General features: G+C 40.5%; 1 protein-coding gene across 2 annotated transcripts; it reads left to right on the top strand.

The window, feature by feature from the left end:
• Positions 1-10,124: 10,124 nt before the first annotated feature.
• On the top strand, positions 10,125-56,006 carry SREK1 (splicing regulatory glutamic acid and lysine rich protein 1). 2 transcript variants are annotated; one of them, XM_075590379.1, is made up of 13 exons: positions 10,125-10,357; positions 14,525-14,658; positions 25,324-25,451; positions 27,403-27,435; positions 29,620-29,892; positions 33,737-33,915; positions 36,026-36,156; positions 37,978-38,083; positions 40,001-40,120; positions 42,629-42,775; positions 44,926-45,018; positions 52,648-52,789; positions 54,982-56,006. In XM_075590379.1, the coding sequence occupies exons 1-13, from the start codon at positions 10,152-10,154 to the stop codon at positions 55,129-55,131; spliced, it is 1,842 nt and encodes a 613-aa protein (XP_075446494.1). In that variant the 5' UTR covers positions 10,125-10,151; the 3' UTR covers positions 55,132-56,006. The 2 variants fall into 2 exon arrangements, with proteins under 2 accessions (XP_075446494.1, XP_075446484.1); XM_075590369.1 differs by having other exon boundaries at positions 10,126-10,357; positions 52,645-52,789.
• Positions 56,007-72,089: the final 16,083 nt, after the last annotated feature.

Raw genomic sequence — 72,089 nt, forward strand, 5'->3', positions numbered from 1 at the left:
AAGATAGGAGAGCTGACCCTTTGAGACTTTAACATCAGTCACAGAGATTATAAATGCAAGGAAAAAACATAGACAGAGAAACCTGCAGTTATATCTGAATCTTTAGGCATCAGGCGTAGGGATATCATATAGACAAAGAAAACCTGCAGTTACATCTAAATCTTTAGGCATCAAGCGTAGGGATATCCTACAGACAGAGAAAACCTGCAGTTACATCTAAATCTTTTGGCATCAGGCGTAGGGATATCATATAGACAAAGAAAACCTGCAGTTACATCTAAATCTTTAGGCATCAGGCGTAGGGATATCATAAGTTGCAGAGAAACAAACTTTAGGGGAACTTGCAGGTAAACCTGAAATCTTAGAACCAATCATATGAAAAACTACAGATTGCAGGAAAAATCACAGTATGCAGTAACAAAATAATAGAAGCACTCTTGTCTTTTGAAATGTTGCCACACCACATAGGACTACCAGCTGTGAATGGAGTATATGCAGAAAAGTGTGAAAATTGATGCAAGACTGTGCTGAAGCAGGGGAATTTTCAGCAAACAAATGCTGAGTGTAAAATTGCCCTACAGGGGAAAAAGGGATTGCTGACCTGTGTAAAAGGTATTCCAAAGCCAATTGCTGAGTGTTGAGTCACCCTGCCGGGAGTGAAAGAAATATTCCACTGCAAAGAATGTTTTTTTTTCTGCAAGTAAAAAAAAAGTCTGCCTATGTATCTTGGGAGTAAAACAGGCAACCAAAGTGTGAAGAGTGAATGCCATAATACCCAAAGATGAGACTGAAAATTACTGAACTCAAGCAGAAAACCAAATTCTGTTGCTGAAGCGGAGGGATTGCACATAGCAAGTAAATGGTTTAAAGCAAATGCCTTTGCTGAAGCCAGAAAATGGGCAGCTAGCAAGTATTGTATTTAAAGAAATAGAACCCTGGGAATTTAAAATGGCCACCCAGCTGAAGTCAAATACAGACTCTGTAAAAATAGGGAAGAAAATTTGGTCCTGGTGTAAAGAACCCCACCACACGGAGCAGTGTCCCTTCAGGCCTTATTCAGACGTTGAGAATGAATGCATGCACAGTAATGCTAATGTTGTAAAACTTACCCAAGGGAAGGAAAAGTCTACAGAGAGGCCTGTGAGAGCTATGACCTCTACAAGCAAAATATGCCCACCTGTAGGACTACAACTATTTGGGGTTCTAGCAAATACAGTGACAACAGCTGCAATAGCGCCTCCTGAGGTCAGGAAGAAAAATATACCTGATAGCCCCAAAATGGAGGACAAAATACAGCGTTCCTGTAATGAACCCTACCCCACGGAAGAGTGGCCCTTCCAGTCCGATGAGGAGGAAGATATCTCTTATGGGGAACCCAAACCGAGTCACACCCACAAAACACCCCAAGAATGGTGGGGGTGCCTGAACTCGGTACGAACCGAAAAGACCGCTCCCTATGATGACGAATATGATCGGCGGGAGAAAGAGCGGGAGCAGTGGATCACCGAATATTTCCGTCAGCTATTACAGTTGCAAGAAAAGCCAGGTGGATCCAGTGATGCTGCTAAAATTTCAAATGAAGATGGAGACCCCAGTATCCCTGAGGGGACGGTGTCATCCAAAACAAAAAGGCGAAAAAGAAAAGCGGTTCTTCACTTACCGTGGAAGGAACAGACACATCTGCAGATCTTGCGGAGGAAAAGGGGGTCCGAAATGCCCTGCAGCCTAAAGAAAATGGAGAAGTCGTCCCGCGGATGACCGAATATCCAGAGGGCCCAAGGCAGAAGTCGTGTACCCCAAAGAAGTGTCTGTCCGGTGCTAATAGTGAAAAAACCTCAACCAACCATCCCAGGGAAGCGGAGCCGGAACCGGTGAGTGACGATCCCTTGACCAGCCCTGGGGATGCCCTGAAGGTTGCCAGGCGTGTCTGTGATCGGCTACGGGAAAATAACGTGAAGCTACAGAAAGATGTGCTCACAATGTACTCTTTGGCCAGGACAGAATTGGACGATCTCAAGACTGAGCTAGATACTGCAAACTCTACTATTACCGCCATGAATGAAAAGCAGAGCCAATCTGATAAAATGATGGCTAAGCTGAAGCGGAAGTATGAGGAGGCACTGAAGCAGATGACAGTCTTCCAGCAAGAGATGCACACTCTTCGCATAGAGCTGAATGCCTCACAACAGGAGGTCAACAGTGTCCGGACAGAGGTAGACGTATCTCAGAAGGAGGTTCATACACTCCGCAGAGCACTGGATGCCTCACATCATGAGATCAATAGCTGCCGCACAGAACTGGAAGTCTCCAGAAAGGAACTTCACAGTCTCACTGAGGAGCTGGACATTTCAAAGAAAACTATCCTACATCTTAACTTAGATCTCAAAGTCTCTCAGAAGGAGCTTCAGAACCTAAACCTGGAGATGGAAGTCTCACGCCAGGAGACAGCCCGCCTCCAAGCAGATGTGCAAAAATGGAAGGTGGACTGCAAGGAGGCCCTGAATAGTACAGAGACTGAAAAAAGAGAAAATTTAAGATTAAAAAAAGAAAATTCTGAGTTGACAGAACACGTCAAGGGAAAGAATGAAAAGCTGCATGAGCTTAAAGAAATAAATAAACTTTTTGAAGATGAAAATTTTGAAGCAGAGCATCGACTGCAGAACCAACTGCAAGGTCTGCGTACGCACCTCCAGTATGATGAGGAGAAGCAGCAAACGCTGCAGGAAGAAAAGCTGCAGGCTGCTAAAGAGGTACAAGCGCTGCAGGAACGTCTGAATACCCAGTACGTCCCCACAGAGCAGTATGAGGAGCTAAAGGCCACGCTGCATGTCTTCAGAGCATCATTGGAGGCGGAGCTTCGATACCAGGTGACTCTGTATGAGAGGGAGCGTGAGAAGGCTCAGAAACTGGAGCAAGAGCTGGAGAGACAGAGAGACTGTTCCATTCCCTTGAGTCAGTACACCAAGGAGAAAACAGACGCAGCGGCAACCTTGACGACAAAAATTACAGAGCTCCAGAATATGAAGGAGACACTGATACAGACTCAGAGAAAGCAAAGTGCGCAGATAAATTCCCTGAGAAGAGACTTGCAAGACGCACTCAAACAGATTGAGACTCTGCAGACCAGTAACTTACAGATTCCTCCAATACGGAAAAAGGTATTGGCTCTGCCCAAGCACCGGTATACCACAGTAACTAATGCCCGTGAGGACAAGGGTACAGTGAGAGTTGGGGACTCCACGCACCTTCAAAACAAGATTACGAAGTTTGAGCCACCTAAGAAAGCACTAGCCAAACCTATAGCTGCCCAATAGGCAACAAACAGAGGTAGGAGTGCAGAATTAAAGCCAGAAGAATCCTTAGGAAGCTGAGGAAGATGAAAAGATAGGACGTTCTCTGGAAAGGGAGGTGGAGGTGCAACTCAGTCCCAAAGAAGCTGAACTGGCGACTCCGTTGTGTGGAGGAGGTGCAGAAAGACCGCTTCAAGAGCGGAAAACTCTAAGGGCTAGTCCTAACTGCACTAAAAGTGTTGCCATACAGTTTGTCTACAAAAAGAGGAGTGCCCGATGCAACGGAAATCTCATGACCGCGCACTCGGTAAAAAGACTTTACTTGGAAAAAGTCCTCCTCGAGCGACTGAGGAGTGCTGATCTCAAGCACCTTCGGGAGGAGACAAAAATAAACTGGAGAAAGGGCTCCAATCCGAGCGGGGCAGAGGGTTCTCTTCCTCCATCCACTCTCATTCAAGTCACAGAAAGATCTCGAATGAGAGTGGAAGGATGGGCTTTGGCTGTGGTAAGCCCGAGCTTTCCACAAACAGGGGAGGTATGTAACAGGGGACTTATCCCTGTTCACAAATGTGCCTCTAATCCAGCAGTGTGGTGGTTAACTGCGGGTAGGCAATTAACTAACACCACCTGGCTGATTGCAGGTGGTAGAAAAAGCCTGCCTTTGAGACAGGAAGGGAGACACCTTAGCTCACACCTGAGCTGAACTAGGAGACAGAGCAGAGATTCCTTAGTCCACAACTGGGCTGAACCAAGGAAGGACAGATGTCTTGAGCGACAAGCTGACCACAAGACAAAGGGGACAAGATTCTAACCTGGAGCCTGACATTGCCTGTGCACACAAGGGTGCGGTTCCAAGAGAGCAGAGAAGCTTCCCCTACAGCAGCCCAGCTAACAGATAAGACTTTTCGTATAAGACTACTATCTATGTCTATGTGTATTGATAAATGTCTCCATGATTTGGGGCTGGTAAATAGCTTAGCTAACCAACCCAGTCAGAGAGGGCTGAGCTACATATGTAGATAGTCTCCAAAGCAGAGATAGGTTTTTTTTGTTTGGCTTATTCTCTTATGTTGATTTTTGCTGTGTTTAAAGCGACAGGCACAATAAAGCCTTGTTTTAATTTCACCTTAAAACAGTCTCCATTGTGTACCTCTGCACATGTCCTCCTACAAGGATCCAGACAGGAACCGGAGCACAGCCTCACCAATGTAACGTGGGACACGAAAGTTAATTCAAAGATGTATTGGATTAAAAGAACATAAGGACAAAGTTCTGACAGGACCCTGTGCGTGAAACATGTCAGAGTGCCTGTCAAGACTTTGTCCTTATGTTCATTTAATCCAATAAATCTTTGAATTAACTTTTCGTGTCCCACGTTACATTGATGAGGCTGTGCTCCGGTTCCTGTCTGGACTCTCAGGATGTACCCTGGACCTTCACTCCAAGCCAAGGGCACTTGAAGCAGTCTAGCTCTTCACGTACTCCCTGGTGAAGTAAGAGGAATAGTCTCCCACTCCACTCCCCTGGGGGAAGGAGTACAAACTGACAGAGCCCTGCACAGTTATTGGGGTAGACCAACCTCTCTGAAGGGTAGATGCAACTGCTGAATTTGGGGTGTGCAGCTTCTTAAATACAGGAAAAGCAGGAACCAGGTCTGAATCCCTGATTGGACACATAGGCCTAGTTGCACCGCCTCCCCTGTGACTCACTGAAGCTGCTAGGGGTGGGGAAAACCCAAGATTAGTCCTGGCAGGCCTGCGGTTACCAGGGCTTACTGTCAGGAGAAGGGCAGACTGGTAGCCAGAAACCAGCCCTGGCTACATAAGGAACCCCAACCCTCTCTAATAGCGCCTCTGAGATCAGATGCATTGTACATTCTTCTGTATTTGACACAGTAAATAAAAATACCACTTGTGGTCTGAAACCCTGCCTTTCCCCATTATTGCTAAACACAGGGGTGCTCAACTCCTCTTCAGGTTTTCAGGATATACCTGCTTCAGCACAGGTAGCTCAATCAATGGCTGTCTTCGACTGAGCCTCTGATTGAGCCACCTGTGCTGAAGCTGGGATATCCTGAAAATCTGACCTATTTGGCAAGGGGAGGGGGAAGCTGGAGGACTGGAGTTGAGCATCCCCGGCTTAGCAAACAGTGCTTCCACAGCAGCCAGGGATTCTGGGTATTGACATGCAAATGAGCACACAGTGTCACACGTTACTTACTTCTTATCCATATTAACATGGACCCTTATAAGCTTATGCCTGTCGTATTACACAGCTTTTCAGCACAGCCTGGGTTAAAGAAGTGCATAGCCAGTAAACCCACTCACAGACAGATGTTTCGACCTTTTGGGTCTCAACCAGTTGATTGCTGGCCTTGCAACATGAAGCTGGTATGTGGCTATAACCAGATTAAAAAAGTAAACAAGTCGAAACAGATGTCTGTGAATAGGTTTACTGGCTATGTACTTTATTAAACCAGGTTGTGCTGAAAAGCTGTGTAATACAGCAGGCATAAGCTTATAGGGATCCATGTTAAAATAGATAAAAAGGAAAGAGTAAAAAAAAAAAAAAACCTGATTAGCACTCAAAAAAGTAAATTAAAAAAACAAAACAAATACTTACGTTTTCCTTTTGGTCTCACCAAGTTTCTTCTTTAATGTATATAAAAAAAGTAGCAATACAGAAAAAATATATCAGCATACACAAGGAAAAGTCAGCAGATACACACTGTTATATGTGCATGTAGCCCAGGCCCCCCTTGGGCTTCCCCGGTGGCCCCTTACCTTCCGATCTGCTGCGGAAAGGTGCCGGTAGCCGTGGGAGCTGCAGTATCCCTGGAGAGGGAATGGATACATATCGTGCGCTAAGCCCACGCTAGTCAGTCGGTGCTGGGACAGGATAGGGGTAGGAGGTATGTGCAGGGGTCTGTGACTCCTGCACTAGGCCAGAATCAACCCCTTAGGCCCCGACTCCCCCTCAGCTTGTGGTTGCTGCAGGTACCGACCCATAGGATAGGGACACGGCCCTGTAGAACCAGCATAAGTGAGGGACATAGCCAGGACGCAGCAGCATCCTGGCCCTTGGTGGTCTGGGACCAGATCACCCCTGAAGAGACTATCGTTGAGGTGGACACCTTACGTGGAGACTCTCCCCTGCAATGACAGACACATCGGAGTTGTAAAGCACAGTTGGGTCCGTGAACCCAGTCGCAGGACACAGAGCGCCCGGGTGTGGACACACCCGGCAGGTACCTGTAAGGATCCGTGCTGTGGGTATACCCACTTCCAGCGCCTCCTTACCTTTATTACAGGCCATCCCAGTCGCGCGCGTCACCCCTACGGGCGCGTGCGGACCCAGGCCGCCATTAGTTGGCGCCGGGCATCAGACTCCGCCTCCTCTGACGCGGCACACGCACCTTGCATGTCTCTGCCCCCGCCCCGTCAGCTCCGCCTCCCAGGTCCCTCTTCTCCACCTGACCCTTCCCCTGTCCGTCCCTCTGCTCCTCCCCTTGCTCAAACTACTCCCAAATCCTCCGGTACGTCTCTCCCACTCTCCGCCTCCTCTGATGCGGCGCACGTACCTTGCATGCCCCTGCCCCATCAGCTACGCCTCCCAGGTCCTCTTTCCCTTGTCCGTCCCTCCGCTCCTCCCCTTGCTCAGACCACTCCCAAAGCCTCTGGTAATTCTCTCCTATCTGGGTCTTACTCGGGCCGCTCCGCTGTCCCTCCTCTCACTCTGATTGGTCCCAAACTCTCACACTCTGCTCTCCTATCAGGTCCTTCTTCGGGCCGCTCCTCTGTCGCTCCCCTTCCCCTGATTGGTCCCAGCCCCCTATTTAGTCCCCCTTCACCATTTCCTCTTTGCTCTGCATAGCTTCTCCTTGGTGCTGTCTGCTGTTGCCTGGCCTCTCTTGTCTTACAGTGTCCGTTCCTGTCCCTGGAAATTCTGCTGACCTCCCTGGATTTGACCTTTTGCTTTGGACTCTACTACGCTGCTCTCTGGAACCCTTTGGACTTCGCTTTGGACTTTCTACGCTGCAGACTTCTACAACCCCTGGACACGGCTCACGGACAATCGACTACACTGCTCTCTCCACTCCACGACCCAGGCTTACGGACACTCAACTATGCTGCTCTCTCCAATCCACGACCATTGGCTTACGAACTTTAGCCTTCTTCGCCGGAGCTGTCAAATACGGTATAATTTCTATTTTTGTTTACCCGGACCATCTCCGCTACTTCCACACTCCGGCCGTGCCTCCGTTTACTGTTAGGTGTGTGGTATTACTCCTTTCCACCTCAGTCCCGGGGTCTCGTCTGGCTTGTGGGCAGGTCGAGCGTTACAGTACCTTCCTCAAAGTGCACCAACACACAGTATAGTAGCAGCGCTGACCACATATAAAGGGAGGGGCTATATCCTTGTGGACACTAGGATGGTTGAGTGCCCGAGGGCCTCATAAGGGAGTGTGGACAAGATTGTAGGACGTTGGTGGGTGGTTACAGCCGTGCAGCTGGCGGGTAGCTGTAAGCAGTAGCCAATATATATATATATATATATATATATATATATACAGTGGTCGACAAATCACCAAAAAATCTACTCGCCGAACAAAAAAATCTACTCGCCACCTAGTACCAAACATGTGCTTCTTGGGCCAATAGGAACTCGCCACGATGTTAAATCCACTCGCCCGGGGCGTGCAAATGTATAAGTTTGTCGAACACTGTATATATATATATATATATATATATATATATATAGTTAGGGTGACCAGATTTTCAAAATGAAAAACCGGGACACATTAAAAAATTATTTATAAAACAAATTACATCACGTGACGCACCCCGTTGCCATGACAACTAGACACTGATGTCAGGCAGTGACATGTTGCCATGACAATGTGGCATCACGTGATGCCGCTGCACCATAATATGTCCCGTTGTCATGTCAACTTGATGCCGCATGACATCATGGAGTGTCTCGTTGTTATGGCAATGTGCATTACGTGACGTCGCGCAGCCATGTTGATGGAAAATTGAGGGGAGGATACAGTCACACACAGATACACAGATACACAGACACACAGACAGTGACACACACACAGACAGTGACACAGTGACACACAAACACAGTGACAGTGACACACACAGACACACAGTGACACACACAGTGACACACACACACACACACACACACACAGACAGTGACACAGACACAGACATAGTGACAGTGACACACACACACAGACAGTCACACACACAGTGACACACACCGTGACAGTGACACACACACACAGACAGTGACACACACACACAGTGACACAGACAGTCACACACACACACACACTGACACAGACAGTGACACACACACACACACACACACACACACACACACACACACACAATAAGCCCACCTCATCAAACACACACATAAAAATAAGGTCTCTCCCCCCTTGGGGTGGGTAAAGTGCCTGGGAGGAGGGTATAAGGGGGCATGTGGGTTACCTGGGGCCCGTTGATGGGCTGCTGGAGCAGCATAGGTAGCCAGTGCAGATGAGACTGGTAGGCCCGCGGAGCCTAAAGGGAGGGACAGAGGGGCGGAGCCTAAGGAAGGGAAGGACTCGGCATTACTGGAGGAGAGAAGGGAGGGGGGCAGTGCTGAGGGAAGGGGAGGCCCGGCTGGCAGCACCTTATCAAAACTCTGCCCACTCCGCATCCTCCAATCACAGCCGGAATTCTCCTGCTATCTCTGTGCCCCCATCCCCCCTCCGGCCGCTTGGGAGGGCAGCCAGCATCCTCCGCTCCCCGCAACCCCAAAAGCCGGGACCCCAAGTAAAAACCGGGACAATTTGAGAATTAATTGGAAACCGGGACAGCACATGAAAAACCGGGACTCTCCAGGCTAAACCGGGACATATGGTCACCCTATATATAGTAAACTGTTATTTAATGTTACCCAGAGTGTGGTTATTGTGTGAATATATGTGTACATACATATGGGTCCTGTAACGGGCCAATCCACATCATAGGATCCGTTACAGGTGGAGGCGCTGACGAACCTTGTTTCCGGATACACTCAGGCTCCCTGCAGCGGAGGCTCAGACCTCCTGTGAGCAACAGGTATTGCACCACACGCTGTAGTCACATCACCTCACAGAAGATGGGGGATACATGTTACATGCAAAATAGAGCAACGTTTCAAGGCCTCCTGGCCCCTTCATCTATATTTTTTCTGTATTGCTGCTTTTTTTGATACATTAAAGAAGAAACTTGTGAGACCAAAAGGAAAACGTAAGTCTTTGATTTACTTTTTGAGTGTAGATCCAGTATGTTTTTTTTTGTATAGTTGTATGCATAGAGTGACTATATGTTTCCCAGGGCAAATAGTAGACAGGGTGAGTGCTAGTTCATTCTATTCTTTTAAGAAGTAAAGAATGCCAACACTGCTCAATTACATGTCATTACCCAGAATCCCTGGCTGCAGTGGAAGCACTATTTGCTACCAGGGGTGCGCAAACTGGGGGGCGGGTGATTTTTCTGGGGGGGGAAACGGATCTCTGTACATCTTTCCGATGAAATAATAATTAACACGTTTTAGTTTATTTGACCCTTTCGTTGCCATGTCACAGTACATTTGTAATGAGTTGCTGGTCCCTCCGGCAGCGAACGTGTAACGTCCCTACGTTATTGGCGGGAATACTTTTGCGTGAGAAACGAGTTCTCCCCCAGGCGCATAGAGCGCCCCCTTTTTCCGGCATCACTCCAGAAGGTTAGTTTCGCTGGTACAGTGGAGTCCTCGGTGTGGTTCGCTAGAGAGAGGGCAGCGCGACGTTGGCTTCCGGCGGCGCTCAGTCCCTCTTGGATGTTCCACCTCTGTGGTAGTGTGACGCGGGAGGGAGCCGCCGCTGCTCGCTGTGTTTGGCCCCGTTGTGCAGCCGCCGCCATGAGCTTCGGGCCCACCGCGGTGATTCAGGTCACCAACCTGTCCGCCGCCGTCACCAGCGAACAGATGCGGACACTCTTCACCTTTCTGGGGGACATCGAGGAGCTGCGGCTCTACCCGCCCGAGTAAGTGTGAGGCTGCGGGCCCGGGGTATGCACGGGGCTAGATTGGCGTTACAGGCCGTGTGTGTGTAGGGCTGGGGAGGGGAGGATGTGTGTGTGTCAGTGGCAGATGTTATTGCTTCCGTTACACAACTGCGAAACCACAAGTGATCGCAGCAGTAAAACGCTGGCTAGTCTGTACATCTGTATGGTGAGGCGCCCTGTAACTGCTCAGGCTCACCAGCACTTATGTATAACATAATCACTGTGCCATGCAGTATATAGCTTTTAAAATCCATATGCTGCAGATGTTGTTTTTGGCATGTGTGCCCGAGGCTCCGATTTATATATGGAATCCTTTTTATGTCACTCATCATGTGTATGTCACAACTATTGGTGGGTTTGTAATCTGGGCCCGAGGGACTAAAGTAAAGTTCCCACTGCACAGCAAACTCAGCAGAGCAGAATTTAACATACCGTACACTCACAGGGGAGGGAGGTTGTGTTGATGCCGACAATGTTGCAGCACAGAACACAATTTCAAGTTACTATGGCATCCTGCTCCAAAATGTACTATATATATAAAACATTTTTTAAATTATATCTGAGGCACAGGAAGGAGTTTTTTTTTTTTTTTTTAAACCAGATTAGAGGTTGGCAATTTACCCCTTTTTGCTTTTTAGAGGGGCAGCAAAGCTTTGCAGCGACATTTTTTGTCCCTTGTGACACTAAAAGGGATATTCCAATAACAAAAGTCATATGATGCCATATTTAAACATTAAAATGGGCAATAAAGAGTATTGCCACTTGCATTTGTCTATACCAATGACACTGTGTGCTAAAAGCACACGTTGGAAAAATACTGAGCAATCTGACACTGCCTCCAGGATCCTGAATGCTGCCCACCTATTACAACAAGATCAGCCTATGAAGTTGATTACTTGTGTGATATGTGGGCGTTCTGGCTGTGTTTAGAAAGCTTGTGAACGCATGGCTGAGAAGTTGTAACATGGATAATGCTTTCACTATATTGCATCTCTAATCTAGTGCTGGTTGACTGCTCCACTGTTGTACTTCAAGACTTTTTTTTTTTTTATGCAATCCTAAACATAAATGCTTATCTGGGCATGTCCATGGTAAATATCCATCCATTGAAGTCAAAATGTATTCCTCTAGAAAGCAGAGACGTGAATCCGTGTGATGGAATAATGGTTTATTAATAGAAGGCATAAAGTATTCTGTGCACTGATTGAAATCCCGATTCAATTAGAAATGACCATTTGTTGCCCCCTAAAATAAACATTTTGCTGTTTTATTCTCTAGTAATTGGTATACGCTCACAACGGCTTCAGACAGTCTTGTATGACTTCTAAAATTTGGGGTTCTGCACCTAGAGTAAAGATAATTTTGAATAGTATGCAAATAAGTAAAAATGTTTATTGATCAATACATTTTGTCACCTTTCTGAAATCAATCTGAGGACCTCCAGGTTACTGCAGAATTTCACTTTTAATGTTTGCCAGCAAAGTGTTAAATGACCATTGGGTCACTAAATAACGCGACGCTGTGAGGATGTTGCAGCTTACTATGGGGCATCGACTCTGGACAGATCTATGTGACCATATTGTTCATGCTTTACCAGGAGACTTAACATTTTGCACTTGCTGGGGTTGCACTTTTCGGCTAATGGGGATTCATGATCAATTTTGGGTAAAAGCAAAAATATCTGGTGGTATTGATGTTTTATGGGTGATTGAATATTTCTAAGGAAGTCTGTTACACCGATTTAAGCTGTTTATTTTTTAGTGCCTGTTAAATGGCACAGCCTCTTTATTTAAAAGTACTTTTTTTTGCTGGTGGCGATTTTATGGCAATATCAGAACCAAATACCATTATATTAATTTAGAAATACAGAGGCAAAATACAGCCCTCCCATCTACATGAAAGGCTCATTTTTAAAGCAGCAGTTATCTCTTCTCACAATTGTTTTGTGCGTATGTGTATTCTATATCCTTTCTATTGCAGGCATAGCATGTAATTTCCCCCTCAACCTGCACCACGCTTCTAATAATTGAAGGGGACGTTTCTTCACATGTAACACACGCACACTACTATACAGTAGAATGTCTTTATCTAGTTTTTTCCTTATCACTGATTTTGGGGGGGGGGGGGGCGGGGGGTAATGTGCTTCCATTGTACTGTACTGCGGAATAAACTGGCACTTATAAACAAACGATAATACTAAGAACGGGCATCACATGGAGCTCACTTTCAAAATAGGTCATTGAATAGAACTGTACTTATTTTTAATAAGGTGTACTGTGTACAGCTGTAGTGTTTGTTTTTCTGGAGTGGCTTTAAACATTTGAATAGTCAATCATTATTAATTTGCATAAATTCCACTTCGTGTTAGTGACTGCATAAGTCATGGTACAGTAGAGTGGGGTTCTCAAACTTTTCCTTATGGGAGACTTTAATATTGATGATCATTTGCCCGACTGCCATGCTTGCACTCGGGGGTGGAGGGGAGGGGGTATAGAGACAGAGACACTTTAAGTGATTATTCTTGGGGCGGTGGTTACCGCAGGTGATCTGGGAATGATAGTTGGAAACCCTGCAGTATGATGAACCTTTTAATCTTGTACAGAGATAACAGAGCATCTATCTGTGCATGATTAAACAAAACCCATTTGAAGGATGGAAATCCCATGCAGCCTTGCGCAGTTTCCCATTTGGCTGGAACGTGAGACCAGGAAGTGGTGGCAGAGGAGTTGTTTGCCGTGTGTTCACCGAGTCCGGACAGTTTGCGTTCACGCTGAGCCCCTGCTGCCACTTTGCGGTCAGTATTCGTTCCCCTCATTTGGGTATTTAACAAGGCATCCTAGTACCCCCGTAGTGGGTGTTATTTTGATATTGCCTTGTTTTATTTCTGTGCTTCATTGGAAGCTTACAGTTTTAGCATCCTCATTGTAGGAGTAGCCGCATGTGTGTTTTTAATGTGTTTTTTTGGTTTGGTGTTTTGGTATTATTGTCTTTTGTGGTCCAGTGTGACCATTTATTAAATACTAGTATTTTATACTAATCCGCAGTGCGCTGGTGCGATTTTTGTTTGTTTTTTCTAGCTAAATTAGATGTATTTACATTAGAAAAGAGGCGTCTAAGAGGGGATATGATAACTTTATACAATTATATTCGGGGACAATACAAGGAGCTTTCAAAAGAACTATTCATCCCACGGGCAGCACAAAGGACTCGGGGCCATCCCTTAAGGTTCGAGGGAAGGAGATTTCACCAGCAACAAAGGAAAGGGTTCTTTACAGTAAGGGCAGTTAAAATGTGGAATTCATTACCCATGGAGACTGTGATGGCAGATACAATAGATTTGTTAAAAAAAAGGTTGGACATCTTTTTAGATGGGAAAGGTATACAGGGATATACCAAATAAGTATACATGGGAAAGATGTTGATCCAGGGATTAATCTGATTGCCAATTCTTGGAGTCAGGAAGGAATGTATTTTTCCCCTTAATGGGGTTTTATTGTTTGCTTTCCTCTGGATCAATAAGTAAGTATAGATAAAGGATAAAGTAACTGTTGTCTAAATTTAGCATAGGTTGAACTTGATGGACGTACGTCTTTTTTCAACCTCATCTACTATGTAACTATGTAACTGTAACTATGTAGTATTGACTATTATTAAAGTTGGCAGCTCAAACTGCTGGGAACATTGGCAACAAATTATCACAAACAAGAAAGTGTTGCAAAGATCTTGCACTGCTGGGGAGGTGGGCTAAAACCTGTTATAGAAATCAAAGGATGCTCAGTATATTAAAACTCATTAAAAATAGCATTGAGTTTAATTTAAAAAATGTAGTAAATATTATTTAATACTTATGAACTGATTAAAAAAATGTAGGTTATTGCATGGATTGCTTTTTTTTTTTTTTAATGATTTACATTTGCTTAGTTGGTCCTTTTTTTGTATTAACAATTGAAGGCTCCAGAAGGCTGTTAAACATCCTACAAATGATGTTTCTAAGTAAAAATTGAAAAGAAGCATTTATCTGGACATTGCAATAAAGTGAAAGCATTTTGCCAAGTTACACTTTTTTTTACCTGAATATCAGGCATGTATGAAGTCACAATCATAACTTTTTTTCCAAGACTAATTTCTCCCTTTTTATTTTTTCAGCAATGCACCTCTTGCTTTTTCCTCCAAAGTATGTTATGTTAAGTATCGCGACCCTACGAGTGTCGGTGTGGCCCAGCATCTAACTAACACGGTTTTTATTGACAGAGCTCTGATAGTTGTGCCCTGTGCAGAAGGTTGGTATTGGTGTTATTCTTCTGTGATGTTGCTCTGTCCCGTTTGTTCACTGCTTTTTAAAAAAATTTTTTTAGCATGTTTGTTTCCCAACTCTGAAAATAAAATGTTAAAACCCTCTTCAATAAAAATGTAATTCAGTCAGGTGAACCTTTTAGTGCTCTACTTTGCTGGTTACTAAAAGGGTTTAAAAAACATATCGTCTTTTACAGGGGTACTCGACTTCAGTCCTCAACCCCCAACAGGTCAGGTTTTCAGGATATCCCAGCGTCAGCACAGGTGGCTCAATCAGTCCCTGCTTCAGCACAGTGAAGTCGAAGATTGAGCCATGTGTGCTGAAACTGGGATATCCTGAAACCCTGACCTTTTGGGGGGCATGAGGACTGAAGTTGGACAACACTGTTCTATTACATAAAGTTGAATGTGTTCATCTGAAAGCTAATGGGCGTATCACTCATTACTTTTTATAAACTTAATTGATGGTGAACCTTTCACTTCAATCATTGTTTCTCAGAGCAGGAATAACGATCTGCCAAGTTAGAAATACAGACTTATGAAATGACAATTGGTGCAGTGAATAATGTAACATAAATAGTTGTGTAGTATACAAGCCTGCATGCAAATCCCATCACCTACGATTTTGGTCAACTTTGGCCTTTTAAAAGTTTTGAGGGACAAAAGAGGGCTTGTTAAAGAGATTGCTTGCATATCATCCTGTCAGCGGTTAAACTCCATTTGGTCAATTAAAACCACACTTAGTTTAGTGTACATGGTTTTACCATTTAAATACCAAGTTTCAATTTTTTTTTCCCATTTTCTGACTTTTTTTTTTTTCTTTCTAGCTTTTGGTTATTTTGTACGTTTGTAAAAAAATTTTTAATACATTTTCTTTCATTCATTTTAAAACTACAGTTCAAGCTGCCGTTTAAAATTATTTATTTTTTCATTTAATATGTGCATCAATCGATTCTGCACACTGACAAGTGATTAGCTAAGTTGCCGATCGATCTGTTCTCCTGTAATAATAGATCGCTGAATATTCGGCTTAGGGGTTCTTTATATCACTGTTAGGGCTGCAGTATATTACCCAAGATGCAAAGGTCTGTGTGGAAGATCATGTGACCATGCAGGCACTAGATATAATTGGTGTACTGCTAGAGAGGGGGCAGGACTCAAGAGCCAGAGCCTGTCTCAGAAGAGGAAGGGGATGTGGCTTTGCAAAGGGTTGCTATAGAAACTAAAATGCTTGTTACATTAGAATACATTAAAAATGTATTTTATTCATAGTACAGAACTGATTTATTAAAAAACACATGTTGGATATTGCTTGAACTGCAGCTTTAAATCATAAGCACCCTGTAAACTCAATCTTAGTCAGGGGGTCAGAAATACAAAGCAAAGTAGTGTGTCCTGGGGCACGGAATAAGGGTAAGCTTGAGAGATGGCTTTAAGATATCTAGTCTCTTTGGCTTTCATAAATGAATTGGCGTAGCAGCACAAATAATTTGTCCCTCTTTGTTCCTGACCCCGTACAGGAATTTTTTTTCTTAGTGCCTAAATGATAACTTTACTACAAAAATGCCTAATCACAGTAACAAGTAAATCATATAGAATATTTTTAACAATTGGTGACCATAACCTAATCAAGTGTATGTATTCAGATCTATATATCCTAATCAATGCTAGATGTCAGAATGTTGCTTTTATAAATACATGTACAGTAATGCTTTTTATTGACTAAAGTAATGAATGTACCATATTATATTATCATTTAAGATTTGACACCGAGCATGGGGGACCTTTAGAGGTCACAGTGCTGATCAGCTCTACTGCATAGCGAACAGGGGACAGCAGAATATAACACAATGTATTAATGAAGAGCTTTACCACTGTGATCTTTAAATGGACCTACACGTGTGGCCTGTGTTATGTAAATTGGATAGCTGTTACAGTTCCTGCATTTACTCGATGTATTTGGACATCTGGTTTTCGAGTAATTGTTTGTTCTGATTTATTTTTTTGTGTGCATGTATCTATGTATTTTTCATTGTTATTAAATGAATTGTAGCCACTTATAGTATTTTTCTGTATTAATTGATGTATTAGTTGCCATATCTGGGTTGGGAAAGTAAACTGACTGCTTCTGGGTAAGTTTCAGCAGCATTTTATTGCTATTTTGTCCTCATATAGGAAAGCAGATTCAAATAGTTTGTACTTCTTCCTTCGGTTTAAAAAAAAAAAAAAAAAGCAGGTGCCCTACTCGTAAGTAATCTTATTTAATTAGTAGTAATGTCTCCAATTTCACAAGTATATACTAAGAAATTAAATACGGCTGTTTTTGTTGCACATATCCACTAGTTTGACTTAATATGTTCTTCAAGGCGTATATTCACTTTTTAAGGCATTATTAAATCAATCAAAAACACTTCTCTTCTAACATTTCTGCTGTCATATAATGAATTATCTTGCAAGCGTAAATGGAAATATCCCTCCCCTTCTTTGAAAAACTGGAGACGGACAATCTCTGTGTCTGTAGAGTTGTTAAGGCTGGGGCCATGGTGCCTTCGACCCGTGGGGAGGCGGCCGTGACGTCACCCGCGTGAAGCGGGTGCGTTTTGTGGCCAGTGGAGATGCGCCGTGGGGGGAGTGCCTAGGGGCGTCACGGAGCTGGTTCTCCCTCATTGGGCGAACCGCTCACGTGACCGGCCTGTCATGCCAAGAAATCAGATTTCTTGCGCGTCGCGCGCGCCCGCACACCACATGGATGCGATCACTGCCTTAAGGCAATCTGATCGCTCGGTGTGCGGACGCCTTCGCATGGTCTGCGGCACCATGGTCCCAGCCTAAGGTAGAATAGGAGCAGTGGAAAGCTATAGGGACTGGCATCTTTTGTCTCAACTAGAGTAATTAGTAATTCCCATGTATACTTTTATTCCATTTAGTTTGATTTATTTTCCTACCAACTAGACCATTGGGAATGGAGTGATTTTGAATATAATTCATCTTTGACTCGGCCACTTTGCAATATATAGGATAAGTGAGCCTTTATTCTATCAATGAAAAATATTGTTGTGGTATTGCTTCTGTTTTTCACATGGGTTACTATATATTATATTAACATTTGTTAATCATTTTGAGGGAAATGTAAAATATCAACCATTACAATATATATTTTTTTGCAATTACATGTAACTAATTTGACAACACAGGTTGGAAACCACAGACTTTGTGTGAGTGCACATTTAAGACAGGTGAATAGATGTATATTTGTTTTTAAGGAGACGGCAGAATAGGAAATTGAGCTTTAGCGTGCAAGTGTTCAGTGTATTGCACAGTAAATCACTGCACTACAGCCCCCTCCCTCCTCCAGTTTAGTGATTAAATAGTATTGGACAAGGAAAATATTCTACAAAATGTGCAGAGTACTTAGGGACTTTTTGTTGCTGTTCAACCACCTTCCCACAGAAATGTGCTGTGCTTAGACTTTTCTCATAACAAGTAAACCAGTATACTTTCCTCACTGTCCTATTAAGTAGCCTAAAGTAAGCAGCCTTTCTATCACAATCAGAATTTTATTTTTCTGTCCACGAAAAAAACCACTATTGCATGTTTTCATGGTTCTAATTATACATTTGCATTTGGTCTGAAACTAAAATGTTGTGACTTTGCTGCCCCTTACGTAAAAGAATGTATCGTGTGATATCACTCATGACCTGCTTACAATGGATATTTTTGTTCTCATCTTCTTAATCTTCATCCTTATTTACATGCTTTATAGAAGGTAGAGATGAGCCATAGCCATGCATCACCTAACAGGGAATGAAGAGGTGTAAATACCCTCTTGCATTGGGGGAGCTCTTCAACTCTACTGCTGGGATGGGTACTCGAGAGTTTGGAGTTTGTCTGTCCTCTTCCATACAGTCCACAGGCCAGATAACAAGCACTAAACCTAGTGTTGCAGCTTAAGGCTGTGATTATACCAGAAATCGCCCGTGGTGTCTCCTGTAGAGACCAAGTGGCGCAAAAACAAGTGTTATACATCCCTGAAAACTGCTTATACCAAATTCACCTGTCTCCCCGCTCGCTGCTACAAAGCAGGAGACAGTTGAGGAGACGGGTAAATTTGTTTTCGAGCAGCGGCACCCACGTCACATGACGCAGCCGTCCAATCAAAGTGAAGTTCAGTGCACCAATCATGTTCCCCCAAAATCCAACCAATGAAAATCCTAGAAAAAATTTACCTCAGGATTGCATACAAAATACAGTTTTCCTTTATTGAAAAGCCATATATACTTTGAACATACAATACACATTGAAGAACATAGATCATTATTGACTAACTTAATTAATTAAAAATGTAATTAATTAAATTACATTGATTTATTTTATTAATCAATCACTTTTTATGGACAAATCTTCAATGGAAGAATTCATTGGATTGGTGTTGGAAATGCAGGCGTTGTGGTAAAGGAAGTGACATCTGAGCATGTCTCCCCTGCAGTCGCTTGCTAAATCACTTGTGCATGTGCACATGTAGCTCTGCACCATCGCTACTTATGAAGCCACTGGAGAGCGCTGCTGCATTGAAGCTCTTGGTATAATCACAGCCTTAAATAGGAATTAACAAAGGTTGAACATGATGGACATTTAATTTCTTTTTAACCTAATCTACTAGGTCACTAGGAATTGGAATTAGTAAAATGCGTAATTGTGGTCTGGCTTGCAACTCTGCAAAGCTGTGCAATGTAGGTCAAAGTAGAGTAACTAATTACTGCCTGAAGAGTAACTTCCTGATCCACATGATATAAAAGGTGCACTGAACATGGATGTATTCAACCTAATATCGACTCTTGTTTCATCAATGTATTAGTAATCCCGGGTTAAAACTGATCTGTCATTCTGTTGAGCAAGTAAAGAAATTGCATATTTCCTATGGGAGGAAAGTTTACATTCGAACTTTAAAGCACCAGTCCTGCTAGGGGATGATCACAGAATCTAATATACCGAGAATAAAGGCACCATTTTGTACTTGTCGTCATAAATGTATTTTAAGGTGTGCCCAAATGCTTAACTACTATTACCCCTGAATCCTCAACTCTGTAGTTTCTATTGCAGTATAAGTTGAAGGATTTGAGGCAGTATGGATCTTTAATGCAACTTTGGCAAGATAACTTCAGTACTAAAACAAAAATAGTTTAGTTGTGAAATCAAGATGAAGGACCAACTTAAAATGTGTATTCCCTTATTTTAACAAACAAGTGGAGCTGGTGCTTTTCAGTTAGGCAGGCTTCGGGAAAATAAAACACGCTAATTTGAGCAGCATTTAGACCCTTCATTTTCTTTTATGTCCACATTTCAAAGTAGATGGATTTTAACAATTTGGTTTTGTATGTTTTCTTTTCTGTGTGATTATTTGTGCATTATTAGATGACTAGCCTGGCCAAGGCAGACCCTGTTACACTTGCCTGTGTAAGGCACTGTTTGCCATGCCACTAAACCAGCCGTCAAGTGAAACCTTCATGTGAGGATGAGCTCGGAGTCTGACTGCTGAAGATGGACGCCCTGTCTCTGTTTTTTGTTTTTTTCCTTTCTTTTTCTTTGTTTCTTTTTTTTTTTTTGTCTTTTTTTTTTGTTTTGTTCTTTTCTTTATTTTTGTTTTTACATTTAAAATTGAATGCTAGTTTCTCTGTTATCTCTCCCTGTAGAATTTGGACCAAAGCGAGCTTGTGCTGATGAAATGAAAGTTGATTTAACCTGATTTTTATTTTATTCCACTTCCATTTAGTTAGAGAGCTCCCGTTTTGTGCATTTGGGACATTGTGCCATAAAATACACGCTGTCCCACAAACCGAACTACCAGGCTTGCTTGTCTTATCTCCAGTACATCAGTTTAACAAAAAGGCCTATTTTAATTACTACATGTCTGTATCTTGGTCTTCTAGTAAATGTTATGTTTCATTTTTGATGTTTACCCATTTTTTCCCCCCCGTGGTCTCGGTTAAAAAAATTATATATATAATTTAGAAGCATGTCTTTGAGGGCACCAATATACAGCTTGCTATTTAACATTGATATACTATGGTAACATTGAATCAACTTTTTCTTTAGTAAATAGAATTAAATAGTACTCGTCCTCACTAGGTTAGTTTTACAGGGGTAAGAAACAACTAAAATGTTTTTTTTTTTTTTTTATCAGAGGCGCATTTCAGTGTTTTGAATAGTACCAATTTAAAAAAATGTAAACACTTTTTTTTAAAGAACTCAAGTGTTGTCAGAAATCATACTTCAATGTTTTGGGGAAATGCATGTTTTTTCCCCACATATCAACAGTTGACACAATCTGTTTTGAAGTGTTGCTGTCCATGAAATTTGTTCCTTTTATTTTTTTTTTATTTGTTTCAAAAAGTGTAGTGCAGTGTTTTCATATCCACTCCCACTAGTAGAGCTGTTGATTGCATTGGAAATGTTCCTCTTTGTTTGGCACAGTGATACAGCTTTGGATTGTGTGAGGCCCTTGTTGCTTTTAATTCTTTGGTTATAAATATTTTATGCATCAGATGCTGACAAAAGTCTGAAAGTTTGAAGAAAGAAAATGTCATTGCGAATTCCAAGATTGAGAGAGAAATCAAAACGGAAAGAAGAATGGATTGTGGTTGATTGACCTGCTACATGAAATGCCATTAAAGGGCCACAAAGTGTATAGTTTGTAAAACCTACCTGTTAAATGGGAAGAAATTAGACGCTTAGTTGGTGGATTGCTAATCACCACATATCTACTAGGTGATTTTCCAACGGACAGGCAATTTCTTTTCCTGCTAAGAATTGGGACATTTTGAATCTTGACTACACAAATATATTATTTTCATTTGATCAGCTAAGGTATTTCTCACTGGGATACCATGGTATGTGAGCTTCTAATGTACAGGGTATTAACACGGAAAGCGTCACGGAACTCATACAAGTACATACACCGTGTCGCTTAGTGGGTACCCTGTAGTTAATCAATCTTTCACTTAACTGTATAGTTTCTGACTCCAGTGTTCATGTACTTGGTAAAGGAGACTTGTAAAGTTGTCTTCAAACCTACAGATTTGTAGGTTTGTTGGAATTAGTACCTGGCTATAGATGTACATAAGCTTTTGAAGCTTCATATTTATCTTTATTTGATGTTTCTAATTTATACACCTAGAATTTCTTATTTAGAAATGGTGTAATAGACAGGCTTTTCATGAGTACGTTTGAGCTGCACTATTCTTCTATACAGCTGTTTCATTTAAATGGTTGCCAGTGGTCCCTGAAAAACTGAAATGGCTACATTTGTAAAATACCAATAAGTGTACTACAGATCTGCTCTGCAAGCCCTGATTTGTGCATAAATGAGCACTATCATTTAGCAAATGTGAACTGTACATGCATCATTCAGGATAAATTGAACCAGAATATGGACTGTGCCTTTAATTCACTTTCAAAATTATCCATAATAAAATATCCTATCTTGCCTTGCCATTTTGCTATTAGACTTTGTAAGTTTAATTTCATTGGGCATCTCCTGCTGCATGCACATAACAATTTGGGCATTAATTACACTAGCTGACAGTAGGCAAAGAGTAATTTTGTTGCATTTTTACACTACAGCGAAAATGCAGCCACAGCAACTTATGGAAATTAAATATTCTCAGTAGTCAATAATGCAATGTCACTGTTTGCTATAAATGGGCATATCCAGGAATTTTGCATTTAAGTTCATTATAGTCTAGTCTTTTAAGAGTAAAATATTTGTCAAAGCATAACATGACGCAATAATGGTTACAATAGTTACACGCTATTGAAAGCAGCAATTCATTCTGCTAGGGTTTCTCTTTATTTAAAAATGAATAAGTTTATTTGTTCAGTACCCAACCAGTCTTACACAGGGACACGCAAGTTCTGCAGGTAATTTTCCCTGGGAGTACCTGGGATAGGGAAAAATGTCTGCTGGAAACTTCATGCCCGTGAACAAATCCAGAATGGAAACATAGTTTGTGGTTAATAATAATTAACCATGCGAAAGGCAGTCCTTTTTTAAAAATAAAAATTAACAAAATCTGAAACTGTACAGTATTCCGGTGTAACAATATTGTATCCTTTTTTTTTTTTGTGTGGTAATCTTTCAATCTAAATATTACACCGTGAATCTCTTCTACAAAGTGTTGACAGTTTAATAGCTGGTGCACCAGGCACCATTAATTTAACTACTTGCTCTAGGTCACAAGTTAGGCTAGGGATATATAGTAGGGTCACATATCAAAGATTCATAGGCTGCTATTTACACCAAGCCTATAGAAAGACGTTGGACATGTCTAGTATGTTGAATTGGGGGATTAACTTTAGGTGTTGAGACCTCCGTGATGATGGAAGATCCATTCTTCTCATCTGTTTTTATATTGCTGTTTACTTTAAAGGTGCAATCACACACAGGTCCAGATTCAACAATAAAACCCCCTCAGATATAGTCTTACACTTTTGAACCATTTTTAAATGTTTGCAGTTTATGGCCAAGTTTTACTAGCCTTATTCCTGCTTTTTGTCTTTTCCCTCCCCTAGCTGCTTGTCCTTAATCGTGGACTGGAATTGAATATCTGATTACCTTGACCCATTGTAATTGAAAACAAAAACGGTTTTTGACTTGCAAAATTGATTTACAAATAGTAGATGACATTGTCTTGTATTTAGTTTGTTTTGACAATTAGCTGAACACTTAATCAGCTATCTCCCAAATTAAATATATCTTTGTTAAATTTGATGCTTTTGTGGCAGGGAACCTCTTGTTGAGCTGCATAATAGAAAAAAATAAATACAACTCTATAGGGGGTTACTGTTTTAAATAGTATTTGCCATTTGAAAGTCTCCATGAATATAAATGTGCGCACATGAGAGCCTTTCGACAAAAGTTTTTATTTTATTCAAAGAAGCCCCACATCAAACAATGTTCATACCTGCTTTACATTTAGCATTTTTGAATCCTGAAAAACCTCCTGTTTGTCTCCACTTTGGGTTTGCTATTTTGGTTACTTTGGCCGTTCCTGAGACATGCACTTCTTATGACATCCCTATTTTTAGTTCTTTATTAACTAGGCATTGTAGTGAATCGGAAACATTCTGTGAGCATTTCCTTCTCTCAAACATCCAATGTGCAGTAATCTAGACATTTATTCAAAATGTACAATAGAATTTAATGAGCGCCACTTGAAGGCTATATTTACCAGCTAAGTAAATGTGGCCCCATGTGTCACAGGTCCTTATTCAATATGCCAGGAAACTGCTTCCCTTGTGACAATTTCAGTCCCAATCATTTTAAACCTAGCGGTTATCTTCTACAGCACAGGCAAGCGGCGTCCCAGCATTTTGTATAAGGGCCATTAGTCTTGCAGTCTGAAGTAAAAGATCACGTAAGAAAACTTCTGTTAAATGGCAGGGTCATACAATACAAACGGAACGGAAAGTCAGAGCTTAGAACAGATGTTTTATAAAAACTTTTCCTTCAGGCTCTGCACTATATACTAAAATTAAAATTTTGGGGGTCCTCTTCAACACACGTGATCCGTCTTCATATCAAAGTTCTTAGACCGGTTACAGGCAAAGTGCCATTTTTATCCTTTGCCATATATTTTTGGCGAACTGTTTTCTTTTTGTTTCCTTCTTCTGGATGTACAAAACGACAAGCTGTTTATTTTTGCCATTGGAAAATCTTCAGGACAGATAAATAATTGTAGCTTTTTGCAGAGTTCGCTGCTCATTGACAAGCTACTTTCGGCCAAGTCTTTGCAGTTTAGTGCTCTGACCACCATGGCAAACTTCATTGAGATCGTCTTTTTGTCTTGGGGCCAGTGTGCGGGGAGGTTTGCACCATTTCAGTATGCACCATGCATGGTTTTAGCTAATCTGCCATGATCACACCCATAAGCACTAAATTTGCCTCGAACATTTTGACATGTGTATCGGACAATAAATCTTTGGCTTGTTTTCATCACTCTAGCTTGCATCTGCTGTGAAATCAAGTAACCCCCAAAAAGTGCTCAAATGTGCTGGAGAAGAAACTGATATTAAATAGCACATGTTTTTTTTTTTTTCTTTCTCCCTCTTCTATTTTCGTTTTATTTACTTTTTATTTTATTTTTACAACATTTTGGTAATTTGCAATTTCTGGGGATTGAACTTTAAAAAATGTTCTTCTTTTCTGTATCTGATGTTCTGTGTGCTATTAGTGATGCAGCCAACACGAACGGTTGTCATGTGTAACACAACTTTCGATCACCGTGAAAACACCGCCCTGGGAAAAGCGTCCATGCTTGATATCGTTTGGTTCATGAACCTTAAGTTTCCAGTACAGGTGACCCATAGCTCAAAGTGTTAAATAATTGTCTATTCAGTTTTAAAAGTAATATTCCATTAATGAGATTTAGTATTTGAAGTTTTGCTCACTCTTTTTTTGTTTTTTCCTTGTAGAGCAGGGTAATAAAATAGGAGGGGAAAAAAAACCTTATGTTCTTATTCTTTCTTACTAAGGATCTGTTAGTCCTTTTTGTTTTTTTAGTTTTTTTTATGTAGTTCCAGGGTAATTATAACATAAAGAGAAAAGGTAACATGTTGTTTCAATTTTTCATAATACTTTGAATTTGCCTCCGCAGGTAAGATACCAGAAGAATCTAAGGCCCTCTCTCTTTTGGCTCCTGCCCCTCCTTTGTCAAGCCTGCTTCCTGGGGCAGGTTTGCTTCCGATTCCTACGCCAACTCCAACTCCTTCTCCTCTAGCATCGGTAAGCCGAACACCTTTCTTTACAATGTGTGTATTACATGGCTGGAAAGTAGGTTTGACCTGTACACCACACACCTATATGAAATAGTGTGTACTGGAGGGAAATCATTGGAAAGTTGCATGATTACGTTTAGTTAGGATTTTATGCAAACACACTATAAGTGAAAATAATCTTATCTTCTATTCAAAATGTAGCGCAGTATTGACATTTGTCCTGACGCCTTTTATTAAGGAGTTCTGTGAAACAGGATGCACATGCAATACTAATTAGTACAGCTGGGCTAATTGACCTTATGGATCATGATTTATTAAAAGCTGTATAGCTTTTAATTGTCAGGGTCACGTGACTTGTATTTTAAAACTAGTCCTGTTAATTTTACTTAACCACAATATGTACATGTGTTTGATGGGGGAGGGAGTGTTGTTGTTTTGATACTAGTGTGCGGGAGCAGGGGGTCTTCTGAGCTGAACAAAGTAGATTTCAACCTTGGGGACCCCCTACTTCCCGCGATACAGGTGCCGGTATCCCTCTGCTCTGTTTAGATTCCACGGTCACGTGACCCACAGGATTTTAACATGGGGATACCGAGGCCTTTATCTCTCGAAGTATGGGGTCCCTGGACCTGAAATCAATGTGGTTCAGTTCCGGAGACCCCCTGCTACAATACTGTAGTGTTTAAAAATAAATAAACCCCCTGCGTCGCCTGTTAGAGGCGCGCAGTTAGTGTGACTGATTCAGCCTATCTCTTACTGTGCGTCTCTTATAGACAGGTAGACCCCGGTAGGATTAACACAGCAGGGGCTCCTGCTGTGTTAATCCGATGGACCATTATTCTGCCATGGCAAATTTTGAAAGTATTTCGAGGAGATCTCAAACAAATTCGAGAAATGGTCGGATAACGACCGCTGCATCTGTAGTTGTCATTTTGGGCTTGAATAGCATACATCCATAAAGCCCGATTTTTAGGTAAAGTTGATAGGCTACCACATCAAAGCTCCCATGTCAAATGTTTGAGGAGCTAAAACAACAAATAATAAAGAGGTTCATGTTCTGTTATTTGAACCCATGTTGGAGTCACCAATGCTAATGTAGAAATTCAACATGTTTTACACGGGACAAAGGAACAACCTCCGTCTGCTAAATCTTGCTAGCCTCTCCAATTTCTCTGACATTGCTGTAGCTTGCTACTAGATTAATTGCTTTAAATAGGAATTTCAAACTGTTATCACCAGCTACTCAACCACCTTTTGGTAACTGTCCTGCATTAGACATACACCTAAGCATTTCACGGTCCAAAAGAGCATGTCTTTCTGCTTAGACCTGCCAAGCAGACTTGGATCTCTGAACCCTGCTATTTGGGCTGCTACTGTTGTCACACTTTTTGTAATGCTCCGTACCTTTTTGTATAGTTTCTTATTTTCTACGTCGTACTGTTACCCCATTATACTGCTCTGTGGAATGTATTTTTGCTTTATACATACATGATGATAATAGATTTTAGGCATTGCACCCGCTCTCTTTTTGAAGTCTGGAAATGGCTGGTGAAGCAGTCACGCTTGGAAGTCATGAAAAGAACTGTAGACTCCTGTTGTATGTAATAGTCTCACACCACTACTTGAACTACAGGTCATGCGCCATAGTAATTTCTACCTGCTTATTATACAGTAGTGTAAAGAAGACTTCCCTTTGCTGTACAAGAGACTTTGGAGATATAAGTTTCAAATGTTATTGGGCTTATTCCAAAAAGGATTGTATCTGTATCAAATGATGTGAGCCTGTTTTGATGGGATTATAGTGTCCTGAACATATAGCACCGTTTTATAAATACTGTAAATTAGCAGTTTGTTTTGTTGTACAACAACTTCGAATAGGATTTTTGTAAAACTGGTATGTGTTTTTTTTTTGTCCATGCTTGTGTGGCCAAGTAATAATCAAATGTAACTTTGTTTAGGTCCTTAGAAGAGAGAAACTTGAGCTACCATTGGTAAGGAAACATGACTCCGGATGGTAATGTTGCTGTGTTAATGTTTTTCTTTCTCTTCCTTGTGTACTACATCCTGACTTTTAGAGCCTTTCTCTTGATAACAAATACAGGGTCAGATTCTAGACAATTAGAACTGGGGACAGAATGGGTCATTTAAAAGGTACAGTCGACATTTACAACATATTAGAACTGCGCACATTTGTTTTAGAATTCAAAATGTGTATATATATTTTATACTTTGGCTCAAAATCCTTTATTTGTATGGAGGGCACAAATTGCCAATACAGTAAGACTAAATTGTCCATCAAGCCCAGTACCCCGTCTCCAACTGTGGCAAGTACTTGAAGTTTATGTAACATAAACCACTCAACGTCTTTAGATGTGTGCATCCTGGAACAGCAAGTGTCACAAAATTTACAGTACATTTTTAGTTTTTGTGAGTGGCTCCTGCTTAACAGAGGAAAATATTCTGCAGGAACCCTATGACTGCATTTCTCAGATCAGCGGTGGGCAGTTAGCGGCACATAATGAGCACATCAATATCTGTAGAAAGTTTCTTTAAATCTACTTCTGCACACCGACACAGTCAGACGAAGGAATTGTGATTGTTTCTTTTCACCTATACGTGACCCCAGTCACTTTGCTGATATTGTATGCTTGCCTTGTGTGAAGTAACCGCAACTTATTGTAATCTTTTCAGAAATATTTTCTTTGCTCTTTTTAAAACTTACAAAACTTTAAAAATGTAATACTGTTTTCAATTCAGACCACATATTTTGATCAAAACCCCAAAAATACATTTTCAACTTTTTTTTAAATACATAAGTTGCAAATGGATGATTCCTTGATTCAGCATTTTCAAATGTTAATCATGGCTGTTTATGATACTTTTATGAATTGCACACGTTTATTTAAAAAAAAAATATATATTTTTTAAAACTTACATTTATTTTTTTCATTAGTAATTGCAAATAAAGGATTTTCTTGCTGGGGATTCAAACATCAAGAGAGCATATAAAACATTTTAAGCTCCCTTTAAAAATACCACCTTTAGCATGTTTTTGCAACTTCATGTATGAAATGAGTGCATCACACTTTCCTGACATGAAACTTAGGCCGCCCAGCTGGCCTTTTCAATAAAATAAAAGTCATTCTTTAACAGGGAATGTGTGGTATTGGCAGTCAAGCAGACCGTTTCCCACAGACCTAATCCCTAATTTAAGTACAACCGCTGCCTCTGGACTAGTTTTTTATTAACATGAATTGTGTAAAGGAAAATAACACTGAAGTGCTTTTCAGTATCGTCTGTTTCTTCAGTATCTTGCTGGCTGTTTTATTACTGTTCTATAACATGGACAGTGAAAGACTAACTTTACTTATTTGTATTCACCCACATCACAGAATGTGAATTAACATTGAATTCTAGACAAAAGGGAAGTACCATTTCTTATTTGTGTACATGCAAAGCAAATAACACGGTTCACTGATAATAAAAATTGTACCTGTTTTGACAGGAAGTTGTTATGCAAATCTAATACAAACACATGAAGCAATGTAAACTGGTTACTGAAATTATATTATTGTAGCAGGTACAACTGCTGTTAAATGGAAGAGGTCCAAAATGTATTAAATCAACATTAAAATCTCTGCAAATTTAGGGTGGTAGCCGTTGATAATCTCCGTTGCTTTAAAAAAAAAAAAAAAAAAAAAAAAAAATATATACGAAATTTTATAATTCCTATTGAATGCATTGAAACATTGTATGGACACATTGCTATTGAAAAACTGCACAAAATGTCTAGAGGAAAGGGTCAGGGGTACTGAAACGCCAGCATTGTTATTTTTCAATAGGAATTAGTATTTTACATAGTTTTTACATGTGCTGTTGCTTTTTGTAGTACTTTAATTTAAGATTTAAAGAAGTATTTTATTGGTATAAATTAATACTCTTGTTGTTTTTTTGAGTGCCGATCAAACGCATTTCTTTTATATTGCAAAAATGTGATGACCTATTAAAAGCAGGAAGAGACACAATCCATTACATGCCGCCCCAAGAATGAGGAAGAAAATCATTGCCACATTTACAGCTTGTGCGGGCCAATCTCAAATGATTTGTGAATCTTGCATCATTTTGTAGTGTGCTCTCATGAAGGAGATTATTACATGGTCCTATATTTTTTGCAGCTAAGTGTTCCATTTACCACATTGGGAACCACGTTACCACCGCCATTGGGAGCAACGTTGCCAACGCCACTGGAACCAGTCATACCAACTTGTACACCAGCTTTACCAGCTGTTGTTCTACCAGCTCTACCACCCGTTGTTCTACCAGCTTTAACACCTGCCATCCCAGCGCTTGCGGAGCTGGCACAGCCTCCTCCTCTAATGGGAAATGTTGATCCTACAAAGGTTGACGAAATTAGGAGAACAATTTACGTTGGCAATTTAAATTCCCAGGTAACCTTTTCTATTTTATAGCAGATGTTGTTTTGCATGCAAGACTTTTACACTTCTAAATAATAATAGTAACGGGCCCACATATTCTGCAGCTCGCCACAATAGGGTTAGAGAACGATAACCATAAAATATCAAACATATACATTTATACAGTAGGTAAGGAGGGCCGTACCCCAATCTATAAGGACAGGTAAATGGAAACCAGGTATAGGAGGAGAGTAGAGAAGTTGGTGTGTTTTGGCTAACTGCTTGTTATTTGAAGGAGTTTGTGTTGGAAGAAGTAAATGGGATTAAATGGGATTGTGCTGAGAGCGGTGAGCAGAGTAATGTGCGAAGCTGGAAACGCCTCATTATATATCTGAAATATAAGACCAATAACAGAGCAACGGTAACAGAAATATCGGCAAATGGCTGATAACCTTTCACAACCCTTTGCTGCGACTGGTGTTATTTATTTATTTATTATTTTTTTGACGTGGTAGTAAACATGATTTCTCGAGACTGACTTTTGCGTAAATGTAGCAATTAATTTTGTAAATTAATTTCAATAAGCTGTATTAGTTTTGAAAGCAAAAATAATCTCTATCATAAAGGCACAATTGTATGGTGCTCTTTTGCGGTATCTTTCTATAGAGCAAAACGTGTCCTTATTTACTCTGCGACTATACTTTTCTGCTCTAACTATTAGCCAGACGTAAGTTGGTGTGCTTTGGTTGAAACAGCCTGCCAGTGTCTTCCATTCATACTGTAAGCATTTCAGGGTCCTTGCAGCGATATACTAAGCTTGTGCTCATGATCCATATAGTAACTGAATTTACATGGTCGCTGCATGAACGCTACTTTTAAAATGGCACAAAATTAATCTTTTTATTTGAAGGCGGCAAAGCAACATTAACTCATGGACTCTGATGCTTTCTCGTTGTATAATCCTACTTTCATGTATGAATTTGAAATACAGGAGGGCCCCGGGCATGCGGCAGGTTCCGTTCTAAGGGCCCGTCGCAAAGCAAAAAGCGGAACCGGCAACCTCGGCAAACACCCCCATTCTGCACATGCGGAACCTCAGACCTGCCCGTTCTGCGCATGCGTAGACATGGCGGCCCCCTTCTCGGTACCGCCGGGTTCTACAAGTTCTAGTTGTGTGGTGCTGTAATTTGTTGAATTTGTCTCCTTTAATCTCGAAGCATGAGACCAATTCATCTACAGGTGGTGGCACGCAGCCCAGTATGGTACTCCATTTGTAACTGATGTATTCGCTTTAATCATTTTAAAAAGCTGTGTTCCTTTCAGGATTTAATATAACAGCCACGTACTTCAATGGAAAGCTTATTGGAATGTATAAGCCTGTGTTGCTTGGCAGAAGCACTCTTTATTTGTTCCTTTTTTTTTTTGTTTTTTTTGTTCACCAGTCTGCTAGAAATGTTGCTAATCCAAAATTTACATTTTTTATTGAAAAATGAACATAACCCCATGTACAGCAAGCAAGATGGTCCCATCAGTAATCTGTATAGATCCCACAGCCTTTAGAGGTCTTAAAAATACATTAAGTGCTTGGCTTTTTTTAACTGATATTTAAAAACTTTGAAAGGTATACTATTACATCGAATAAATTATATCGGCAATTATGTGGCGTTTAGTATATGGTTGTCACGTACGTCACACCTTGTATTTGTGAAAGGTGTTTAAACATCTAGCTGACTCGCTCACCTCCCCGCATGTCACTAAAAAGGAACAGAAATTCCCCAAAAACCTTCACTATACACCTCAATATGCTTCCACCACCAAGAATCCAAAGACGGTACTTATTACATTTTTAAACAAAGGTGAATAAACCGTGCACCAGATAGTGACTACTGAGTGAAAAACATTTATTCAATTAAGTCCAATAAAGGATCAACATATAGTGAGTTTAGAATAATAAATTATGATGTGTAAACTGGGATAGTGGTGTATAGATTAGTGCTAAATCGGTGTGTAATACATATAAAGTGATGGGACAACAAAGTAATGATAAACCTGTGTTGTGACCAAACAAGAGATGACGCTGCTGTTTACAGAGGATGGCTCAACATCCTCATGGGCTAATACAGAAAACAATAAGAAAACAGTGCAAAAATCTCAGTGTAGTAAATATTAGATGAATATTCAATCAGCAGGTGAGTAGTACACGAACATCAATAAGGAAATATTAGGGCATGACATGTTATGGACATGTTACCACACTGGTTCCCACACCGCTTGACCGATCCAACAGGTTCCGGCTGGATTGGAAGTCCTCGACCTCCTCTCGATTGCCGGTTTCTGATGTCTGGTATCAGTCCGCGTCTGACCGCGCTTCCTGTACCTCGAGTGCTAGTGTAGGGACCCTTCTGCACTGGCAGCAAACGCCGATTACACACGCTAAACTCCGGCGGCTGCTGATGACGTCACGGCTTCTGTCGCTTTTTACCACGACCCCCCAATAGACTGTCAAAAGTTCTGTATGGCTGCAAACCCGTAAGGCTGTAACAGTGCTTCTAGTATGCCAAATAAAGTGCAAGGATTGCACTAGATATAGATCCTACGCGTTTCGTAGTTAACTACTTCAGGGAAATTTTTTAGTTTGAAATATTTGTGTTTTCAGTTCAAAAATAAAATGAGTCTAATACATTACCACCTATTTGACTCCTTGAGGTCGTGAGATTGAAATATGAAAATTCTTGTGTTATGGATACATAATATCCAAATGCATGTTTTTTTTTTATGCTGAACCTTTTACTTCGGTCATAAGAATAGGCCAACATATTGTGGGCACGTCCGATCTCCCACTCATCCATCTCTTGTGACATTTATGGCTGGGATCGAGTAAATTCTTAAACTGAAATGCCTCATAGTATAAAATACGCTATAACTCTCTCCCTGGAACACCTAGAATAAGGTTACCCTCACCACTGTATTTGTATGATTGATTAAAACAGTGGGGGCGTGATTTTTCTGTGGGGGCGCGGCGTTGCAGAGGCCCCACGCTATTCTCCAAGCCATTTAAATGCCGGTGGATCGCTTGAGGCCTCTGCAACTCTAAACTTACCTTTACTCTGCCGGCGTCAGGATTGGTATCCATGGTAATGCGGCGTCAAATTACGCCGTGGGGGTTATGTGAGGCGTCAAATGATGCGGGTCATGTGACTCTTCGCGAGTTAAGGAGGCGGGGGCGGGGGGCGCGCATAACAGGCAGGGGGGGGGGCAGCAAAAAAAGTTTGTGCAAACCCTGGATTAAAACACACGTGTGGACACAGATTTGGATGGGGCAAATGTTCATCTTTGAGGGAAAACTGATTACTTTAGACAGCCGTTCATGTTTGTTATTTAATACGTTTTTAACTTTGCCAGCCATATCTATATTTCTTATCCTTGAAGTACATCATATTTTAATTATCTTACATGTTGTAAATCCATGAAGATTTGAATAATGTCCTTTCTGTCACCTTTTGGCTTTGGCTAGAGAAGGTCCACAAACTTATATGATACCCCTTTGAAGATTGGCCTTGCCGAACAGCAATATCTGTATACTGACAGAGTCAACATGGTTATTCTTTTTATTGTTTTATTACCCCACAAACACAGACCGGGTCAATCCTATATGACCTTATAGGAGAGACAGGAAAAAAAAATAGGTATTTAAAATGCAACCCCTTGTTTGCTGTATTGTTAACCCCACTGAATAGTTCAAGGGCATTAACGTGGCGATGGTTAATTATGACTTTGTTTTAATGGTGCTGCATTTGTCTAAATCCAAACCGTATTTGTGTTCTATTTTGTGAGACTGTTTTAAGCTGCTATTTTTTATTTATCCCCTCTCTTCCAGACTACAACAGCAGAGCAGCTGCTTGAGTTTTTTAAGCAGGTTGGGGACGTTCGTTTTGTCAGGATGGCCGGTGATGAGACCCAGCCCACACGGTTTGCTTTCGTAGAGTTTGCAGACCAGAATTTTGTGTTACGAGCTCTTGCCTTTAATGGAGTTATGTTTGGCGACAGGCCTCTCAAGTAAGTTACACCGTTCAATGGCCTTCAGTTACATCAACTCTATGTGCATGCTATAAAGAACACGGCCTCCTAGCTGTGAAACGTTATTTTGCTTGTTGTATGATTTGACACTTGCTGTTCCATACACCAATATAGTTATAGGAAACAGATGGAAGCATCCTGTCTTTGTAAATCTAATTTGATCTGTCTGTGCTAGTGCATTATTCAGTTATAACAAGGAGTTATTGCAGTTCATTTTGGTAGCAAAAGTAGGTTAAATGTGTTTTGGTCTGTGGGCTTGGTCTGGTTTGTGCTTAATAGATATTTGAGGGAATTATACACAGAATGAAGTTTATGTACATCTTAATATCTGACTGTAAATCGCTTCTTACTGTACAGGAAAAGTAAAGTGCAAGCAAAGATGTGCAGCAAATAAATGATAAATATGGAAATTAGAAACCCTACATCAAAGAGCTAACAATCTACGGGGTATACTGGATGACGGGATTAGGTGCATTTATTACAAGTGCAAGTCATGGAGGTGACGTGCATCTGGAGTTAATATAGTGTAGGTGTGAAAAAAAAACCCTATATACAGGCATACCCCACATTAACGTACGCAATGGGACCGGAGCATGTATGTAAAGCGAAAATGTACTTAAAGTGAAGCACTACCTTTTCCTACTTTACGATGCATGTACTGTACTGCAATCATCATATACGTGCATAACTGACGTACATAACGCATTTGTAACATGCTCTATAGTCTCCCCGCTTGCGCACAGCTTCGGTACAGGTAGGGAGCCGGTATTGCTGTTCAGGACGTGCTGACAGGCGCATGCGTGAGCTGCCGTTTGCCTATTGGGCGATATGTACTTACTCGCGAGTGTACTTAAAGTGAGTGTCCTTAAACCGGGGTATGTATATGTGTATATATATATATATATATATATATATATATATATATTTATTATATATTATATATTTTTCAGCTGGTTTATGAAAATGGAAAGAGAAGGTGCTTGACTAATATTGAGTGAGCTCAACGGGTAGGGAGAGAGATGGCTGTAGAGGTAAAAAATACAAAGATGAGACCACCGTGGTTATATGTAAAAGGACGTGTAGGCTTGTAACTAGAGATCAGAGTTGAAGTGCAGAAGAATGTAGAGCTTTAAAGGTAAGGAGAAGAATTTTGTTTACGTAGATCAGGGGTCTCCAAACTCAGTCCTCAAGGGCCACCAACAGGCCAGGTTTTATGGATATCCCTGCTTTTAGCACAGGTGGCTCAGTCTTCAATTAAGCCACCTGTGCAGAAGCAAGGATATCCTGAAAAGCTGGCTTGTTGGCCCTTGAGGACTGAGTTTGGAGACCCCTGACATAGATTAATAGGAAGCCAGCAGAGAGATTTCAGGAAGTCTGAAACAGATGAGTCTAGAAGAGCAGGTGATGATTCTAGCTGCTGCATTTTTAATAGATTGTAAAGGGGATAAAGGTGTGAGGCAGGGAAGCCAGATAAAGTTGCAGTAGTCAATATGGGAGAGAATGAGGGCATGCACTACTGTTTTTGTAGTCAAGGAACAGAAAGTGGTGTACCGTTTTGTAATGTTGCTGAGGAAGTAACCGCAAGATTCAATAACGTTTGAGGAAAGCAAGAGAACATAACTCCTTAGCAACATGCTTTGGAGACTGCAGAGTTAATCTTGTAACTGAAACTACAAAAAAACGAATTTACAGCAGCACGTGTCTCTCACTCCCTGCTGACTCCCTTTGTGGCTCTATCTGCCTTTTGTCCATCTGCCTGCCCCTCTCCGGTGGTCTAGATGACATTGTAGATGCACGGAGGGGGAAGGAGGTTAACTTGTGTACACATCTACAAAATGTAAACAGGGAGTATAGTAAAAATAGATTTTATGCTTGAATAATGAACACCGTTTTAACCTCCAGCTATATTGCATAATACCCTCTTCATGGACCTACCAGAGCATCATGTCTTAAAACGGTCTGAAATACAATATTATACAATAATACAATATTCATACATTTATAAATGTCCTGTGGTTTCAGACACTGGTGTATCCCTAGTACTCATTCTGTGCAACGTGACAATTTCATTCATTTTTTTACTCCTCAGAATAAATCACTCAAATAATGCAATCGTTAAACCTCCCGAGTTGACTCCTCAAGCTGCTGCCAAGGAACTGGAAGAGGTGATGAAACGTGTGAGGGAAGCCCAGTCATTCATATCAGCAGCTATTGAGCCAGGTACCTGTGATGTCATTAATTGAAATGCTATACTTTTTCAATCTTCCAGTTACTTTCTACAAGTCATCTTATTAACCCTTCCTCTTTTTGGCTAGTAGCCGCTGAGTCCTCACCAAAAAGGAATGTCATGTAATGCATAGCCTTATACCACACACTTGTGATCTAAGAATGCTGTGTCTCACTTTGCTCATACAGTGCCTGTAAGAGACGTGTGCAGAGGTACGCAATGGAGACCGTTTAAAGTGAAATTAAAATTAAGCTTTATTGCGCCTGTTCCTTTAACACAGCAAAAACATTCAAAATTAGCCAAAGAAAAGCCTACTCTGCTTTGGAGAATAACTACACATGTATTCCAGCCCTCTCTAACTGGTTGGTTAGCTAAGCTAATTACAAGCCTAAATATATATATAGATATACACAGATATATAACAGTCCCATAAGAAAGTCTTATCTGTATCTTGTAGCTGTAGGGGAAGGCCTCTCTGCTCTTCTGGGTACGCACCCTTGTGTGCTATATCAATATCAGGATCCAGGTTTAGAACTCTTGTCTCCTTTGTCTTGCTGTCAGCCTGCAGTCTCTTTGCAGCTCAAGACATCTGTTTGTTCCCCAGGTAAGCCCGGTTGTGGACTAGGGAACTCTCTGGTCTGTCCTTCCTGGGTCAGCTCCAATTGTGAGCTCAGGAATCCTCCTTCCTGTTTCTGGGAACAAGCTTTTTCTGACAGAGCTCTGATTAGGCAGGTGGAGTTAGTCAATTGCTGGTGTGCAATTAACCAGCACACTGCTGGATTAGAGGCATGTTTCTTAACAGGGATAAGTCCCTGTTCAGTGCCACTTATTGATTATTACAACTTTTGCGTTCCTACATCACGTGTGTGTGTGTCTCTCTATTTGTGCGCACATTCATGTCTTAGGCCGAGTCCATAGAAGGACAGGCCGCGCTGAGCCGTGCGGACGCTCCGCGCTGAGCCCCTGCATCCTCAATGAGGATGCCTTGAGAGGGGGCTCACGCGAGCGTCCGCAGGCGTGCTGAGGCGCTGGATTTTTCAGCCGACAGCCAAGCTGTTTTTCAGAGCACTGTCGGCTGAAAACATCCAATCAGCGCGGAGCAGCGTCAACGTCACGGCGCGTTGACGTTGTCGTCGGTGCGTCGCGGGCGATTGGCCCAGCGACGTCACTGCCCTGCCTCCCTCAGTCTCCCCCCGCCTCCGATCGTGTCCACTGGCTCGCCTGCATGGGCATGAAATCGCGCAGATTTCAGCAGGCGAGCCTCAGCGTCAGCGCGGTCCAGCCCTGCTTCCCCTTCTATGGCCCCATCCTTAGACAGTTCTGCAACCCTGCTTTTTGTCATTATCACCTAGCATACAGTGCTTTCACTGCAGCAAGGGATTCTGGGAAATTGCATGCAAATGAGCACACTTGTCACCTTTTGTCTGAAATGTGAATGTGCTCACAAGTGATCTTATTTGCTATATGCAATACGGTGGAGGTTTCTTGTTGCCTTTTTCACCCACCATAACGTAAAACGTGATGGTAAACCCTACAGTCTTGAAAATGCAAAGCCAGCAGTACAACCAACTTCACACTGATGATGCCCATTAAGGTTGAAACATGTCTGTGAATGGTTTCTCTGGCTTAGCATCAGATTCCCATGCTGTGCTTTAAAGCTGTGTTAACAACGAGCATTGGCTTATATGAGCTCCATGTAACAATGATTTTTCAGACAAAAGGTTACTAATAAGATGTCTGATCCTATTTCCCACTTTACATGTTACACAGATTTCATTATATGTGCTAAGCTTGTTCATATCTGTTGCACACAGAGACTGGAAAGCCTGTTGAGAAGACGACACAGGAACACTCCAAAACCTGTTCACGGTCTCGCTCAAAGTCCCGATCCAGAAGGGAAAAGTCACGTTCAAAGCACAGGTAAAACACCTTTGTTTTTAAAGGAATGGCCACAGTTAGGCATTGAGACTAGTGAGGCACAGTTGGGCATTGAGACTTACTTTCTAACTGGGATTAATAATTTAAAGAGAGACCTATTTAGTAGAGTACCCATTGACTTGCATACCTCCCAAAACACTCATTGATACAACATCTAGAGAAATAGCTGGGAAATTAGCTAAATCGAAAATTTGAATATGCAAATTACGCTGAAATGATTTAGATTCAGTTATATCACAGGTATCTTGGATTCGAGCGTAGGACGCACTGTCATGGTCTCTGTTGGGTTATGAGACAACCTTAGGGCGCTGGCTGACGCCACGATATACATACATATTAATTATATACTGGGCGACTCCATGATATAAAATGTATATTTGTTGGATCAATGTTTCGTGCTGCGGCACCTTTTGCCAACTTACTGCAGGGCGGGGGGAAAAAAACCATATAGTCAAGTGACATCATACTGAAGTGTAAAAAGGTGCGAACGTCATTGTTCCTGTAAATGGAGTCCATGGACAGAACACCACTGTACATAGTTGTCTTATGAAGAAATATGAAAATTGATGCAAGAATGTTATGTACATATGCTCTACTAGAGGAGATGTAATGCATGAAAATAAATACGTATGTAACAAACTGAAAACATTGCATCAATGAGCAAGGCTGGGATACATAATGTAGCCTGTCACTAGCTGATGAGCGTAAACAATCTATATCCTGTATACTGATGGGATTTGATACTAGGCAATAATCAAAGAGCTAAGGGGTAACATAATGAGAAACATAGTTGAATACAGGTCATGATGTTGGTAATTCGCAATTAAGTAATTACCACACTTCTCAGCATTACGTTGTGTTTTTTTTTTTTTTTTACTGCATTCAAGTCCAAGATAACTGAACTATTAAAGTTCTTGGACGCATAAATAGAATAAGGCAATTCAAAACTTTTAAAATGTGGAATCTATGGCTATTGTGCATTAACGATTTACATTGCTTTTGTTTAAATTCAATTGTTTCTTTTCATGTTAACAAATTTTTATATACATTTTCAAGTGTTTAATGTGCATGAAAACTAAACTATATTTGCTATCTTTACCTAATTTCTGTTGCGATAAGACTGTACATTTTTTATTTTAGAGTTTTTTTGATTTTAGAATTTTTGTTTTATTCTAAATATGCTGCTATCATTGGTCACAGAGATTGGTGAAAAAACTAAAATTACCAGATAGAGCTTTGAATTACACAGGTCTGAATAAAATAGAAACGTATTCCTTTTTACAGAGGAAGCAGAGATGTTAAAATTTTACTTTCAGGGTGATTCTTTTTTCTAAAGAAGCCGATTACATTAATAAATGTTGTTTTTTAAGCTAATAAAATCCTGTTTTCCTTTTTTCCTTCTATTGCCAAATAAAAATCAACTTAAGTCGCTAGGCATATATACCAAATCATTGGCTCAATAGGTCGGCGTTTTCTGCAATATAAATGTATTCATTTTAATATTTAGAAATCGTCAAACTACCACGATTCTCGATGTTCACCGTTCCTGTCCGCTTGTTTTTTGCGGAATCTGTTCCTAAAGGCCCAAAGATTATTTGACAAGTCATTTGTAGCAGTAATTTTCTTTTAAGCAACTTAACATATTTAATGGTGTCACTAAGCACGCTAAAGCAGGGAAACGTATTTTTTTATTTTTGCACTAACATTCGGCATTTATTTGAAGTATTTCAGTTTGTGTGTTTCTAACGCATTGTGGTCTGAAGCCGATAGACCACAGTGCATTTACCACTATAGATTTTGAAAATACAATTTTTTTGGAATGTAGTAAAGTTTGAACCTCATGGAAGTGCAATTGGTAACGAAGACGGATTCCATTGTTCATATAAATGTTTATTGTAGAAGCCGTTCACGTAACAGATCCCGGTCCAGACATAAAGAGAGAAGGAGATCCAAAAGTCCTCCAAAGAAACGTTCCAGGTCAAAAGAACGTCGCAAGTCAAAAAGTCGTTCACGCTCGAGGTATTTTTTTAAAGCAATGCTTACTTTGAAGAAAGATTTTACGTGAACCCAAAATGGGATTCCAATGTTATTTTAACTTGGTTTGTTACCTTTTTTGCTAAAGTTGGCGCCTAAGACAACGGGCAATATAAAAGTTTGCGTTTTTGGTCATTTTGGGGTTTCCTGGGAAATGGTTTTTCTGATTGTTGCAGTGATGCAGATTTTGTAGTTTTTCCAAATTATCCGTAAGCGAAACTGCTCTTTCTATACAGGTCTATCTCAATCTATATTATAAACTGGTTTAAGATGATGGCACAGAGTATCACTTAATGCACATAATTTTATTGGTGCCAAACATAGGTGTTCAGGCCCATGGAACATGTTTAAGTTTGGAATACGTAAATCGGATAATAGTAATGAGATTAGAGTTAGCTGTCCGTCACTACCTGTTTCTGATGTAGGTTTACTTTGCATCTAGCATATGTTATTTGATGCAGGACATGGGTTCTTTTATATATCGTAAAATTTATTTATTTATAAAAATGTTTTACCAGGAAGTAATAGATTGAGTTACCTCTCGTTTTCAAGTATGTCCTGGGCACAGAGTTATAAAAATACATGGTTACATTAAAAGATCAGAGGTTGTAGTGTCAATTCACAGGCATTTCATGGACAGATAAAGTTGGAAAATTGGGTACAAGGGATAAAGGGCTGGTGAGTTTCAGATTTGAAATAGAGCAGCCTTAACATCAGCAACCGGCTCACACCCTTTTGTCTGCCTCTGGGGCAATGCAGATGTACACTGGGGGTGTTGAGATTCAATGCAGCTGTGAAAACAAAGTTCTGTCTTTGCTAATTAATATTCCAGTGGGTGCGGTTGACGTTCCACAAAGTACAAGCAAATGTTAACCCGTAGCATACTGGTACTGTGCAGAGGGGAGCAGCTCTTGGGGGCCCCATCAGGCTGTCCGCCTTTGGGACAATGCAGCTATACACGTAATATAGCATTTGAGGACTGAACAAATCAATTTTCCATATTTTAATTTTCTCGAAACTTTAGTAATTGAGGGAATGCCCATTAGAATAGTATTTCAAGTTTGCTTTTGGTGCAGATATGCTATTTTATTTACACTAGAGGGCACTGCAGAATGATGAAAACGTAGTCCATACTTTTACGTCTACTTTTACTGTCTGGCAATTTGCTTGAATACTCTCGCATTCTTGCCATGTACACAGTTCACAAACTTGTAACATCAGTTTTATCATTATTTGAGAAGCTTGCATAATCGGTGATGCGCTCAGACAAGTTTTACTATGAAAGCTATTTCTGCTAATAGATGAAAATAAGAACAATTCTCTCAAGATATTCATAACATGAGTTATCCACCCTAGTAAATACTTAACTGTTAAGTGATATCTCCTTGTTCTGCTCACAATGTGGGAACATCCAGCTGAAATGGTGACACATAATACTTCACTCCATTTATAGCGTGTTCCTCACAATACTGACTGAGGATCAATTGTATCACGTTTCTATATTTAGTAGGTTATTTCACTAATTCCTGATTTTACAGTGAATAATATAAGAAAACGCAAATTATTCAAGGATTTAATGCAAAGTTGGACGGCCTAAGTAAAAACTGATGAATCAGAGTGCAAGTCTGTAACCAATTTTTTTTATTATGACTTAAAAAATGGAAAATTTGACTTCATAACTTTCATTTTGTGTGATGGGTAATATTTTTACGTGCTTGTTTACAATGAGCTTTAAAGCCTGCTCCCCATTTTTCATATAAAACATTTTTTACCTTCCCCACAGAATTTAAACAGTGTGGTCCTCAGGTGCTGTAACACGGGTGCGCAAACTTTTCGTGCTGTGCTCATCCCCCCCCCCCCCGCCTGCTCTCCTCCGTTGCCGCACCCTCCCCCCTTACTTCGGTGCGGCGTCGAATGACGCCGCTGGGTCAGGTAATGTCTAGTGACCCGTGGTGGCAATTGACGTCACGTTACCATGGCAACCGTGACATCACATGACCCTGCGATGTCATTTGAAGCCGCGTTGCCATGGTCACGCGTCCTGAAGCCGACTGAATCTCTAAGTAGAGGTTGCAGAGGCCTCGCGCTGTCCCTCGGCATTGAATTTAAATGCCGTGGGGAAGAGCGCGGGAACTCTACATACAATGTAATCTAGAAATACGGTGCAGGATATTGGTATATAGTCACATCACGCTACCTTGCACTGCTTCCATACAAATGCCTCTTCCCTACATGCCATGGCTTTAACAAGCCATCTATACATAGACAAGTAGGACATTTAAGAAAAACCTGCACAAATCAAAGAAAATGTATTGAATCAATTGAAAGCAATATGTTTGTGTAATGCGTATATTGACCCCTCTGCATCAAGGTCAAGTGGTAGCATTCTGGAGCAGAAAAGTTGTATCAGAGGTTCCCAGTAAATGTATTTTTTTTTGTATATTTTTGTACCAACGTTTGGATTAATGCCTGTAAAATATGCTTCTGTGACAGAGATAAGAAGAGAGACAAAGAAAACAAAAGTAAAGTACGGGAAAAAGAGCGGCCAAAAGAGAGAAACGATAAGAGGCGCAAAGAGAAACAATCAAGAAGTCCTTCAAAAAGCTACACTTCTGTCAAGAGGTCTCGTAGTGTTAGCAGGTTGGACTGTTTCTAATTGTATTTGTTTTGTATAGCCGGATTGTTGACTTGCATTTTATTTGTAATTTCCGTTTTCATAGTTTAATGTTAACGGCTGATCTCAAGTCTGCATGAGCAGATACTGATGTTCATTTTTGTGTATTAAAAAAAAAAAAAGGCATAATTCATTACATTGTGCGTTTAACTTTTTCTCCCTCTCTTTTTCTCCCTCTCTTCGTCTCCCTCTCTTCCTCTCCCTCTCTTCCTCTCTCCCCGTGTATCTATCTATCTATATCTATATCTATTTCTCAAACCGTTGTATGTATGTCTCCCTGTCTGTCCTGTGTCTCCCTGTCCCTAGAGGCAATCACATTGGACCTTTGGCCCGTCACTCCGCCTCAGGCCAATGAGATGGTTCCCTTGGCCCGCCCGCCCACCCCCGCACACCTCATTGGCCTGAGGCGGAGTGACGGGCTAAAGGACACACACACACACACCAGCCGCCACCTCCCGCCCAGGTAAGTCAGTACAAAATGCTGCCTCACACCACTGCGCATCCCGCCTCAACTTATGGCACCAGTAACTCTCCTATTTCAGGCGCGCAACCTCGCGCCTCAGGCCAGGACCCAGGCCCACACATGGCGCCTCCGTCAACGGGACGACACATCGGGGGACCAAGCGGTCGCCGGGGGGGGGGGGGGGGGGGGGGCCCAAGAGCGAGCCCCGAGCCAACGGGGGGGGGGGGGCGAAGAGCGAGCCACGGTGAACGGGGGGTGGGGGGCGAAGAGCGAGCCCCGAGCCATCGGGGAACCAAGAAGGGGGAGCGGCCAGCCGCCGAGCCAGTGGGGGAACGGACGCCCGGACGGGGGGGGGGCAAGCGGATACATAAATTATGACAATACATATGCCCCCTGCTCTCCACCCCCCCACTACCCTTTCCCCCCCCTCCGCTCCCCTTTCCCCCCCCTCCGCTCCCCTTTCCCCCCCCCTCCGCTCCCCTTTCCCCCCCCTCCGCTCTCCCTTCCCCCCCTCCGCTCCCCTTTCCCCCTCCGCTCCCCTTTCCCCCCCCGCTCCCCTTTCCCCCCCTAAGCTCCCCTTTCCCCCCCCGCTCCCCTTTCCCCCCCCCGCTCCCCTTTCCCCCCCGCTCCCCTTTCCCCCCCCGCTCCCCGCCTTCCCCGCCTCTGCTTTCGCGCCCACCCACCTCTGCCTTTCACCCGCCCTTACTCTGGCCGCCTCTGCCTTTCACCCACCGCCTCACAGCCGCTGCACGCACTCAACAGACACCCGCCACACGACACACACCTGCTGCCTCCCGCCCCTACGCACCGACATCACTGACCCACCGCCTCACACCCTAGCAGGACCCCCACTCACAGACAGCACTCACAACCCACGCGCCACCTGCCGCCTCACACCCTAGCAGGACACACGCCTCACATTTTTACATCTGTTATGTCACCAAAATATGTCCTTAAACCAAAAGCTCTCGAAGGAATTTCCTTAAACCAAAATATACATTGTACTGTGGTGTGTTTACAATAAACCATTTTTAAACAACAACATCGTATTACATTTTATTCCATCTTTCTTTTCAACATTATTATCCAACCTTTACAACAGTCACCTATTGTTCCACGATTTATAAATAATACTACCTATTAAGCATTTACATCCCGGGCAACGCCGGGTCTCTCAGCTAGTAATACATATATATATATATATATATATATATATATATATATCTATACATCTATATCTCACTCACTGCCTGTACCACCTCCCCGCTGCTGGTGCATATCAGGGCTCAGAACTGACATGGGGAGGCGGGGGAAGTTCTGCGCTATGACCATTTGCCACAATCTGGTTTAGTAGTTATTTTTTTTTTTTTAATTGCTTCATTCCCTGGCTGATGCTGTATGAACATGTATTAGAACTTTTTTGTTTTGTATTATGAAATCAAATGGAGGGTCTGTATTTCGATGGAATATGTCGATCAGGCTTCAATTTCTTTGTCCGTGATTCTTATTTTTGTGCTTATTTTAGGAACCATTTTATGGGGAGATTTTGTTTGTTACATATTCGAATGAAGGTTCACTTTTCCATTCTTGTTCTGTACATCATGATGACGGCGCAATTAAACTATTTTGCTAAAGAAATGCCTCTACTTTCAGGGAAAGGCGCAAAAGGAGGAGCCGAAGTCTGTCAAAATCTCCGAAAACCTCCAAAACAGTAAAGAGGTCTTCTAGATCTCCTTCTCCTAGGAGGTATTCTTAATAAATAGTTTTGTATATCGTTTAGTTCACTTCAATGTTCTAGTAGCCATATTGGTCCTAGAAAAGCATATATGTATTGTAGAATTAGACATATTAATGGACCTACATCAGTTCTTCGTCTATTGCACATAGCTTTTGAAAGAGGCTCTTTTTAAGGTTCTTTGTAGTTTACATCGTACAGTTAACTATATGTTCATTACAACAGAAAGCAGGCTGATGATGAGTCGCACAGCCACGAGAATCCAACTCCCAAAGGGACCGGAAGGTATGAAACAAAAGTACACACTCCAATAATGCAATAGGTCTGGTTTAATGCAGGATGGTGCAGCTACAGGACAACACGAACGCACCTACGCGTTTCGTGCACTAGGCACTTTATCAAGGTGACAAATACACTCATAGCTGCTAAATTTATACTCACCTGAGTTGTATCTCGCGCTGCCGGGTGTGACGTCATCAGCCCGCGTCTCAACGGGTCGCGGTGACGTGGCGTGCACATCCATTGGCTCGGCAAGTCAGGTGGTATGCTAATACTAGCTTGCTATCTCTTTTTTCTAAAATAAACTTTATTAACAAAGAAACAAACACACGGCGAAATAAAAACATGTTAAAAACGGGATGAATACTGTTAAAGCAGCGAACTGGCATGAGTAAAGTCAGTCATAAAGTCAGTATAGCAAAATGATTATATTAATATAAGGGGTAGGTTTGTAATCATGGTGTTATACTTCTAACAACCCCTATTGAAATCATTATTGAAATATATACAAACATATACTGACATATGCTCATGCAAACAATGATGGTTATTTTGTAGTTCATGGAGAGAACATATGCATAGTTCAAAACAGTACATTAAAAATTAACTGTATAATTATATAGTTATAATACTAAATCCTATCTATTTAGTGCAATAAATGTTCTTATAGTAACATATACATATACATAGAACTATTGTGAAATGACCCTTCATCTGATGTTGATTAATGTGATGGAATATAATCCTGGAAATTGATTTAAGACATACAGGTATATATGATACAACATATTATGCGAGTATAACTGATGGAAAAGAGCATGAACAATGGTTGGGAAAGCAAACAATAAATTTGAATTGTTTTGATATATTCATATCTAAAAACTAATATATAATGAATAAAGTAATATATAATGAATAAATAAATTAATTAAATTAATGAATAAATTAATATTAATGTGTACCTATTGTAATGATTGATTAAAGAATAATTGATTGTGTTTATAAACAAATGGAATTGTTTAAAAATTAGTGAATGGTGATTTATTAATAAATCATTTTAGAAATTGACTTATATCCCAATCAATGTTCATGCCAAAAGGTTCTCTGGTTCTCAAGGTAAATATCCAGTAGGATTCACGTCTATCCAACATCTTTACTCTATCCCCACCCCTAGGGGATACAGGGATGTGTTCAATACCTTGGACTGAAAGGAGATTCACATTACCATGGGGACAATTTAAAAAATGTTTTGGTACGGGATGGTTTTGGTCTTTATTACGAATCAATCGAAGATGTTCTAGGACCCTAATTTTTAATTTTCTTGTTGTCCTCCCGACGTATTGACGTCCACATCCACACTTGAGTAAATATATACGATATGTGTGGAATTACAGTTAATAAAAGTTTGGACGTTGTATGTCATCCTTGTGACTGTTGATGTAAACATTTTATTTTGATTCATATAGGTGCATGCTTTGCATTTAGTGCACGTGTACATTCCTTTTGGTAATGGAGATTTTATCTCTTCTCCAGCCGTAAATAAACTGGGTTATAGTGTATTTGCTATTGTTTTTGCGCGTTTGAATATAATGTTAGGACCCAAAGACACATATGGTTTTAACACAGGATCTAGTGATAAAATATTCCAATGTTTTTTGAAAATGGCTTTAATAGATTGTGCTTGTTTGCTAAAGGGTGTAATGAAAGATGGGCTATAGTTGGATCTGTATCCCTTGACAGGTTTTTGTCTAAGAAGACTGTTTCTGTCCATGTTGTAAACCTCTTTTAGTATTCTATCTAAATCAGTTTTTTATACCCTCTTTGTTGGAAACGAACATATAACTCATTTGACTTCACTTTAAATTCATCGTCATTAGAACAATTGCGGCGGGTTCTGATAAATTGGCTTTTGGGTATCCCCATGAACGTGGCTTGAGGATGGCAACTGCTTGGTCTTAAAAAAAGTGTTACGTGAATTAGGTTTACGGTATAAATGTGGTCTGTATAGAAAGTGCTGTGTCAATATATAAACATAAATCTAAATAACAAATGTGTTGGAAGTGATAAGAAAAAGTGAAAGAGAGATTAAACTCATTGTCATTAAGTGCAGAAATGAATTCCAAAAGTGTGGTGATGTCTCCTTCCCAAATAAACAGAAGATCATCAATGTAGCGCCTATAAAACATAATGTGCTCCCTATATTTGTTCATTTCTCCAAACACGTGTAACGACTCCCACCACCCCATGAAGAGGTTGGCGTATGATGGGGCAAAACTTGTGCCCATAGCCGTTCCACGTGTTTGGAGATAATGAACCCCATTAGACAGAAAAAAATTGTGAGTGAGAAGAAAGTGAATTGCATCCAAAAGAAAAGTGACTTGTGCTGGTGCTAAATCTGATTGATTGAGAAAGTGACGTGCCGCTGTCAAGCCATATTCATGGGAAATGATGGTATATAAAGATGTGACATCTAATGTCGCCCACACCATATTCTGGTTCCATACAATTTGGTCAAGAGTGGTTAATAAATCACTGCTATCACGGATGTATGAAGGCAATTGTTGAACAAGGGGCTGAAGGAAAACCACGTACCGTGAAACACCATCCCCCAAAGAATCAATGCTGGAGACAATTGGTCTCCCTGGAGGGGAGACCAATGTCTTTATGAATCTTCGGGAGATGGTGAAACACGGGCGTGGTTGGCAGGGGATTATACAGGAAATCAATGTCATTCTCATCTAATACTCTTAACATAGAGCCCACATCCAGCAGATTCTTAAGATCTCTTTGAAATTTAGTAGTGGGGTCAGAAGGTAGCACAGCATAGGAAGTCAAATCTCCAAGTTGGCGCATGGCCTCCCTGAGATAATCATCCCTATGCTGTACTACCACCGCCCCACCTTTGTCGGCATTTTTAATGACCAACAATTTGTTAGTTTGTAAATCTTTTAATGCATGTCTTTCATTTATTGTTAAATTATCCTCGTGTTTGAAAACATTCTGAGTAGTGAATGAGAACCCTTTTTGTAGTAGTCTGAGATCTCTCTCTACAAGAGACTCAAATGTAGATAGAAAATTTCCTTTAATGAATGTGGGAAAGAACACTTGTTTTCTCCTTAAACCTGTTTTATAGTTACCCAAAAAATTCTCAGGGTTGAATTCAAGATCTTGAAATCCTTGAATCTCCTCCATATCCTGAACCAGACACTGTTCCTTAAAAGAATTGATGTTAATATCACAATTTACATTGGAAGAAATACAATCATCATCAAATACTACATCACTATTAATCAACTGATAATTTCCTTGATTATTTTTGTCAAAAATATAAACAAAAAGGGTTCTCATTCACTACTCAGAATGTTTTCAAACACGAGGATAATTTAACAATAAATGAAAAACATGCATTAAAAGATTTACAAACTAACAAATTGTTGGTCATTAAAAATGCCGACAAAGGTGGGGCAGTGGTAGTACAGCATAGGGATGATTATCTCAGGGAGGCCATGCGCCAACTTGGAGATTTGACTTCCTATGCTGTGCTACCTTCTGACCCCACTACTAAATTTCAAAGAGATCTTAAGAATCTGCTGGATGTGGGCTCTATGTTAAGAGTATTAGATGAGAATGACATTGATTTCCTGTATAATCCCCTGCCAACCACGCCCGTTTTTCACCATCTCCCGAAGATTCATAAGACATTGGTCTCCCCTCCAGGAAGACCAATTGTCTCCAGCATTGATTCTTTGGGGGATGGTGTTTCACGGTACGTGGATTTTTTCCTTCAGCCCCTTGTTCAACAATTGCCTTCATACATCCGTGATAGCAGTGATTTATTAACCACTCTTGGCCAAATTGTATGGAACCACAATATGGTGTGGGTGACATTAGATGTCACATCTTTATATACCATCATTTCCCATGAACATGGCTTGACAGCGGCACGTCACTTTCTCAATCAATCAGATTTAGCACCAGCAAAAGTCATTTTTCTTTTGGATGCAATTCACTTTCTTCTCACTCACAATTTTTTTCTGTTTAATGGGGTTCATTATCTCCAAACACGTGGAACGGCTATGGGCACACGTTTTGCCCCATCATACGCCAACCTCTTCATGGGGTGGTGGGAGTCGTTCCACGTGTTTGGAGAAATGAACAAATATAGGGAGCACATTATGTTTTATAGGCGCTACATTGATGATCTTCTGTTTATTTGGGAAGGAGACATCACCACACTTTTGGAATTCATTTCTGCACTTAATGACAATGAGTTTAATTAATCTCTTTCACTTTTTCTTATCACTTCCAACACATTTGTTATTTAGATTTATGTTTATATATTGACACAGCACTTTCTATACAGACCACATTTATACCGTAAACCTAATTCACGTAACACTTTTTTAAGACCAAGCAGTTGCCATCCTCAAGCCACGTTCATGGGGATACCCAAAAGCCAATTTATCAGGACCCGCCGCAATTGTTCTAATGACGATGAATTTAAAGTGAAGTCAAATGAGTTATATGTTCGTTTCCTACAAAGAGGGTATAAAAAAACTGATTTAGATAGAATACTAAAAGAGGTTTACAACATGGACAGAAACAGTCTTCTTAGACAAAAACCTGTCAAGGGATCCAGATCCAACTATAGCCCATCTTTCATTACACCCTTTAGCAAACAAGCACAATCTATTAAAGCCATTTTCAAAAAACATTGGAATATTTTATCACTAGATCCTGTGTTAAAACCATATGTGTCTTTGGGTCCTAACATTATATTCAAACGCGCAAAAACAATAGCAAATACACTATCCCCCAGTTTATTTACGGCTGGAGAAGAGATAAAATCTCCATTACCAAAAGGAATGTACACGTGCACTAAATGCAAAGCATGCACTTATATGAATCAAAATAAAATGTTTACATCAACAGTCACAAGGATGACATACAACGTCCAAACTTTTATTAACTGTAATTCCACACATATCGTATATTTACTCGTGTGGCTGTGGACGTCAATACGTCGGGAGGACAACAAGAAAATTAAAAATTAGGGTCCTAGAACATCTTCGATTGATTCGTAATAAAGACCAAAACATTTTTTAAATTGTCCCCATGTTAATGTGAATCTCCTTTCGGTCCAAGGTATTGAACACATCCCTGTATCCCCTAGGGGTGGGGATAGAGTAAAGATGTTGGACAGACGTGAATCCTACTGGATATTTACCTTGAGAACCAGAGAACCTTTTGGCATGAACATTGATTGGGATATAAGTCAAGTTCTTAAATGATTTATTAATAAATCACTATTCACTAATTTTTATACAATTCCATTTGTTTATAAACACAATCAATTATTCTTTAATCAACCATTACAATAGGTACACCTTAATATTAATTTATTCATTAATTTAATTTATTTATTTATTCATTATATATTACTTTATTCATTATATATTAGTTTTTAGATATGAATATATCAAACATTCAAATTTATTGTTTGCTTTCCCAACCATTGTTCATGCTCTTTTCCATCAGTTATACTCGCATAATATGTTGTATCGTATGTCTTAAATCAATTTCCAGGATTATATTCCATCACATTAATCAACATCAGATGAAGGGTCATTTCACAATAGTTCTATGTATATGTTACTATAAGAACATTTATTGCACTAAATAGATAGGATTTAGTATTATTATAGCTATATAATTATACAGTTAATTTTTAATGTACTGTTTTGAACTATGCATATGTTCTCTCCATGAACTACAAAATAACCATCATTGTTTGCATGAGCATATGTCAGTATATGTTTGTATATATTTCAATAATGATTTCAATAGGGGTCGTTAGAAGTATAACACCATGATTACAAACCTACCCCTTATATTAATATAATCATTTTGCTATACTGACTTTACTCATGCCAGTTCGCTGCTTTAACAGTATTCATCCCGTTTTTAACATGTTTTTATTTCGCCGTGTGTTTGTTTCTTTGTTAATAAAGTTTATTTTAGAATAAAGAGATAGCAAGCTAGTATTAGCATACCACCTGACTTGCCGAGCCAATGGATGTGCACGCCACGTCACCGCGACCCGTTGAGACGCGGGCTGATGACGTCACACCCGGCAGCGCGAGATACAACTCAGGTGAGTATAAATTAAGCAGCTATGAGTGTATTTGTCACCTTGATAAAGTGCCTAGTGCACGAAACGCGTAGGTGCGTTCGTGTTGTCCTGTTGCTGCACCATCCTGCATTAAACCAGACCTATTGCATTATTGGAGTGTGTACTTTTGTTTCATACCTTCCGGTCCCTTTGGGAGTTGGATTCTCGTGGCTGTGCGACTCATCATCACCCTGCTTTCTGCTGTCTACTTACCTGGATGGACTGCACGCCCTGGATGTCTGGAAGTCCTGCAAGCACTAAGGTAAAGGGCCGCAGTGCCCCAACATATATATATATGGATACCTGTGCTGTTGCTATTTACATATTGGTTACTTGGCTGGGTTCACATAGTGTTTAAGCTGTGGAGGTCAAGTGGACCCCACTAGACACTTAGCCCGTGCCACATACATGCCATATTATTCATGGACTCTCCATTGTCATCCTGATCATTTATATATGCTGTGGAGGAATTCTCTCCAATTTTGGAAGCATCACACCTGTTCTACTTTATATGTTCATTACACCTGTCATGTCTGTTAAAGATATCGGTCTACAATAAATTTACAGTCCTCCTGGGAACCTATTAAATACCTCTTTAGAATGGTGATCTCTCTTAACCACACTATCATTGCTAATGTGCTTTATTTAGTTTATTTCCTGGAGTCTGATGCAATTCTTGCTGACCGTTGCATCTTCCCCCAGAGGTGAAAATTAATTTTGATTGCACTTTCTCCACACATCCTTGTCAGAAATACTAGATTTATTAATGTGCCTATGGAAGGCCCATGGTTGTCCTGAGAGAAGCACAGGAGTAGCAGTTGAGGAACATTTGTGAGTAGGAAGTTGTCATCATGAAGTCAACACAACACTCCTTGTTCCCTCTCAATTACATAGAAAGTTCACAGAATAAGCTTGGAAAAGGTTCATCTCTTGTTCACTGCTTAATGGACTTAATTAGAAAGTTATGCATTCCTGTGTTTTTTTTAGCTGAATTAGACTTGTTCTAATTGTTCTGCTTGATAAGTATATGCGGAAAAATCTGAATTAATCCTAATTTCTAAACACATTGTAAGACTTGTAGAATGGTTCACATTTTAAGTCCAAGTGAAACCCCTCGTTCTTAAAGGGTTGTTGACTATAGCAGCAGTGGGTATGTCTTCTGTAATAGACTAAACATTTTTCTTAGCAGAAATAGGAAAGAAAAAAAGAGAGGCAAAGACCGGGACCATAGCAGTGAAAGAAAGGAGAGCGATCGCTCAACATCCAAGAAAAAGAGTAGTAAAGACAAAGATATGAAAGATACGACTGATAAATACAACACTAAGCTAAAGGTGAGTAGTGACTGTTTTCCCACACGTCCCATTATTGGGGATATTGCATAATTTCCATTGATTAGTTCTTGATTCCCAACTGTGGCCTCCACAGTTTAACATTAGATTTGGCGTTTCCACATCTCATTAACACATTTTTTCTGAAACAAGTGAAACGACTACTTTTCTTGTAATATTTAGTGGTAACGTGCATTCAAATAATGGATGGCAAATCCAATCACATTCTCTATTGTAAAAAACTACTGTTATGGACTCGGACCAGCTATGAACTTGTGCTAAAACTTGCACAATGTTTTTAAAAACTATTTTCCGTCCCCTAACAGGTTTTCATTATTTATCGTAAACAATAAGAAAAGTAATTTATAGTCTTTGATTCTGTGATATTGCCATTAAATAAATTGGTGGTACAGTCTCAATTTTGTTCACTGTGACAATACGGCTTCTTATAATGTGGTCTACTATTTATATGGCGTGCCTGCGCCATTGACATCCATTCCAAATGTCTCACAGCCAGTGATGGACATGTCTTGTTTTCATGTTTCAGCCCCCCCACCCACCTTTTTTATTATTATGTGTAGTATTATCTACCACCTTTGCAGCTCCACTCCATCTATTTTCAACCTCTGTCTGTGACATGCCTGCATATGTTCAGTACGACTAAAACACGTCCACCATCCCCTGCTCACATCACCATATTCCATGGTCTAGCTTTTATAGTAGTTCTTGGGGGGGGGGGGGGGGAACGAGTTAAAGCTGCAGTTCAGTCAATATCCTGCATGTGTGGTTTTTTTAATAAATCAGTTTTGTAGTAAGAAAAAATACTTTTAGCATTTTCTGTTTTAAAAAAAACAACTTTTAAAGACCAATTTTCTTGTATTCTATTTTAACAGCCATTTGCTAAGGCACTGCCCCTTCATGTCCTGTCACAAGCCCTGGCACACCCCTTTGTCAGCCCTGCCCTCCCTCTTGCACTTGTCAGTGCAGCAGTGCTCATGAATATCCATGAGCTTCCACTGACAGACAAGCTAAATATAAACAGATCCCTTCACTAATTATGTCACCAAATTTCGACCTATCAATACATGGAGAACGAATTGACCTGCAGCTATACAGTTCTTTAGGTAATTAGAGATTGCACACATAAAACTATTGAAGTAAAAAAATAATTAAAAAAAAAAAAAAAAAAAAAAGACTGAACTGCAGCTTTAAGAAGCCTATCCAACTTTATTTTCTACAGTTTTTTTTCCACCACCTATAAAAACACCTGGTTCTTACAAGGATACATAACTCCACTTTGCTGTGGTGCTTTGACAATTCTCACTTTATCGCCTTCACTTCTGTGTCTTTCTCTCACGGTTTAATTGCAACATACTCCTGATTTACCTGTATGTATGATTGCAATCTTATGTATGTTGGTACATAAGCACGTATCTTTCCCATTATAATATACTGTACTAGGAAATATGTTCATTATTCTCATTCCTAATATAAATATCAAACTCATGAATCCTCCCTAAATAAGTTAGAATGAAATACAATCTTCAATATTTATTTTATTGTATCATTTAACGTGTGCCCTTTGGATTAGAATATATTTGAGCTGACGTGGGTGGATTTCTATTCTTTATCCCATGGGCTGTCAGCAGTTTGAGTCTATAATCGTTAACATTTTAGTAAATTACAATGACACCTCAACAAGAGAGGCCTTGCTTTTGTGATTGCCTTAAGGCAGGGGTGCGCAAACGTTTGGCCTTGTGCCCCACTGCTCGCGCCCCCCTCCCCATACCATTGTTCCGGAGTCAAATGATGATGCGGGATCATACGACATCACCTGACCCTGCTGCGTCATTTGTTGCCATAGCAATGGACGTCATTTATCGCTGCGTCATCCACAGCCAAGGTAAGTGAGTTAGAGACTTTGCGCGCTCCCGACATTTAATTTAAATGCTTTGGGGAAGAGCGCGGGGCCTCTACAACCGCCGCGTCTCCCCAAAAAAATCCTGTGCACCCCTGCTTTAAGGCATACAGATGTAGCAAGACTTGCTTACTGAAATCCACAATTTTGTTGCATTCATCTTCTGCATTGTAAGATTAAAGATCGCTCCTTAGTTCCTTAGCTCCTGCCTTCATAAAGAGACGATTGCTTTTGGTATCTGTTAGCTAAACTCAATCCTTTTTATTCTGCTTGGTAGGAAAAAGATATCGTAAAAGAGGAACAGAATATTGTGGCAGAAGAAGTTATAGATGACAAAGGCAAACACAGCAATCAAGGAACTCCTCAACACAATGGGAACTGTCGAATTACTGATGAAAGTCCCACGGTGAAGATGGAAGTGGCATAGGAGCAAGCTTTAGGTCCCTTGCCCTACTGAGAACTCGCAGCCAAAACGACGTTCATATTTGTTTAATACGTTTCTCAAACAAAATGATATGGGCATTCTGTGATGTCCACAACACAACCTACTCGGCCGCATTATTTTCAGTAGTTTATTTTTTTTTGTGTGTCATTTTACCGAAGTAATGGACAGCATATGGACTCGTTATCAAATAGGCAGATACTATTACAACTGTTTATACTGTAGTTAAAAACTAAAGCGTTTCCATCATGTTTATAAACACATTTGTAAGAAAAACGTGCTTATTTGCCAGCATATATATATATATATAATTGTTTTCCATTTGTGTTTGTTGTATTTACGACTTTAGGAAAACTTGCAAATAAGCACTACCAGTCGTTAAAATAATGCCAGTTACTGAATTTTATATATTTTCTTTCTTTCTCCCACCCCCCCAACCTTAATGTTCGCAATTGCGTGTGCTGTTGGACACAACCCATTGTAAAGAAAGATGTAACCATTTTTAACCCAGTAAATTTTGCAGCAAAGAATATTTGCAACTCACAAATTAACTGTCAACCTATGCTTTTAACATGCATAAACTGTGAAGAAAAAAAGTTATGTACTCAAGTTACTTTATTCCCTGCAAGAAAGAAACACTGTATTGTATACTATGCAGATAATGATTTAAACAGATTGTCGTTTGTTTTTTTTCAAAGCTAGCACATCTCTATTTTTAATTGGACTAATCTGTGTCTTCAGCGTACAATATTTTCATTCTGTCTAGTCCGATGAAAATGTTACAGGTGCTGTTTAAACAAGAATATAGTCTGTTGTTGAACACATTGGAGCACAAGGTAAAGCTTCAGTGCCTTCTTAAAGTGTGGTGTGCTGTTTTACATAACTGCTTCTTATAAGGATTTTGTGATCCTGTCTAAAGTAAGTGCGCATTAAACACTACCACATGGACACCTATATCAAAAGATCTGGCTACCTTTTGAATTCGATTCTGAGTGATTTGGCATTCTTGAATGAATGTGTGTTTTACCATGAGGCAGCAGGGAACAACCTGTCTAGGCTGAACCTAAATCAGCAGAATCCTATATATGGTGCAGACTTGGTACTAATCAAATTATGTATAGTATTGTGTACTTGCCACTCTGTTATTGCACATGCATCTGTAGAGTTTGTGGTTGTGACATGTCTCTACCATCAGCAGCCATGTTATACCTTGTATGTCATTGTAACCGTAGATGGATTATATCAATGTAGTCTGCTTGTTCTTACATTCAGGCACAATCCAAGTGTTTTTGGATTGTATTATAAAAGGGAGTGAGATCACAACTGGGGAATTGCAGTTATGGGGCAGGGTTAAAAGCCCATTCCCCAGAGTATATACTGATTCTCCCAATACCATCGCGAAGCAACTCTGAGCCTCCTGAACTACCAACAGCGAAACGCGTAGAGTGACCTGAAAGCGTGATCTGGAGAGAGGAACTCCTGATGACGCTTACGTGCGAACAAATCGGTGTGACCGGAAGTGACGTCGGAGGTTGACTGATGCTGATACAATCGGAGGCTTGTTTAGACTTGGGAGCGGTGAGATCGCGACTGACTGCATAGACATCGTCTGATATACCCTGCCTGTTGATCTTTTACACAGTGTAAGCCTCCATTTTGTGAGTGTGCACTAAATATATTTTTCGTTGACCTGCACAATGGCTCTGTCTTTCTCTCTTTGAGATCCAAAGGACTACGTGCATCATACCATCCAGAGACAACATTGCCACTGTTGGATTTCTGCTTTAAATTATTTCTTAATTGTGAGTAGGAAATTTATAGCCTTTCACTTTTACATCACTGGTTATTTTTGCATTATTGCACTATGTAATTTTTTCTCTTGCATGACTTTCACCACCGCTCGCTCCCCTGTGGTTTGGAGAACTTTTGTTTTGGCAAGACTTTTGAAACAGTCTTTTTGAAGGGTTGAGTAGAGGTCCTGGCTTCTTATTTTATTATTTCACATTATTACACTTTATCTTGGGGTGTAGACCTTTTGTGTTTGCACCTTATCATATCACTATTTACGATATCATTGTTTCACTTGCACCTGTATCGTTGGGTTTACGGGAGTAAAGAAAAAGGAAGGGAATGGTACGCTGATAAAATAGACCCTGAAAATAGTTAATCCAAACATGTGACATGAACTAGAGGGAGTAACTCAGTGGGTAAAAAGCAGGCTGGTATTATTATATGAAAGGATTGATAAAAAAGGTCAGTTCTAAAAAAAAAAAAAAAATAATGTAAAGGTTGGTGTCCTTGGGGTTTGCCAAAAAACAAATGCTGCCTTAAAAATTCTAAGGATAACCAATCCTTAGTATAGAAATTGAATCAAGAGAAAAAAAGGCGCAATAATTTGGCAAAAGGTAATTATTTATGAAATGGTAAGGGTGAAGAATAAAAAAAGCACACAATGCAAATATACAAAAGAAAATAAATAAACCAATAAAAAATAAAAAGTTTTGCCTGCTTGATAAAGGACCAGTGCCGTTATGCCTGATGTAGTCTGTACTTGAAACTCCAAAATGAGCCTGTGGTGTTTCTGAAGATGAAAGTTGAAACTCAGCTTGCCAAATAGATGCCGGATTATTGCTGCTGCTGCTGCTATGCTGGGGAGCGTCTCCTGGGGTGTTTATCTCAGTCGGCTTGCTCCCTTGTTTCAAAGCTGCTTGCTCCTACGGCTGGCTGATGCTGTTAACCTCACAGGGCTCACAGGAAATGACGTCAGGCTGGAAGTCTCCGTCGTCTCAACCGGTATGACACTGGTGCTTGCCACTCCACAGATGTAGAAAGCGGATTGCGGCCGTTGTCCTAATGATTCAGGCTCAAAAAAATGGGGCTGCTATGTGTCTGGGGGCACACAAGAGCAAGTGTGTGTCCACCCAACTGAAACGTGACCCACTGTAACTCCTACGTGTTTCACCAATAAGAATAGCTTCGTCAGGGATTCTGGGAGTGGACACTCATGATACTTTATACCCTAAATTGACTAAAGTTTATTGATAATAAACTAATTTGCTTTAATGATTGGCTAAAAATAATTGCTAAATTGAAGGGGTAAGCACCTAGAGATCAACACCCAGTATTTGGTTCATGTCACATAAACTACAAAGACGATTTATACAAAAACAAGAAATAAATGTATAATTGGATATATGAGAAAAACTTCTAAACAGAGAATTGGGTGTATATGTAATATAAACAGTTATGTAAATACATTAAAAACACATTACAAAATAATTAATATCAAATGATGAGCCAAGTGATAAACACAAAGAACCAATAAATAATTAAATGATGTAATATAAACAGTTAGAAACATATTGAAAAGCTAAAAGATCTAGATCTTCATTAAGACCCCCTGGTTGCATTGTCTGTAATCTGAAAATCCAATATGTTTCTTGCTTTTGTAGCCTCAATAATCTATCCCCTCTATAGTCATCTGCTTTGATATGTTCAATACCTACTATAGAAAGATCATTGATATTTTTGTTATGGGCATTAAAAAAAAATGCCTAGGTATACCAAGGCCTAAAAAAACCTTTTATGATGTTTCTCCTATGTTCAACAAAACGTGTCTTCAAACTCCTTTTAGTGCGACCAATATATTTAAACCGCATGAGCAACTCAAAAGATAAATAACATAAATTGTGTTACAATTGATAAATTCTTTAATGGGAAATTCCTCACCGGTTACATATGAATTAAATTTTTTACTTTTGTTTTTAAGGTGTTTACAAGTCAAACAATTGGTTCGGCCATATTTATAGCAACCCAATGGTCTCACAGGAAGCCAGGTGTCTTTTAAGGGGAGATTTTCTATGAGTGTTGGTTTCTCCTTACATAACTTACTGGGGGCCAAAATGTTTTTCAGGTTCTGTGCACGTTTGAAAATAACCTTAGGGTATTCATTTGTTTTATTTCCTAAAACTTGATCATTCAAAATGATCGGCCAATATTTTTTAAATATTTTCTTATTTTATTTGCTTCCCCATTTTGTTACAAAATACAAAGACAATTAGCATCATCACATTTTCTTTTTCTCTCTAGTTTTGGTTTCTAAAAGAACATGTCTCTCTTGTTCTCTTACTTTTTTTAAGGGCTTCATCGAGTCTTTCACTCTTATAGCCTTTTTGTAGAAATTTATTACGTAGCAATAAAGCTTGGTCTTCAAAATCAGTCTCTTTGGTACAGTTTCTTCGAATCCATAAAAACTGCCCATAGGGGATATTGTTTTTCCAGGATTTAGTGGTTGCTTTTAAAATCAAGGTAACTATTTGAATCAACTGACTTAAAATGTCTTAGTAAAAATATTTCTCCCCTCACTAGATAAAACCAGATCTAGATAGTTGATTGTGTTCTTATCATGTTTGTGTAAAATGTAGGTTCAAATTGTTATTATTGAGATATGTATAAAATGTATTGAGGTCCTCCTCACTCCCTCTCCATACAATAAGGAGGTCGTCAATAAATCTTCTATAAAGAACCAGATTGTCAGAAAAGGGATTATTTTGCCAAATGGTCTCATCTTCCCATTTGCCCATAAAAAGGTTTGCGAAACTGGGTGTAAATTTCGTCCCCATTGCGATTACGCAAACCTGTAGATAAAACTTCTCATCAAAAATAAAATAATTGTTCTTTAATATAAAATCAATACCTTTTAAAATGAATTCCCTTTGTTTTATACCCATTAGTGGATCCTGTCTTAAAAAAATAATCAATTGAGTTGATTCCCTGAGTTTGATCTATACTCGTGTACAGTGCTGTTACATCACATGTGACCCATAAAAGGTCATCTGTCCATTCCAAATTCTGTGTTAATTCAAGAATATGCTTGGTATCTCTAGTGTAAGATTTGAGATCCACTATATATTTCTGTAGGAAGAAGTCTACATATTCATTCAAATTAGAGGTAATGGAATCAATTCCTGAAATAATGGGTCGTCCTGGAGGGTTGACCAAACTTTTATGAATCTTCGTTAAATGGTACATAATTGGGTTTACAGGAGTGTTTGAGCACCATCCAGTGATCTTTGTTGTACAGAATTTCAGACCTGTAAGCCTGACATCAATAGTGGGAAGCTACTTGAAGGTTTAGTACGGGATAATATTCAGGCATCCTAATGGATAACAAAATTAATGGTAATAGTCAGCATAGATTTATGAAGGACTAGCTGAGAGACCCGGCGTTGCCCAGGATGTAATTTTGGGGGGGCGGACGACAGGGTTGGGCTTCCCCCGGGTGACTGAATGGGTGGGTGACTGAATGGGTGGGTGAGTGAGTGGGTTGGTGAGTGACAGTGAGTGGGTGGGTGTGTGGGTGACTGAGTGAGTGAGTGGGTGGGTGACTAAGTGGGTGGGTGGGTGACTGAGTGGGTGGGTGACTGTGTGGGTGACTGGGTGACAGTGCGTGGTTGGGAGACGGTGGGTGACTTACCTTGACCCCGTGGCATCTGGCTGGGGCAGGAGGCCCGCGCCACGCTTACCCTCCGTCTGGGAGCCGGTGCACGTGAGGAGGAGGCCCGTGCCGCGCTTCCCCTCTCCGGGAGCCGGCGCACGTGAGGGGGAGTGCAGGAGGTCCGGGCCGCGCCGCGCTTTTCCTCGTTGTGAGCGAGGGGGGAGTAGCCTGGAGTTTGCTGCTGAGCAGGAGGGCCGTGCTTCCCCTCTCCGGGAGCGGCGCACGGTGAGGGTGATGGTGCGGCTGGGGATGTTGCGGAGCGTGGGGATTTTGGGGAGGGGGGAGAGAGTGAGGGGCACCGGAAGAGGAGGGGGGGTGTGTGGAAGGTGAGCTGCGGTCCAACTGACGGGGGAGAGTGAGGCCAAGCGTGTGTGTGTGTGTGTGTGTGTGTGTGTGTGTGTGTGTGTGTGTGTGTGTGTGTGTGTGTGTGTGTGTGTGTGTGTGTGTGTGTGTGTGTGTGTGTGTGTGTGTGTGTGTGTGTGTGTGTGTGTGTGTGTGTGTGGTCACACCGCCTCAGGCCAATGAGAGGTCTGGGGGCGGGCGGCCCAAGGGACCAATGAGATTTCCCCTAGGGACACAGGAAGATGCAGACAGGAATACAGTGCTTTCACAAATATATAATATAATAATAAGAAGATAGGTTGTGCCAAACTATCCTTAGTTTCTTTGAGGAGGTATGTAGCAATTTAGACAAAGGGTAATGCAGTTGATGCAATCTACTTAGGTTTTTGCAAAGGCTTTTGATACGGTTCCACATGTGGTTGGTGTACAAAATAAAACAAATTGGACTCTGTAAAAATATTTGCACCTAGGTTGAAAACTGGTTGAAGGACAGACAACAGAGGGTTGTCATAAATGGAACTTTTTCAGGTTGGGATAAAGTTGTGAATGGAGTACCTCAGGGATCGGTACTGGGACTTCTGCTTTTTAACTTGTTTATTAATGACCTTGCAGTTAGCGTGGAGAGTAAAGTCTCCATTTTTGCTGATGACACTAAATAAGGTAGTAGAATCAGAACAGGATGTAATTTCTCTCCAGAAGGACTTGGATAGAATGGAAGTTTGGGCAGGTAAATGGCAGATGAGGTTTAATACAGATCAACGTAAGGTTATTATGCATTTGGGAAACAAGAATAAACCGGCAGTTTACAAATTAAATGGGGATAGATTAGGAGAATCCTTGATGGAAAAGGATGTAGGAGTGCTTATAGATAGGCTTAGCAATGACCAAAGTCATGCAGGAGTTGCCAGGGCAAACAGGATCTTATCTTGCATTAAATGAGCAATGGATGGAAGGGAAGTAAAAATAATGATGCCCCTTTATAAAGTATTAGTGAGACCACACCGTGAATATGGAGTACAATTTTGGTCACCACTCCATAGAAAAGACATGGAACTTGAAAATGTGCAGAGAAGAGCCACCCAATTAATAAAGGGGCTGAATAATTTGATTTTGAGTAGAGGCTAGCTAAATTACATTTGTTGACATTACAAAAGAGGCGTCTAAGAGGGGATCTGAAAACTATATACAAATCTATTCAAGGACAATACAAGGAGCTTTCATAAGAACTATTCAACTCGAGCAGTACAAACACTGGGTCATACCTTAAGAACCTTTTCCTTTGTTGCTGGTGAAATCTCCTTTCCTTTACAATAAGGGCAGTTAAACTGTGGGATTCATTACCGGGTGAGACTGGGTGATGGCAGCTACAATAGATACCTTTTAAAAAAAAAAGTTGGCCATCTTTAGAAAGGAAACGTAAACAGGGCTATTATACCAAATGAGTAAACGGGAAAAATGTTGATCCAGGGAGTCATCTGATTGCCAATATTTGGAGTCAGACAGGAATTTATTTTTCCCCTTATGAGATCATTAGATGATACATCACTGGGGTTTTTAGTTCCTTCCTCTGGATCAATATTCTGTAAGTACGGATATAGGATAAAGTATCTGTCTAAATTTAGCATAGGTTGTACTTTATGGACGTATGTCTTTTCAACCATGTACTATGTAACACTAATGCCATCAAATAAAGCATTATTGTTGTCCCCATCAAGGATCTCGTAATGTTCGACCACTGAAATGTTGTAGCATTTAGAACATTTATGCAAGTCTGTTATATCCTGGGGAAAGTATAACCTGTTGAATGTAATCAAATCGAAGTGCTGGCATAGCCAGTGGCAAGCACTTGTAGATTTTTTTTTTTTTTATGAGGAATGGAGTTGAATGTTTAGCTTTTGCATTTAAATCTGCAGTTCAAGCAATATCCTACATGTGGTTTTTTTTTTCGTGGTTTTTTTTTTTTAAATTTAGTTTTGTACTATGAGAAAATACTTGTAGCATTTTTAAGAAAAACAATTTTAAAAGACACTTGTTTCTATAGAAACCTTTTACAAAGTCACACCCCCTTCCTCTTCTGAGACAGGCTCTGGCTCTTGAGCCCTGCCCCCTTTCTAGCAGTGCACCAATTGTATCTAGTGCCTGTCTGGTCATGTGATCTTCCACACAGAACTTTGCATTCTGGGTACTCTTGTGCAGCCCTAACAGTGCATTGAATAACCCCCGATTCTGTGATCGATTAAAGGAGAACGGATTGATCGGCAATTTAGCTAATCACTTGTCAGTGTGCAAATTATATTGATGCACAACTTGAGTGGAAAAAATAAATAATATTTTTTTCAAACGGCAGCTTGAACTGCAGCTTTAACGCTTAAAGCTAACACAATATGCAAATGAAGTAACTGTCGCTACTTAATGCATTTCCTTTTAGCTTTAAAGTGAATCAATGGCAGTGACATGTTTAATAGATACATATTAATACCAATTTATTATAATTTGATATTAGGTTTTTTTTTTTTTCTTTATTTGCATTTTTATAACAATGAACATACAACACATTATAATATACTACAAAACAGTACATTACAGTACAATATGACACGAAAACAAAAAACATGTTTTCTGATATCAGTTTTACCCTCTACCCTCCAAACTCAGCAATACTTAAACCCGATCATTGCTCTAATCTCGGAGCGACATAAGACAATACTACAGGACAGCATTATTTCCCCATAATAAATTGTAGCATAAGAGTAGACAATATTGCATAGTATAATATAATATACTGAGGTGTTATACATTTTAATACACTCACACACGGACAGTTTAAATAATAAATACATGCATACAATCATGAATCAAAAAATTAGATTAAAATAGAATCGAAAAACAAGTCAACCCCGTATTTAATAATCCCAATTGTCCCTATTAATCCCATTTTGGCAGATGTTTCCTCTCAAATCTTTTCGCAATATTCTTCTATTACATGTGAACTCTGACCACAGCTGCCAGAGAAGCTCACATTTTAGCTTTTTATATGATAGTTGTTCCATCCTCATAACCCTCCATATTCTTGACTCCCATTGTCCCATAGTGGGTGCATCCAACGTTTTCCAGTTGGCAGCGGTAGCACATCTTGTTGCATTTAGCATATGTATTAACAGATTTCCTAATTCTGTGCCCCTTGACCCCTTTCCTGTTCAGCAATAAAATACTCTGGTCTTTTGGGATTCTAATCTTGGTGATATTGAAAATCTGCTCCACTATCACATCCCAAAAACGCTTTATTGTCTCACACTTCCACCACATATGAAGCATTGTTCCCACCTCCCCACATCCTCTCCAGCACTTATTAGACGTTCCTGGATAACATTTGTGCCGTTTTTGTGGTGTATAATACCACCTGTACATTATCTTATACACGTTTTCTAAGATATTCGTTGACATTGAGGAAGAGCTGGCATAACTCTACATTTGTGTCCATTCGAGTGCAGAATATTCCTTACCCAATTCCTTTTCCCAAGCTAATACAAATCCTGGCTTTGATTCAGCTTTGCTTTCATAATGTTCTGTAGATATACGCTATATTGTGCGCACCTGCACCCAGCAATACCAACACGGTTTATTAAAATTCAACGTCCTCAACGAGTTAAAAAAAAAAAATTTGCTCATATAGTGAAAGATTTGCATACAGGCATAACCCACATTAACGTACGCAATGGGACCGGAGCATGTATGTAAAGTGAAAATGTACTTAAAGTGAAGCACTACCTTTTTCCACTTATCGATGCATGTTCTGTACTGCAAACGTCATATACGTGCATAACTGATGTAAATAACGCATTTGTAACAAGCTCTATAGTCTCCCCGCTTGCGCACAGCTTTGGTACAGGTAGGGAGCTGGTATTGATGTTCAGGACGTGCTGACAGGCGCATGCGTGAGCTGCTGTTTGCCTATTGGGCGATATGTCCTTACTTAAAGCGAGTGTACTTAAAGTGAGTGTCCTTAAACCGGGGTATGCCTGTGTATTGCTATCTCTCCCCTTCTTTAAAATCAAACCGGTCCTGAAAGTGTTTACAACATCTAATTTCTCCCATTTCCATCAGATCTAGTCTAATTGGACCCGCTCGGCTCCACTTTTTAAATATTCTGGAATCCAACCCTAGAGGAAAGTCAGGGTTCCCACATATTGGAGTGAGAGGGGATGGGAACGTAAAAACTCATCCTTGGATATTTCATCCCATGCACATAGAACTGCATCGATAGTAGGGTGTTCATAAAGATCATTAGGACGATCCATCTTCCTGAGCCAAGGAACCTTATTTGTGTCTATATTTTTTCAGTAATTGTTTTCGATTTCCACCCAAAGTTTATTTTTAGTACAGTGATACCATTCAAAAAGAGCGTTCACTTGTGTAGCAAGATAATACTTGTTGATATTCGGCAGACCAAGTCGACCTTGCGATTTATGCCTTTGCAGTGTTTTAATATTGATCCTTGGTTTTTTTAAATTCCCAAATAAATGTATTAACTTTACTTTGGAGCATAACAATATACTGCTTGGAGACTTTCACCGGGACAGTCTGAAACAGGTACACAAGTCCTGGCAGTATATTCATTTTAATACAGTTAAGTACCTATCCTAGAGATATTCTTCTCCCATCTTTTTAAATAATTGTCTTTTGCTAACAGGCTTGGAACAGATCCTCTACTCTTGACCTTTAAAATATTTGGGTACAAATATATACTTCTATTCTTCTACTTGAAAGGGAAATTTTCTTTTACTTGGGCTGCCAATTCTGCTGAAAGATTTATATTAAGAGACTATGTTTTGTTAGGTTGATTTTGAAATTAGATGCTAAGCTATATCTACCCAGAACACCCATTATATTTGGTAGCGAGACCAGTGTGTTGGTTATTATCAGAAGAATATCATCCGCATATAATACGATCTTATGTTCTTTCTCACCTATATTAACTCCTGTAATATCTGGATGATTCCTTATTGATTCTGCTAATGGCTCCATTATTAGGGCAAAAATCAATGGAAACAGCGGGCACCCCTGTCTCGTACCATTAAGTATTTTAAATGAGTTGGAGACCTGTCCATTTACCTTGACCTTTGCCGACGGGTTACTATATAGTGCCTTTACATACTGTCTAAACATGTCAACGTTACTACAGTATACACTCCAGCATCTTAAACATAAAATTCCATTGCACTCTATCGAATGCCTTTTCTGCATCTATAGACTGTATCATATATTTATTTATTTTTTGTAACTTACATTTTTATTGAAATTATTTATGGGGGGGGGGGGCGCAAGAAAAGAATAAGGAATAGGAGGGCAGGATGACGTCTATACATATTGCATACATCACAAGATATGGATTACATAGTTACATAGTAGATGAGTTTGAAAAAAGACATAGGTCCATCAAGTTCAACCTATGCTAAATTTAGACAACAGATACTTTATCCTATATCTACACTTACTTATTGATCTCCATGGGTATCGAATTCCACATTTTAACTGCTCTTACTGTAAAGAACCCTTTCCTTTGTTGCTGGTGAAATTTCCTTTCCTCCAACCTTAAGGGATGGCCCCGAGTCCTTAGTACTGCCCGTGGGATGAATAGTTCTTTTGAAAGCTCCTTATATTGTCCCCGAATATATTTGTATATAGTTATCATATCCCCTCTTAGACGCCTCTTTTCTAATGTAAGTAAATCTAATTTAGCTAGCCTCTCCTCATAAGTTAGAATGTCCATCCCCTTTATTAATTTGGTGGCTCTTCTCTGCACTCTCTCTAGTTCCATAATGTCTTTTCTAAGGAGTGGTGCCCAAAATTGTACTCCATATTCAAAGTGTGGTGCCTTGTAAAGGGGCATAATTATGTTTACTTCCCTTCCATCCATTGCCCGTTTAATGCAAGCTAAGATCTTGTTTGCCTTTGCAGCTACTGCATGACATTGGGCACTATTGCTAAGCCTGCAGTCTACAAGCACTCCTAAATCCTTCTCCATCAAGGATTCCCCAAATATATCTCCATTTAATTTGTAAGTCACCTTTTTATTTTTGCATCCCAAATGCATAACCTGACATTTATCTGTATTAAACCTCATTTACCATTTACCTGCCCACGTTTCCAGTCTCTCCAAGTCCTTCTGAAGAGACATTACACCCTGCTCTGATTCTATTACCTTACACAATTTAGTATCATCAGCAAAGATGGAGACTTTGCTCTCGATCCCAACCTCAAGGTCATTAATAAACAAGTTAAAAAGCATGGGTCCCAGTACCGATCCCTGAGGTACACCACTCACGACTTTAGCCCAACCTGAAAAAGTTCCATTTATGACAACCCTCTGTTGTCTGTCCTTTAACCAGTTTTCAATCCAGGTGCATATATTATTACTGAGTCCAATTTTCTTTATTTTATACACCAACCTCTTGTGTGAAACCGTATCAAAAGCCTTTGCAAAATCTAAGTAGACCACATCAACTGCATTACCCTGGTCTAAATTCCTACTTACCTCCTCAAATAAACAAATAAGGTTAGTTTGGCAAGATCTATCCTTCATAAATCCATGCTGACTATTACTAATAATTTTGTTTTCCATTAGGTATTCCTGAATATTATCCCGTATTAAACCTTCAAGTAGTTTCCCTACTATTGAAGTCAGGCTTACAGGTCTGTAATTTCCCGGTTGTGATCTAGCTCCCTTTTTAAATATAGGCACTACATCTGCTTTTACGCCAATCTTGTGGTACTGAGCCTGTGGAAATGGAGTCCTTGAATATTAAATATAATGGTTTGGCTATTACTGAGCTTAACCCCTTGAGAACTCTTGGATGTATGCCATCTGGGCCAGGTGCCTTATTTACTTAAATTTTTTCAAGTCGCTTATGAACTTCTTCCTCAGTTAACCAATTGTTCATTAATATGGAGGTTGTGGCTTCCTCCTGCGGCACTACTATTGAACTTGATTCTTCCCTGGTAAGCACAGAGGCAAAGAATTTGTTTAATACCTCAGCTTTTTCCTTATCTCCAATAATCTGCCTACCCATCTCACACTGAAAGGGTCCTATGATATTTATTTATTTATAAAATATTTTACCAGGAAGTAATACATTGAGAGTTACCTCTCGTTTTCAAGTATGTCCTGGGCACAGAGTTAAGACAAATAAAACATGGTTACAAATACAGTTACATAAATGAACAAGGTATACATTATATACAAGACATTGCATGCACAGTTAAAGATAATATATATATTATGGGCGTATGAAACAGTTACAGACCAGATTAAAATGTGTGACAGCCTTAGATTTGAAAGAACTTAAACTGGTGGCTACTGTGAGAGTCTCTGGTAGGTTGTTCCAGTTTTGGGGTGCACGGTAAGAGAAGGAGGAATGTCTGGATACTTTGTTGAGCCTTGGGACCATGAACAGTCTTTTGGAGTCTGATCTCAGATGATAGGTGCTGCATGTGGTAGGGGTGAGGAGCTTGTTCAGGTAGCTGGGTAGCTTGCGCATAAAGAATTTGAAGGCAAGACAGGAAAGGTGAACTTTGCCCCTAGACTCGAGTGATGACCAATCTAGTTCTTTGAGCATTTCACAGTGATGTGTGTTATAATGATACATAACTGATCTTGTATTTGACCTTTCTGGGCACTCAGAAATTAGGTCTCGCACTGCGAGTCGCGTTTGTCTCTTGGTACCGTGTTGTGTGGTAGCTTGGAGTGGACCGGCCCCTCAATGGTCCTGGGCCAGCCTAGTTTTACCTCTTCCTCCTGGGATGGGTACTTGTGTTGGCGAGATGGCACCTTTGTATACCTAATGGACACTCTGACCCACTTTCTGGAATGATTATAGCAGGATAGACTTAGTGGGAGTCTGTTTTTTATTAACCTGATTCAATATATTTATAATTTGCCTAGTGTTATCTTTGGCTTCTCTTTTTGTTATCAATTTGGTTTGATCCCGCTTTACCAGTTCCGGTCGATATTCATTAATTCTATTTGCTAATATTTTGGTGAGGATTTTGACGTCTACATTTATAAGCGAAATTGGATGGTAACTTGCACAGTTTAATTTGTCCTTGCCTGGTTTAGGGATAACTGTTATATGAGCTTCTGACATATACTGGGACAGGTTTCCCATATCTCTCAATGTGTTAAACATATCTTGAATATATACTATCAGGGAGTTAGCAAAGGTCTTACAATATATATGCGGTAGTCCATCAGGACCTAGGCTTTTCCCATTGGGCAGGTCTTTTTTTTACTTTTTCTATCTCATCCCATGTTATAATCGCATCAAGTTTAACTTTTGCCTCGGGTGTGATTGTTTTAGTTTGAATATCCTTCACAAATATTTCTATATCTTCCTCTATATGCACCTTTTTCCTATTCTGCATGGCTTCTATATTATATAACTTCTCGTAGAATAGCCTGAACGCCTCTTTAATAACGTTTGGATCCTGTGACACTGCTCCATACTGTTTCCGAATTTTACTGATATTAAATTGGCTCTGTTTCTGTTTTAACTGGTTGGCCAGCAACCTGTCCATCGTATTACCTTTCTCATAATACTTATTTTTAAGCCAAATCAGCGACTTTTCTATTTTTTTGGTTTGCTAACAAATTACATTTTCCTCTGGCTGTTATCAGTTCTGCTAGTATCTCCTTATCAGCTGCCCTCTTATGTTTTATTTCAAGGTCTTCTATTAGTTTGCTTAATTCTAGAATTAGTTTTTCTCTTGCTCTTTTCCCAAGAGAGGCTTGTTGACTAAACACTCCCCTTATAACACTTTTATGAGCCTCCCACAATATTGCCGGGGGTATATTTCCGACATTATTTTCTGAGAAGTAGTTTTTAAAAGCATCCTCAATTACTAATACCACATTATTATTTTTCAGTAAAGACTCAGTCTCTTTGTCCACTCACCTTTCTGCGTAAAACCCACCTCCAAGTCAATTTCTAAAATTTCTGGTGCGTGATCTGACCACGTAATATTGCCAATATTTACTTTCCTTATTTTACACACGTTAGTTTGATCTATAAAAAAATAATCTATCCTGGATTAGCTATCATGTCGGTGTGAGTAGTATGTATAATTTTTCCCTGACAGATTTTAGACTCCAGGCATCAACCAATGCCTGCTGGCTCAATATTTGTTTATAAATCTTGTGTTTTTTGCTCACTTTTGTATATCTTTTGGAGGTGTCTAACACCGGATTTAGCGCCACGTTAAAGTCACCGCCCAGATAGAGAGCTCCTTCTCTAAATACATTAAGTATTGATAGTACTTTCTCTAAAAAATCTGCCTGTCCCACATTGGGGGCATATATATTTGCTAGAGTGACCACCTTCCCCTTTATCTTCCTTTTTAATCATAATATATCTACCTTCTAAATCCTTCTTCGTGGTGATATCCTGCAACTCCAATGAGACCTCCTCTGGACTCCAGGAGTCCTTGTTTCATTTCCATCATCAGAGACTGTAGTACCTCCAATGAGAGAGCCAGTGCCTCAAGCTCATGATTATTACTCCCCAGAGGGAGTTGCAGAATAAAAGTGCAGAAGCCAAAGAATGAGGCGCCCTCCCACTAGGGTGGCCTACGATTCATTCGGGGCACTCCACTACGATTGTCAGCAGTGGTCTTGGAGCAAAATACAATCTGTGATTGTCATGTTCACTGAGATGTATAACCTGATGTAAAGTCATGACAATGTGTTAAGTTGTATATGCCACAATGCATTTTTATTATATAACTCGTGTGTGGTTATGTGTTACAATGTTTCCAAGTGGGGACGCTGGTCCTTTCACCAGGAGGGGAATGTTCCCTGGGTCCCCCTTCATCCCTGTACCTTCCTCTGCGGACAGCAGCGGAGGCTGGGGAGACTGCGGGGGGGGGGCTTTGGGTAGTCAGCTGGAGGTCTGCGGAGGCTCCCTTTGCAGGGCGCGCCATCTTACTGCAGCTGCACATGCACAGAAGGGTCCCAACAGCTGGTGGCCATCTTAGTACACCATGTGCAATAGCAAGCGCGAGCGGTGGCCATTACAGATTGGCTCCACATGGGGAACTACAACCTCCAGCAGCCACAGGGGCTGCAGTCATATGCTGTGCAACAGCCAATATGGCTGCAGTAATCCCCTGCTGCCTGTTATAGATACATTTGGCGCGCTGGGACACGGAAGGTTGAGGGTGTAGGTGCAGGGCATCATTAGGCCTCTGCACTAGGCCAAAGACCCCCTTTTAGGCCCCAGCTAGGCCAGAATCCACTGTAAGTTTGTGGCTGCTACGGGGACAGGCCCTTAGATAGGGACACTGCCCCAATTAGCCTCCAGAATGTCAGGGACACAGCAGGATGCCGCACAGCAGATGCGCCTGTGGTCTGGGGCCAGGCCACCACAGCAAGGCTAGAGACAAATCAAGGTGGGACCCTCCAGCTGGATACATCCCATGTGGAGGTAGACGCCATCGCTGACGGCGTGGGACCAGACTGTTTCTCTTCAGTCAGTGGTACCGAGTGCCGGAGCACTCGGCAGGTATCACACCCCATTTACAAGTGCACCGACTCTAACACTGATTGTGGGCAGCGCTGTCACACATACATTGGGTGGGTTGGCTCCTGTGGACACCGGGTGGTTGAGTGCCCAGGGCACCTCAATACTTTGGGGAAAACCCCAGCAGGGTGTGGGCAGGGTGGTTGGACAGAGGGCACGGTGTGGTAGTACGGCCCTGTGAGGCCTGTGTTATTCTGTGTACTGATATTTGCATGTTCAATAAACCTTTTTTTAAATACAAATATACTGTTTGAAGCGCTAAACCTAATGCTAATACTACAGTGCTGTGTACTAACTGAGCAGCCTGGTGATCTATTGAGACATCTCTATTATCTCTAACTAATTAAATATACACAAAAATAGATGACATAACCCGGCGCTAATGTATGTGAAAAACAATAAAAAAGTGAAAAAATGAAAAAATATTGTATATATAGTCCCAAATGGTGCCAAGTGATGAAATGATAGTTCAATGGTTACAACCTTAAAAGTCCGGTTGGGCACAGATTCAGTTCACAGTTCATCAAAAC

The sequence above is a fragment of the Ascaphus truei genome, chromosome 1, assembly GCF_040206685.1.
Source record: "Ascaphus truei isolate aAscTru1 chromosome 1, aAscTru1.hap1, whole genome shotgun sequence".
In the NCBI taxonomy this organism is placed as follows: Eukaryota; Metazoa; Chordata; class Amphibia; order Anura; family Ascaphidae; genus Ascaphus; species Ascaphus truei.

What these genes read in the sequence shown, in the direction of transcription:
- SREK1 (XM_075590369.1), top strand. Translation starts at nt 10,152, where the DNA reads ATGTTCCACCTCTGTGGTAGTGTGACGCGGGAGGGAGCCGCCGCTGCT. An exon ending in TTGGCAATTTAAATTCCCAG is followed by an intron (nt 29,893 to 33,736) that starts GTAACCTTTTCT and finishes CCTCTCTTCCAG; the next exon opens with ACTACAACAGCAGAGCAGCT. An exon ending in ATCAGCAGCTATTGAGCCAG is followed by an intron (nt 36,157 to 37,977) that starts GTACCTGTGATG and finishes TGTTGCACACAG; the next exon opens with AGACTGGAAAGCCTGTTGAG.